This window comes from Aegilops tauschii, chromosome 5, assembly GCF_002575655.3.
Source record: "Aegilops tauschii subsp. strangulata cultivar AL8/78 chromosome 5, Aet v6.0, whole genome shotgun sequence".
Classification (NCBI taxonomy): Eukaryota; Viridiplantae; Streptophyta; class Magnoliopsida; order Poales; family Poaceae; genus Aegilops; species Aegilops tauschii.
In genome coordinates this window covers 184,290,433-184,362,521 of record NC_053039.3, presented here as the reverse complement: position 1 = coordinate 184,362,521, position 72,089 = coordinate 184,290,433, and the positions used below count along the sequence as shown (strand labels likewise).

At 46.7% G+C, this 72,089-nt stretch overlaps 2 protein-coding genes across 2 annotated transcripts; both read left to right on the top strand.

The window, feature by feature from the left end:
- Positions 1-15,541: 15,541 nt before the first annotated feature.
- Positions 15,542-18,140, top strand: LOC109750960 (small ribosomal subunit protein uS4y). The gene is made up of 3 exons (XM_020309875.3): positions 15,542-15,715; positions 16,684-17,065; positions 17,769-18,140. Exons 1-3 carry the CDS (start codon positions 15,688-15,690, stop codon positions 17,944-17,946), a joined length of 588 nt encoding a protein of 195 aa, XP_020165464.1. The 5' UTR covers positions 15,542-15,687; the 3' UTR covers positions 17,947-18,140.
- Positions 18,141-44,857: 26,717 nt separating this feature from the next.
- On the top strand, positions 44,858-49,238 carry LOC109750959 (putative pumilio homolog 7, chloroplastic). Its single transcript, XM_020309874.4, has 5 exons — positions 44,858-45,776; positions 45,881-46,043; positions 46,336-46,499; positions 48,355-48,613; positions 48,783-49,238. The coding sequence occupies exons 1-5, from the start codon at positions 45,004-45,006 to the stop codon at positions 48,888-48,890; spliced, it is 1,467 nt and encodes a 488-aa protein (XP_020165463.1). The 5' UTR covers positions 44,858-45,003; the 3' UTR covers positions 48,891-49,238.
- Positions 49,239-72,089: the final 22,851 nt, after the last annotated feature.

Genomic DNA, 72,089 nt, shown 5'->3' with positions numbered 1-72,089 from the left:
CAATCATGTCTATGCTCAACGCAAACACCAAATAACAATTATTTAGGTTTAATACCAATCCCGATGGTAGAGGGAGCGTACGATGTTTGATTACATCAACCTTGGAAACACTTCCAACACATATCTTCATCTCACCTTTAGCTAGTCTCCGTTTATTCTGTAGCCTTTTATTTCGAGTTACCAACACTTAGCAACCGAACCGGTATCTAATACCCTGGTGCTACTAGGAGTACTAGTAAAGTACACATTAATATAATGTATATCCAATATACTTCTGTCGACCTTGCCTGCCTTCTCATCTACCAAGTATCTAGGGTAGTTCTGCTTCAGTGACCGTTCCCCTCATTACAGAAGCACTTAGTCTCGGGTTTGGGTTCAACCTTGGGTTTCTTCACTAGAGCAGCAACTGATTTGCCGTTTCATGAAGTATCCCTTCTTTCCCTTGCCCTTCTTGAAACTAGTGGTTTTACTAACCATCAGCAATTGATGCTCCTACTTGATTTCTACTTTCGCGGGGTCAAACATCGCGAGTTGCTCAAGGATCATCATGTCTATCCCTGATATGTTATAGTTCATCACGAAGCTCTAATAGCTTGGTGGCAGTGACTATGGAGAACCATCACTATCTCATCTAGAAGATTAACTCCCACTCGATTCAAGCGATTGTAGTACTCAGACAATCTGAGCACATGCTCAATGATTGAGCTTTTCTCCCTTAGTTTGCAGGCTTAAGAAACTTGTCAGAGGTCTCATACCTCTTGACGTGGGCACTAGTCTGAAATCCCAATTTCAGTCTTTGGAACATCTCATCTTATCTGCGACGTTTCAAAAACATCTTTGGTGCCACAATTTTAAACCGTTAGCATTACGCACTGAACTATCACGTAGTCATCAAAACATGTATGTCAGATGTTTCGCAACATCTACAGACGACGCTCGAGGTTCAGCACACCGAGCGGTGCATTAAGGACATAAGCTTTCTGTGCAGCAATGAGGACAATCCTCAGTATACGGACCCAGTCCGCATAATTGCTACTATCAACTTTCAACTAAATTTTCTCTAGGAACATCTCTTAGTAGAACTAAAGCGTAAGCTACGACATAATTTGCAAAGACCTTTTGACTATGTTCATGATAATTAAGTTCATCTAATCAAATTATTTAATGAACTCCCACTCAGATAGACATCCCTCTAGTCATCTAAGTGATACATGATCCGAGTCAACTAGGCCGTGTCCGATCATCACGTGAGACGGACTAGTCATCATCGGTGAACATCTCCATGTTGATCGTATCTACTATACGACTCATGTTCGACCTTTCGGTCTCTTGTGTTCCGAGGCCATGTCTGTACATGCTAGGCTCGTCAAGTCAACCTAAGTGTTCCGCATGTGTAAATCTGGCTTACACCCGTTGTATGTGAACATTAGAATCTATCACACCCGATCATCACGTGGTGCTTCAAAACAACGAACCTTCGCAACGGTGCACAGTTAGGGGGAACACGTCTCTTGAAATTTTAGTGAGGGATCATCTTATTTATGCTACTGTCGTTCTAAGCAAATAAGATGTAAACATGACAAACATCACATGCAAATCATAAAGTGACATGATATGGCCAATATCATCTTGCGCCTTTGATCTCCATCTTCATGGCACGGCATGATCACCTTCGTCACCGGCATGACACCATGATCTCCATCATCATGATCTCCATCATCGTGTCTTCATGAAGTTGTCTCGCCAACTATTACTTCTACTACTATGGCTAATGGTTAGCAATAAAGTAAAGTAATTACATGGCGTTTTCATTGACACGCAGGTCATACAATAAATTAAGACAACTCCTATGGCTCCTGCCGGTTGTCATACTCATCGACATGCAAGTCGTGATTCCTATTACAAGAACATGATCAATCCTATACATCACATATATAATTCATCACATCCTTTTGGCCATATCACATCACATAGCATACCCTGCAAAAACAAGTTAGACGTCCTCTAATTGTTGTTGCATGTTTTACGTGGCTGCTATGGGTTTGTAGCAAGAACGTTTCTTACCTACGCAAAAGCCACAACGGTGATATGCCAATTGCTATTTACCCTTCATAAGGACGCTCTTCATCGAATCCGATCCGACTAAAGTGGGAGAGACAGACACCCGTTAGCCACCTTATGCATCAAGTGCATGTCAGTCAGTGGAACCTGTCTCACGTAAGAGTACGTGTAAGGTCGGTCCGGGCCGCTTCATCGCACAATGCCGCCAAATCAAGATAAGACTAGTAACAGTAAGAAAATTGAACAAATCATCGCCCACAACTACTTTGTGTTCTACTCGTGCATAGAATCTACGCATAGACCTAGCTCATGATGCCACTGTTGGGGAACGTAGCAATAATTCAAAATTTTCCTACGTGTCACCAAGATCAATCTAGGAGATGCTAGCAACGAGAGAGAGGGGGTGCATCTTCATACCCTTGAAGATCGCTAAGCGGAAGCATTACAAGAACGCGGTTGATGGAGTCGTACTCGCAGCGATTCAAATCGCGGAAGATCCGATCTAGCGCCCAACGGACGGCGCCTCCGCGTTCAACACACGTACAGCCCGGGGACGTCTCCTCCTTCTTGATCCAGAAAGGGGAGAGGAGAAGTTGAGGGAGAACTCCAGCAGCACGACGGCGTGGTGGCAATGGAGCTCGTGGTTCTCCGGCAGAGCTTCGCTAAGCACTACGGAGGAGGAGGAGTTGGAGGAGGAGAGGGATGCGCCAGGCCAGGGGTGCGGCTGCCCTCCCACCCCTCCACTATATGCAGGGGCAAGGGAGAGGGGGGCCGGCCCCTTAGATCCCATCCGGTGGGAGGGGCGGCGACCAGCGAGGGTGGCTTGCCCCCCAAGTCAAGGGGGGCGCCCCCTCCAGGGTTTCCCCCAACCCTAGGCGCATGGGCCCTAGGGGGAGGTTGGTGCCCAGCCCACTTAGGGGCTGGTTCCCTTCCACCTACAGCCCATGAGGCCCTCCGGGGCAGGTGGACCCTCCCGGTGGACCCCCGGAACCCCTTCGGTGGCCCCGGTACAATACCGGCATACCCCCGAATACTTCCGGTGACCGTATGATGACTTCCCATATATAAATCTTTACCTCCGGACCATTCCGGAACTCCTCGTGACGTCCGGGATCCTATCCGAGACTCCGAACAACCTTCGGTAACCACATACTATTTCTCATAACAACTCTAGCGTCACCGAACCTTAAGTGTGTAGACCCTGCGGGTTCGGGAACCATGCAGACATGACCGAGACATCTCTCCGGCCAATAACCAATAGCGGGATCTGGATACCCATATTGGCTCCCACATGTTCCACGATGATCTCATCGGATGAACCACGATGTCGGGGATTCAATCAATCCCGTATACAATTCCCTTTGTCAATTGGTATGTTACTTGCCCGAGATTCGATCGTCGGTATCCCAATACCTCGTTCAATCTCGTTACCGGCAAGTCATTTTACTCGTTCCGTAATGCATGATCCCATGACTAACTACTTAGTCACATTGAGCTCATTATGATGATGCATTACCGAGTGGGCCCAGAGATACCTCTCCGTCATACGGAGTGACAAATCCCAGTCTCGATTCGTGCCAACCCAACAGACACTTTCGGAGATACCTGTAATGCACCTTTATAGCCACCCAGTTACGTTGTGATGTTTGGTACACCCAAAGCATTCCTACAGTATCCGGGAGTTGCACAATCTCATGGTCTAGGAAACGATACTTGACATTAGAAAAGCTCTTAGCAAACGAACTACACGATCTTGTGTTATGCTTAGGATTGGGTCTTGTCCATCACATCATTCTCCTAATGATGTGATCCCGTTATCAATGACATCCAATGCCCATGGTCAGGAAACCATAACCATCTATTGATCAACGAACTAGTCAACTAGAGGCTTACTAGGGACATGTTGTGGTCTATGTATTCACACATGTATTACGGTTTCCAGTTAATACAATTATAGCATGAACAATAGACAATTATCATGAACAAGGAAATACAATAATAACCATTTTATTATTGCCTCTAGGGCATATTTCCAACAAAGGAGGAGTCCTACTCCCGGTGGGAGTAGGACTCCCCCCTTGGGCGCGCCTCCTCCCCTTGGCCGGCCCTCTCCTCCCCCTTTATATACGGAGGAGAGGGGCACCCCATAGACACAACAATTGATCTCTTGGATCTTTTAGCCGTGTGCGGTGCCCCTCTCCACCATAGTCCACCTCGATAATATAGTAGTGGTGCTTAGGCGAAGCCCTGCGATGGTAGAACATCAACATCGTCACCACGCCGTCGTGCTGACGGAACTCTCCCTCAAAGCTCGGCTGGATCGGAGTTCGAGGGATGTCATCGAGTTGAACGTGTGCAGAACTCGGAGGTGCCATGCGTTCGGTACTTGATCGGTCAGATCATGAAGACCTACGACTACATCAACCGCGTTGTGCTAACGCTTCTGCTTTTGGTCTACGAGGGTACGTGGACACACTCTCCCCTCTCGTTGCTATGAATCACCATGATCTTGCGTGTGCGTAGGAAATTTTTTAAAATTACTACGTTCCCCAACAGCCCTCAGCGTCGTACTTGCACCAGAGGCCGGCCGCGCCGTACTTGCACCGGACGCCCGCCGTGCCGTTCCCATGGGTGCCGCCGTTCGCCTTGTCTACGGCCCGCTGGATGCCAACGCGTTGGTCTGTAGGCTCGACCGCCTCCTTGGCCCAGGTGTCCACCTGGGCGCAGTAGAGGAACATGGCCGTCGCATCCTCGAGCTGGTGATCTCTAATGAAATAGCCAATTTGGAGCTTGAGATCGCGCTCCAGATGTATCGCGAGCGTGTCGACCGCTTGGACGAATGCCTGCACGAGTTCAGGCCGAGCCAAGAGCTACCGTAGGCAAGGGCTGCTGGTCATGGTCTCATGGACGCGTTTTATTTCGTTGAGTCGTTTCGACGTGGATAGCTATGTATTCACAACAATCATAGTATTGCTCTGTTTATCGCTTTGTTTCAATGTGTGTACTCTATTTTCCATTCTTATATGTTTTGTTTCAATGTGTGTGTATACGCTTTCCATTCTGTATATGTGGATGATAACAGCTAGATTCAAATTAGTGTACAAAAACAGATAGAAAATGGAATTCATAATATATATATATATATATATATTAATTATTCATTAGTTCATCATAGAATATATATATATATATAATATCATCACATATACGTGATGATACTTAACTACTAGGTACGATGCATAAAATTGAAAACAAACAATACTAAAACTAATAATCCCTCCTGGGGCCAGTATTCCGGCAGCCCCTCGCCAGCAGCTCCCTGGTGCACGACGTCTTCCCAGTGCGGAGGCAGTACTCCGCCTCCTCCGCCTCACAGCGCTTGACGTACCGATCTGCCTCTTGCGGGCGGACGCGCGTGGACGATCTTGCCATTTCGTTGGCGCTCACTGGAGCTCCTCGTTGGTGGCACGCTGGAGCTTATCGGCCCACCTCCACGCAGCGACGAGGCGCCCAACGCATATGACCTTCCTCGCGAAGTACCTGTCTTCGTACACCTCCTTGGCACGACGACGCGCCCGCCCCCAAAGCTCTGTCGCCTCCTTTTTCCACGCGGCATCACAGGCTTACATGCCGCCTGGTACCTGGCTTCCTCCTCCGCCATCTCCTTCTTGAACGCCACTTGCCTGGCTTTCTCAACCGACGGCAGCGACTTCCACAAACAAGGATTGTATTGGCCCCAAAACCAATCGAAAGTTGGGGGCTCCGGCGCAACCTCGTCAGGCGCCGCGTAGGGGTCCTCGTCGCTACTAATCGAGTGAGCGTCCTCAGGGGGCGGCGACTGCTCGTCGGCGCGTGGGCAGACCGGCGGCGCCATGGCAGAGATTTGAGAGAGAGAGAGAGGGATGGGGGGCCAGCGAGTGGAGGATGTAGATGAGAATGCAGGCGGGACGACGTGAGCAAGGTAGTATTTATTAGCGGCCGGAATCTAGATCGACGGGGACAGTACACACGCCGGTTGCCGGAATTTACGAATACTATAGTTTGAATTACACACGATTCCCGCAGCAAACTCCGTGTGTGAACATAATAGCTGACGGTTTCTAATATAGAACCGTGTCTGATTAATGATCCCCGCCACTCACCTACCAAACCTCGAGCCGCGAGATAGAGTGCCAATCGTGTGGGGGCCGGTTGTCTTGCCAGATCTTTACATTTTCTTTTTTGAACACCACATATTTACATTGTCTGACGATTTTTTTAACTCACACACAAGTACACAAAAATATGATTTTTTTTCAAACCGTTATGGTTAGGCGTTGCATGTAGATGTAGTTAAAATTTGAATATGGTCATTAAATGGCTAGAAAATCACTTAAATGTCTTTAAAAGGTCAAATGACCCCTGAAATTTTCTAAATTTTCACATGATAGTTGTATTAGTGCATGTTAAACGTAGAAAAAAATTGAAGGCCGTAAGAGGAAGCTATCTCCCGTTCGTCATCAAACATGCATTGTTTCCTCTCGGAACCACGAACCTTCTAGTGAGTTGCTCCAGTTTGTGATGGGTGTGTGTTAAAAATTTCGTCAAACAGGCCAATTTTTACCACATCATCTTGGTGGCATGACATTAAATCAAGCAAGGTTTCATGACATTAAATCAAGCAAGGTTTCATGTTTTTCTGATCATTTTTTAATTTTTTGTAATTAAAATGCCATGGCACTCCATGCATGTGCCCATGCCATGAGACCAATATGTTTGAAAATTCCTTCTAATTTACTGCACAAGGAATTAACTCGCACACAAGTACACAAATATGATTTTTCAAACTGTTATGGTTAGGCGTTGCATGTAGATGTAGTTCAAATTTGAATTACAGTCATTAAATGGCTAGAAAATCACTTAAATGTCTTTAAAAGGTCAAATGACCCCTAGAAATTTTCCAAAATTTCACATTACAGTTGTATTTTTTTAAACCTTCACATTATAGTTGTATTTCACATTACAGTTGTAGTAGTGCATGTTAAACGTAGAAAGAAATTGAAGGCCGTAAGAGGAAGCTATCTTCCGTTCGTCATCAATTATGCATTGTTCCCTCTCGGAAACACGAGCCTTCTAGTGAGTTGCTCCGGTTTCTGAGGGATTTGTGTCCAAACTTTCGTCAAACATGCTATTTTTTACCACATCATCTTGGTGGCATGGCATTACATCAACCAAGGTTTCATGTGTTTCTGATATTTTTTAAATTTTTTGGAATTAAAATGCCATGTCATTCCATGCATACGTATGCATGTGTCCATCTTGTGAGACAAATATGTTTGAAAATTCCTTCTAATTTATTGCACATGGAATTATCTCGCACACAACTACACAAATATGATTTTTTAACTATTTTGGTTAGCCGTTGCATGTAGATGTAGTTCAAATTTGAATTACGGTCATTAAATGGCTAGAAAATCACTTAAATATCTTTAAAAGGTCAAATGACCCCTAGAATTTTCTAAAATTTCACATTACAGTTGTAGTAGTGCATGTTAGACGTAAAACAATTGAAGACAGTAAAAGGAAGCTATCCTCCGTTTGTCATCAAACATGCATTGTTTCCTCTCGGAACCACGAGCCTTCTAGTGAGTTGCTCCGATTTGTGAGGGGTGTGTGTCCAAATTTTCGTCAAACATGCCAATTTTTTTACCACATCATCTTGGTGGCATGACATTAGATCAACCAAGGTTTCATGTGTTTCTGATATTTTTTAAATTTTTTGGAATTAAAATGCCATGTCACTCCATGCATACATATGCATGTGTCCATGTCGTGAGACAAATATGTTTCAAAATTCCTTCTAATGTACTGCACATGGAATTAACTCGCACACAAGTACACAAATATGATTTTTCAAACCGTTTTGGTTAGCCGTTGCATATAGATGTAATTCAAATTTGAATTACGGTCATTAAATATGGCTAGAAAATCACTTAAATATCTTTAAAAGGTCAAATGACCGCTAGAATTTTCCAAATTTTCACATTATAGTTGTAATAGTGCACGTTAGACGTGGAAAAAATTAAAGGCCGTAAGAGGAAGCTATCTCCCGTTCGTCATCAAACATGCATTGTTCATTCTCGGAACCACGAGCCTTTTAGTGAGTTACTTCGGTTTGTGAGGGGTTTCTGTCCAAACTTTCGTCAAACATGCCAAAAAATTTTACCACGTCATCTTGTGGCATGACATTACATCAACCAAGATTTCATGTATTTCTGATATTTTCTAAATTTTTTGGAATTAAAATGCCATGTCACTCCATGCATACATATGCATGCATGTGTCCATGTCGCGAAACAAATATGTTTGAAAATTTCCTTCTAATTTACTGCACATGGAATTAACTCGCACACAAGTACACAAATATGATTTTTCAAACCATTTTGGTTAACCGTTGCATATGGATGTAGTTCAAATTTGAATTACGGTCATTAAATATGGCTACAAAATCACATAAATGTCTTTAAAAGGTCAAATGACCCATAGAATTTTCCAAAATTTCACATTACAGTTGTAGTAGTGCATGTTAGACGTAGAAAAAAATTAAAGGCCGTAAAAGGAAGCTATCTCCCGTTCGTCATCAAACATGCATTGTTCCCTGTCGGAACCACGAGCCTTCTAGTGTGCTCCGGTTTGTGAGGGGTTTGTGTCCAAACCTTTGTCAAACATGCCAATTTTTTTACCACATCATCTTGGCGGCATGACATTACATCAACCAAGGTTTCATGTCTTTCTGATATTTTTTATTTTTTGGAATTAAAATGCCATGTCACTCCATGCATACATATGCATGTGTCTAGGTCGCGAGACAAATATGTTTGAAAATTCCTTCTAATTTACTGCACATGGAATTAACTCGCACACAAATACACAAATATGATTTTTTAAACCGTTTTGGTTAGCCGTTGCATGTAGATGTAGTTCAAATTTGAATTACGGTCATTAAATGGCTAGAAAATCACTTAAATGTCTTAAAAGGTGAAATGACCCCTGAAATTTTCCAAAATTTGACATGACTGTTGTACTAGTACTACAAAATTTCTCGTACATTTAAAACTCCATCCATTGTCACTTTACTCCAAATTCGTCTTTCACAGCTAATAAAAAATATCTACAACATCACACGCAGTTGTTTTCTAGGAACCGTTTGCGATGAAAATATCTGGGTCTATTTAAGTCTCCCTCCTTAAGCTTCGCCGGCTCATCTGCTCCAGTGCCGGCAACCCTCGAATCCATGAATCTCGAACCCCATTCCCGCACCCCCTTCTTGCAAAGATAACATTGTGGAAACGCTTCGTGAAGGCCCGTACGATGGCCGCGTCCCCCCCCCGAGCGCCGCCGCCTACGCCGAGAGTGCCGCTGCATCCGCATTGAGCGCCTGCTGCGACGGTGGCTGCAAATGCCGAGAGCACTCGAGCTGCCGTCCGTGCCGCTGATGTCGCCCTGGCTCGGGTCGAGGCATCCATGCCAAGATCGAGGATGCACACGCTAAGATATTCCAGGCCACCTCGGACTACAGCAGGCAACCCACGTCTGAAAAGGCGACGGTGGCCATGGAGCACCTGCTTCCTCATGAGGTCGCCGAGTGGGAGCTGGAGATGCAGGAGGCGGCAGAGATCGAGGAGCGCCAGGAGGAGGAGTTGCGCGTGGCCGAGGTCGAGGTAGAGAAGAGTCTGTCCGTCAAGGAATCGGCGGCGGAGTACCAACGCAAGCTCTGGCACAGCCACTACTACGAATACTACAACCTTGAGGGCGGCGCCGAGGATGAGGACAAGGACGAGGACGCGGCCGACTTCGGCAGGGGGACGCAGAGTCCACCAACGGCGGCATGTCGCCAGGACAAGTCATCGACGTCTCATCTCACACCGGCGATGCATAGGCTGGCGCGGCGGCGGATTTGTTAAAATTATGCGTACTTAGGCTTTGTTTTTAATGCTGGTCTTTTGTTAGAGAAATGTTTAGGTCAACTGGCTCTGTTTAATTACTAAAATTGCTCGATTCAGTAAGTGTGGTCTGTCTGCTGTACGCTATTTTGTGTGCCCAAATTAGCAAGCGATATTAAATTATGCAATGACGTACCCAGGGAAATTTCCACCAAAATTTGAATTATCAAACTCATCCCATGCGCGTAAAGCAGAAGAATCGTTTGCGATGCACACAATCGTTCAAAGTGAATGGTCCGGCGACACCGCGCGCAAAGTTTCCCTCCACATTTCTGAAATTTTGGCCTACCGCCAAAATATCTACCCCCGCCCCTTCCCCCCTTCCCCATCCCCTTTTCTCCCCGACCACAAGTCACATTTCCCTTGTTTCCTCCTTCCTTCCTTCCTTCCTTGCTAAGCTATAGCCGCTTCCTCGCTCTCACCGTCTCGCATCCTACTGCCGGGGTCGCCATGGTCTTCTTCAAAGACCTCTCCAGCAGTTCCTCCTCCGGCGACGACTCCTTCACCACCCGGGTATGCCTCTCTTCTCTCTCTCGGGCTATGACTTCGAATGAAGGATTTTTACCCAGCGGTCGATTTGAGCCATTTCTTCCTCTTGTAGCTCCCTAGGACCATCAGTGGCAACAAATGGAGCGAGGTGGCTGAAGATCTATCTGCTCGTTGTCACCATCAATCTCCATGCGTGAAGTTAGTTGCGTTTGAATCTATGGACAGTGGGAGGAAGTTTCTGGCATGTGTAGAGAAAGTTAGACCCTCTTTCGTTGTTACAAATCATTTGTTAGATGTGATTCAGACACTGTCACGGTCCCAACCCATTCATACCACACCTTCAACCAAACGCATCCTAAGACAGTATCACAGTTTGTACCTAGTATCTTAAATTGTTGCCATCTCATCAGCGGTGCCATTAGAAAATTATTTGGCACCGCTTCAGCTGTTTGTGCAGCCAACTTTGGTTCACACATCCGAGCAGCCAAGCAGTAAAATACTAAATCTTTATGGCACGAAGGAACTGGGCATCAGAGCAACTACGTGCTTCGGAGTCCGGGTCCCTGAATTTTTTCCGCTGCATCGGCTCGCCACTGCAGGGCACCGGTGCGAGATGTAGCAACAGTTGTCTTTACCCCAGTTTTGACATACATAGTGGACGGCCTTAGTGTTATTAGTTATATGTTACCAAATTTGTGCATGTACACACCTGTTAGTATCAATTTGCTGTCATCCAAACACTATCGCTATGTTGTTGCAGTTATATTTACCATCCTCATAAAATGTTGAATTTGTTATTTATTGTACATGAGTAAGAACTTGTAGCATTGTTGTAGTTAATTATAGCTTCTGATGTTCCAGAATTTGGTTGTTGTCTCAGTAGCAATTAATTCATTTGCACATTGATCTTTTTGAGAAGATATGTCATAATTAACATGTTTCTTCAGTTTTTCAAAATAAGCATTGGTGATTTTCTATGTTGCTATAAACCCATTCCCTACAATTGTTACCGATCTAGTTTTAAATATTATAGGATGAACAGAAGTGTTCTTACTTGGAGTGGGTTGATCAAGAGTGGCCACTGTCTTTGAAGATGTGCCTAGCGAAGCTCTGGAGCATGTATGAGGAAGAGAACAGACGTAGGCTTAGAGAAACTGTTGTCAACGCTGAAGAATATTTAAAGATCCGGGATAAAAAGTTGAAGGTGGAGAATGAGCTTAGATTTTTTAAATCAGACTTTGCTAAGATGGTGTTGGCGAAGGAGGAGGCACTTTCCCAATTGGCCCGTGCAAAACAGGTTCTTTCTGAACTGAAAGCAGAGGTGGATAAGACGAGCCTGGATGATCTCGATTAGGGAAATGAATATATTGTTCTTACGAAGTTGAACTAGCCATGTGTTGTACTGTGTTGTTTCCATGTAGCTATCGTACTGTGATGTTATAATATATTTATGTGCCTCATATGAAATTGGCAAACAGCTGTTCGATATGAAATGTGAGTTTGCGTAATACTGGAATTATTAATTGTAAACTAATAAACCTGCTAAATGTGTCATGGACCTTTGCAAACGGTTCTAGCAGTAAAATCGCTTGCGATGGATAGCCCAATGCCACACAATTTTCTTCATCAAATCGTGTGTGATGTAGTTGATAAAAGCAAAGAGTTAACCAAGGCAGAGCGTGTGTGATAGTTACACCTTTCACACACGAGCCTACACATAAAACTGTGTGGGATGTACATACAAACGGAAACGTTTTCCCTGAATTGACTGTGTGGGATGTACATAAGAACGGAAACGTATTCCTTGGATTGACTCTGTGTGATATACATACCTACGGAAATGTTTTTCTGGGATTCACCGTGTGGGATGTACATACCTACGGAAATGTTTTTCTAGGATTCACCGAGTGGGATGTACATACCTACGGAAATGTTTTTCTGGGATTCACCGTGTTGGATGTACATACCTACGGAAATGTTTTTCTGAGATTCACCGTGTGGGATGTACATACCTACGAAAATGATTGGGTTTCGATGCCTCGCCCGATCGCACACGACCCCAGCCTGTGTCCCAGGAGGGCCTATCCCCGACGATTTTTGGGTCGTGTGGGAAGGACCCCCCTATCGCACACACTCACTTGGCGATGGTTCCAAATGCCGTCGCGGAAAGGGGTTAAAAATCGTTTGTATAACACCGACGCGTACGAGTGACCTCTCCGATACTCGGAGTGACAAATCCTAATCTCGATCTATGCCAACCCAAAAACACCTTCGGAGATACCTGTAGAGCATCTTTATAATCACCCAGTTACGTTGTGATGTTTGATAGCACACAAGGTATTCCTCCGGTATCCGGGAGTTGCATAATCTCATAGTCGAAGGAATATGTATATGACATGAAGAAAGCAATAGCAGTAAAACTGAACGATCAATACACTAAACTAACGGATGGGTCATGTCCGTCACATCATTCTCCTAATGACGTGACCCCGTTCATCAAATGACAACACATGTCTATGGTTAGGAAACTTAACCATCTTTGATTAACGAGCTAGTCCAGTAGAGGCTTACTAGGGACACACTGTTTTGTCTATTTAACCACACATGTATCAAGTTTCTGGTTAATACAATTCTAGCATGAATAATAGACATTTATCATGACATAAGAAAATATAAAATAACAACTTTATTATTGCCTCTAGGGCATATTTCCTCCAGGCTGCTAGGTGGACATAAGGCACCAGGGCGCGCCAGACCCCCCTGGCGCACCCTGGTGGGTAGTGGGCCCCTCGGGCCACCTCCGGTGCCCATCTACTGGTATATAAGGTGTTTTGACCTACAAAAATTAAGGGCAGGACATTCAGGACGGAGCGCCGCCGTCTCGAGGCGGAACTTGGGCAGGAGCACTTTTGCCCTTCGGCGGAGCGATTCTGCCGGAGGAACTTCCCTCCCAGAGGGGGAAATCGAAGCCATCGTCATCACCAACAACCCTCTCATCTTTGGGAGGAAAATCTTCATCAACATCTTCAACAATACCATCTCATCTCAAAACCCTAGTTCATCTCTTGTGTTCAATCTTTGTACTGGAACCTCTGATTGGTACCCGTGGGTGACTAGCAGTGTTGATTACATCTTGTAGTTGATGCTATATGGTTTATTTGGTGGAAGATTATATGTTCAGATTCATTATGCTATTTAATATCCCTCTGATCTCGAGCATAAATATTATTTGTGAGTAGTTGTCCTTGTTCTTGAGGCCACGGGAGAAGTCATGTTGCAAGTAATCATGTGAATTTGATATTCGTTCGATATTTTGATGATATGTATGTTGTGATTACCTTAGCGGTGTTATGTGAACGTCGACTACATGACACTTCACCATCTTTGGACCTAAGGGAATGCATTGTGGAGTAGTTATAAAATGATGGGTTGCTAAAGTGACAGAAGCTTAAACCCTAGTTTACGCGCTATTCCATAAGGGGCTAATTTGGATCCATATGTTTAATGTTATGGTTAGATTGTTATCTTAAATCTTCTTTCGTAGTTGCGGAGGCTTGCGAGGGGGTTAATCATAAGTAGGAGGCTTGTTCAAGTAAGAACAACACCCAAGCACCGGTCCACCCACATATCAAATTATCAAAGTAGCGAACGCGAATCAAACCAACATAATGAAAATGACTATGAAATTCCCGTGTGACATCAAGAACGCTTTACTGATTATCTGAGATCATTCCGTCCTGTCCTTTGCCATCAAAAGGATTGGGCTACCTTGCTGCACTTATTGTTACTTTTTTTACTTGTTACTTGTTACAAATTATCTTGCTATCAAACTACCTGTTATCGACAATTTCAGTGCTTGCAGAAATTACCTTGCTGAAAACCACTTGTCATTTCCTTCCGCTCCTCATTGGGTTTGACACTCTTACTTACCAAAAGGACTACGGCTGACCCCTATACTTGTGAGTCATCAGTCTCACCACCGGCCTCCTCACGCCGACCTCATCTTATCGCGCGGACCTCCTCTGCTAGAGGTCTCACTGTCGGCCTCCTCACGCCGAGCTCAACGCCCGATGGAGCTCCTCCATCGTAGGTCTAACCGTTGGCCTCCTCGCGCCGACTTCATCTCCCAATGGACCTCCCCATCTGGAGGTCTCACCATGCGAACTCCATCGCATGGTCGTGAATCCACAAAGCTCGCCATAACCGGCTCAAGGGCTATGCCTCACCGTTTACAACCAGGTAGTATCTATCTAATTATCCATAAATATTACCATCACAAAACATTGTCCACGTCTGCCATTACTACCTTCTGTAGATAAATCGACCATGCCCATGCCGCATCGTTGGTTTGCCGCTCTAGCCTCATTGTGCAATATCATCGCGTGACCTCACCGCGAAGGCCTCACAGCGCGATTTCATCGCGCGGGCCTCGTCGCTCCGGCCTCGTCACCCGACGGGCTCAGACAACACTGCACGAGCTTCAACACGTGAACAACAATCTGTGAAACCTCGCCGCAACCGGCTCGAGGGCTCCGCCTCACCTCTTACATACACATGCAATATTTATTTATTTATTTATTTTCTCATCCATGTCAAAATTTCATGAGAATTATTTCTGCTAGTATACTCTATGTATGTAGATTACAATCAGGACATGGCAGTCTATGAGACGTGAGGGTACCTACCACCGGATGGTAGGATTTACTACGAGTATTTACAAGATGTTTGAACTGCCAAAACGTGTTATATTTAAAAGCAGAGGATGCGATTTTTATATATACATAAATGAGATCATTAGAATCATATATAATTTTTAATAATAATTATCAGATACCTCAAAGTGGGTTCATCAAAATTCTATTTGAGTCTGTATTTATATTTTTTGAGGGGATACTGAACTATTTTTATAACGCAAAAATAACTACGCTGCCTGACTGGGCCTGGCCTATTCAGGGGCGTGCCCACACACACACACATTGGACACTAACGGGCCCAACGAACGACCCATACTCGATACCCCCAGCCCGCTAGGGTTTTGCTGGCAGGTATAAAATACCCCTTCTTCTCCTCTCCCATTCCTCCCTCCTATCAACTCGACCACAGAGCGGCGGCGGCGGCGGCGGCAGCGGGAGAGAGAGAGGAGAGAGCTCCAGCCATGGTGCACGTCAACTTCTACCGCAACTGTAAGACCGCTCCACGATCCTCCTGTCTCCCATACCCTCTTGTGCTCTCTGCTCAATTGTATTCAGTCATTTGTGTCTTCGTGCTCGCCGTGATCTGATGGGGTGGTGCTCGCATAGGCTTAGTTGCAGCAAGTTGCTATCGGTTAGCCTTCTGCTTCCTGCTACGGCAGCGGCTTGCCGCAACGCAGAGCTCTGAGATCTCTTAGCTGTGGCGTCTTACTTCGGGCATGGCTGCTGAGAGGTCAGCGATTTGTAGCCGTGATGTCTTGCGTGCCGAGTTGCTGTAAGGGGAGGGGGAAGGTTGATTAGCGAGTGCATGATTTGCGTCGGCGTGATGCCGTTGTTGGATGAGAGGTTTGTTTGCATAAGATTTTGGCATGCCTTTTGTTCTGAATACCTGGATTTGAGTCGTGCCTGGCATGAGGACCGCGCCCTAGGTCTAATTAAAGGTGTGTCTTACTTGAGCACTGGACATTTGTTTACTGTTAGCTCTCTCATTACGCTCAGTTGGTAGTCTCGTCAGATTTAAACAAGTTCCTTGCTTCAGGGATATTGGTATGCAGTCCATAGCCATCAGGTTTACCGATAACTTTAGTATCAGGCCAGCCGAAGTGAAGTCTAAACCTATATCTGTTTCACGGTGGAAATTATTCACTTCCTACTGTTACTGGTCCTTCATGTGGGAGCTTTGAATTTGGTATATACCATGCCAATAGAATAGTCACAGAAATGATGGTGGTGCTTCATAATGGAGCCACCTGATTATGTTGTATGCCATAGCCTAGATGTTGCATATTCTTTTTTGCCAATGTGTTATTATAATTGCCTGCTTTTAATGCACTTGGACATAGTGGCATATGTTGTCCCACTTTGTACCTGGCACTTGCTCTATGCTACAAATTGCCCATGTTTGTTCTGTTTTTACTGCCTTGTTTCCATATTTACAAGTTAAATGTTTTCTCTTGCAGATGGTAAGACATTCAAGAAACCAAGGCGTCCTTATGAGAAGGAGCGTCTTGATGCAGAACTAAAGCTGGTTGGTGAGTATGGACTGAGGTGCAAGCGTGAGCTCTGGAGGGTTCAGTATGCATTGAGCAGGATCCGTAATGCGGCAAGACACTTGCTCACACTGGATGAGAAGAATCCCCGCCGTATCTTTGAGGGCGCGGCTCTTCTCCGTCGCATGAACCGCTATGGTCTCCTTGCTGAGGGCCAGGACAAGCTTGATTACGTCCTTGCCCTGACTGCTGAGAACTTCCTTGCAAGGCGCCTTCAGACTCTTGTCTTCAAGGCTGGCATGGCAAAATCCATCCACCATGCCCGTGTCTTGATCAGGCAACGCCACATCAGGTATACTTCTGGTATATTTTTCTTGCAATGCATGTTTTGGCATATGGTTCCATAAATTTGCATGTTGATCTAGAAATCTAAATGGTTTGCACTAGTTGTTTAATATCGGTTGCCTGATGCTGGTCTGTTACTGGTTATTACATGCATCTATGAATTACATGTTGGCCTGATACTGGTTACATGCATGTCTGAATTACATGTTGCCCTGATACTGGTTACATGCATGTCCGATTTACATGTTGCCCTGATACTGGTTACATGCATGTCTGAATTACATGTTGCCCTGATACTGGTTACATGCATGTCTGAATTTTATCATCTTTCAGGATGTACTCTGTTTATTGTGGCATGTTCTTTTTGAAATCTACTGTACTTTCATTCACCGCACTGCCTATCTTGTATCATTGCACCTGTTTATGGTCTGATTGCCACGTCAATATTGGATCTGTGGCAACATAATGTTATTGGTAGGTTGTATATCTTGCTAATACCCCACCAAGCAAAGATGTTGAACCTGTTTTCTGTAACTGAGATTATGTCAATATTGTTAGTATTTGCTTCTTGTGTTATACTGTTTGTGGTCTGGTTTATATGCGGCATTCACTTTGAGATTTCATTGTGAAGTGATATCTTTGATGAATGTTCCTGCTTGTTCACTTTGTGAATGAAGTGTTAAAATAATTTTCTTGAAACCATATTGCAGGGTTGGCAGGCAGATCGTCAATGTCCCGTCGTTCATGGTGAGGGTTGAATCCGAGAAGCACATCGACTTCTCACTGACAAGTCCATTCGGCGGAGGCCCTGCAGGCCGGGTGAAGAGAAAGAACCAGAAGAAGGCAAGTGGTGGTGGCGATGCAGGTGGTGACGAGGAAGAGGAATGAGGAACTAGTAGCTATCACCTTATATTTATCAAATGTTGGTGTTATGAGTACTTTAGCTGAGAGGCCGGAGACTTTCATGGGTTATCCTCTTGTCATTTTGTCACTTTATCACTGTTGTTAGCATGTATGCACTTCTTTATGTTTGGAGCTATTTGGTCGTGATGAAAGTTATCTAAAAATGTTTTTGACTATGACATGGAATTCTCCTTCAATTGCTTCTGTTGGGGTGGTTGTCTGATAGTTCGCAAAGGAATCAACTTTTCTTTTTGAGTAAACGAATTAACTTTGATGATGATCTATTTGCTGGTTAGTTTCCACGAGTTGTCTCCTCCAACGGGTATCAATATTCTCTCCTCTTCGACGTCTCTTTAGCTATACATAGTTCATACAAAACATCCAAACGTGACCACGTGCCCTAGATCCATACATGTAAGTTACCATACTGGACAGCCATTTACCCACATCGAATTTATTTAGGGCTTCTTTTATTCGTAGGATTGCAAAAACGAAATGCAGGATTGTTATAACATTGCCCATTGAATTTTTTACAGGATTTGAGTTTGCTTGATTGTAGTAAAAAAACAAAAACAGAGGATTTCTTCAGAAAGGTTGGAGTGGATGCTAGAAATTCCTAAGAAGGCCCCGTTCGGTATACGGGTGAAGAAATCAGAGGAACATGAAAATGTACAGGAATAGAGATTGTTGTGCAGTGTAATCCTGCAGTTCGCAAAAAACAGAGGAATAAGAGAAGGAGATGTGTTCGGTTCAAAGAAAATCATTGGAGATGAGTCGTACACTCGTACTACTAATGCAGTAGTATTAGAGTATTTATTGTGCCACCGAGCTATCTAATCACTGCATGCTGGTTTGTCTACTCTCACACACATGTGAAAAATGTTTTTCTATTCGTCTTGTCCTGTGTTACCTCGGTCCTCCGCCCAAAAAAAAGGCAAGACTAGATTTTTGCATTCCTGTGAAATACTCCCTCCGTCCGGTGAAGAGTATACGTTTTGGTTTAAAATTTGTCCACAAAAGAGTGTACTTCTATCTTTGCAATGCACTTTAAAGTATTTTCTCTCATCACACAGTAATCAAGATCAATAGCATTCTATACACAGTCTTCTTAATTTCTACATGCACTTAGCTCATTGGGGTTGGGTAATTAAAGAAAGAGAGATGGTGGCTTGCATCTTTCCAATACATTTTTTACTCCACTCCATAATTTGTCCTAAATTTTTTAGACGTACACTTTTCACCGGACGGAGGGAGTAGACACTATTGATGCATCTTTCCACAGGTACATTGTAGATGATTCCTTTAATCCGAACGCCAGCGAAGGAAATAAAACTATGGAATGAGCATTCCTCTGAAAAGGTAAGCAATCATGTGAAGCGAACACACCCGAAGTGTAGTAGAAATCAATTCATAGGAAATTCCTATAGGATTCAATCCTATGAATCAAACGACCAATGCAGAAAAATTCCTACGGATTCTAAACCTTTAAAAATCCTATGAAAATGCTTTGAATCAAAGAGGGCCTTAGAAGTTCTTCACATATCTACTCACGCAATGGGTTCAGAAAGTTTCATGACGGCTCTTGCGATCTTGGGATTGTTGACAAGAGGAGCATAGTATCTTCATCAAATCTTACAAATTGGAGACTACATCCCAAAGGTCATCAGATATATCATCATCATCTCCACCAAACATCACAAGAGCTTCGGTCACAATTTGGAACCCATCTTTGAGAGTGGTAACTAGTGGATCATCAAGAACTTTCACTACCTTAGCCTTCTTTTTCGGTGGTCCTTCGGGGTGAGAAGACTCACCAACATTTGGTGACGTGTTCACCTCACCATTCTCCTCATCACCGACGTCAATAGAAAGGAGATCATTTCTAGACTTTGCATTCATCACCGTAGCCGCGGTTGTCCCCAAAATGGTCGCCATGGCATGATAGTGCTCAGTTGGGCTATTCAAGAAGGGGGCATCCGATTTGTGGGCCTACAAAAAATGTGCAAGTCATTAGCATAATGTAGGCAAAATATGGCATGATATCGTTCATATCATTAAGCTTACCATACAATGACCAGCATAATTTTCTTCGTTGAGCCTAATTGTGCAAGTATCTTCATCCATAGAGCTCCACTTAAATTCTTCAAATCGGCCACCCTACCTCAAATCCTCCTCCACTTCTTGAGATGGTTTCTAACTTCATCAGAGGTGACAACTAGCTTGAATTGCTCGTTGAAAATCGCAACACATTGTTTATGATGCGTCTCCTTGAATCCTAGCAACAATGTCAGCCAAAAACCTAGCATAGTGTTGGTCATGTAAGTGGTCCATACAATGACCCCACTTTTCTTGGAGTTCCCACTTGGAATGGTAACTTCAACACTGTCAATTTCTGTCTAGCCATCAAAAGATAGCAAAAGAATGGTTTAAAGCATCTCAAATGCATGGTTTCAACATATAAATGGTATGATTTGTCGAGCCATCAAAAGGTTGCAATAAAATGGATGAAAGCATGACAAATACATGGTTCAATATAGTAAATGATAAAAATCTGTCCAGCCATCTAAAGGTTGCAACAAAAAAAGGATGAAAGCATCACAAATACATGGTTCATGATAAATGATACAATCTGTCCAGCCATGAAATAAATGCAAAGGTAGCTGCATAAACACTACAAATGCGTAGAGTGTGTCACGCTCATAAATTTCCACACATGAGTTGCCTATCTTCCCACATTTGGGCGGTAATTTGTAACCTATGGTCTACCGTGGCCCTACTGTCACTTGCTTATTGCCTTGATGTTCGAATTGGTTAGGTGGTCCATGTCACTTCTGGTATAATAAAATGAGCAAACCCTAGTGATGCAAATTTTATTTTAGACCATGGCAAATTTCATTTTTTTACCATGGCACATTTATCTTTTGCACCATGGCTTTTTTACGTGTTGGACCATGGTCAACAATTTTAGCAACATGGTCACTTCTTTTTGGAGCATGACAAAATCGTTTTACAAACCATGGCAAATTCCCTTTTTTTACACATTTCGTTGAACAAATGATGGTAATTTGCGATAATTTTGTACCATTGAAGATTTATATTTTTGAACATCCCATGGGAAAATACGTTTTCATAAGACTATTTTAATAATAATTATTTTTCAATATTTTTGTTTGCCATCATCTAATGAAACAATGTATTCTAAAAAATGGAAAATCTAATGAAACAACGGCAATCTAGGTTCAAACACAACTGTTATATTTTCTTTGTTTTTTGTGTCCAAGATATGGCCGATTTAGTTCTCACGCACAACAAATGTAAATTTTCATGTATAATATGCATTTGCAACGTAGTTTTTTAATTTTTAATGTTATTGGGGTTTTGAACTGTTTTTTGTTAGACAATCAATGTCGCTTTTTGGGAGGAGGCTAGCCAAAACGCTGATGGCCGTGCTTGATTCTAGTCGAGTTCTCGTAAACATTCGCTCGGCTTGGGCATGCCGCTTTCCTAAATGGGCAGGCCCAGCACGCGGGAGGCCACTGCGTTTTTTTTTGTTTTCCTTTTCTTTTCTTTCTGCAAATACTTCCAAATATTCTAAATCTGTATATTATAAGAAAAACTTACATAAAACATAAAAAAATGTTAACCAAGCATTTGAAAATATGTTAAATGCGTGTAGAAAAATATTTCCCATGTATATGAACAACATAAACAAAAAAAATTATAAAAATATGTATGGATTTTCTTGATCATATATGTTGAAAAAGTATTTGAAAAATGTTAGTCAAGCATTTGATTTTTTTAGATATGTATAGATTTTTTTTTGCCATGTTATGAAAAATATATACAAAAAAACACAATGTGCATGAAATAATATTGATCATGTATTTAAAAAAAATGCTCCTAGTGTATACCGAAAATGCAGAACATATATTAAATAAAAGTAGATACAAAATATATATTTAAATAAAGTTAAATCTGTATTCAAAATTTTTTAAACATGTATATAAAAATGTTCTTGATGTATAAAATGAATCTTTATTGTGTGGGATTTTTTTATTGACATAAAAAATGTTCGCCCGATATTGATTTTGTAACCATGTATTTAAAATACAAGTTTTGTATTAAAAATGTTAAACATGTATTTAATAATATAAGCCAAAAATATACAATGTGTATGGAAAAAGATAGACATAAAAAATATAAGCTTTAAAAATTATTTATGATGTATTTGAAAATGTTAAATCTGAATATAAAATATGTTTCTGATGTATACAATAATGTTGAATGATCATGAAAAAAAGTTGACATGTGTTAAAAAAAAAGAACCGACAAAAACGATAAAGGAACAAAGAAAAATACAGAAACCCAATAAAAGCCAAAAAAGAAAAGCAAAAAAAGGAAAACTAAAATAACCAATGCAAAAGAATGTAAACAGTGTAAAGTGAGAAAGAAACAAAGAAAACTGATGAAGACCTAGAAATGAACAAAGAATAACAAAGAGAAAAGAAAATAAAATCAATAAAACTGTGAAAGAAACAAAGAAAAACAGGAAAATAAAGAAAAACGGTGAAGGAACAAAAGAACCCCAAAAAAGGTAAAAGTAAGTGAAAAATAAGCGAAAGAAGTGAGCGACGTACGCAGCCAACCTCCAACCTCCGAGTGAACGAGCGCGGACAAAAAAACGCCAAGCATAGGCCGGCCTAGTAGTGTACTTCCAGAGCTCTCTCGCATTAAGTGAGATATACTACCTTCCTTCCCGTTTATATAGCTTATCTTAATTTTTTTTTCATTTTATAAGTCTCAGTTTAATTGTTGTCCATCACATGTTCAGATTTTAAGGTGTGTTAAATCGATGCATGCGAGAATTAAAAAAATCATCAATGCATGTAAAAGTTGTTAGATCATTTATTGGTGATGCATTCATGCATTGCCACTAATGGAAATAAATTCTAAGAGACTGGGTCTCATTTAGCAGCTGGTAAGACCCACTCCGATGAATGCCACGTTGCCTCCCCAATCTGAAAGCACAAATCCCACTTCAGTTTCTATATTCCGAACTACCGATTCCTACTGTACCCTGTACGTATCCTAAGCAGTTGTCTTGCGTACGTACGCAACTCCCATGTTAGGGTAGGCTTGTCCTCCTTTTGTTCGTCTCGACCATGGCGGGCCCAAACGACCTCGTCGCCGGCGGCCAGTCGGACTGCTCGACCACGGCGGCCGCACACCATGTTGCTGGCCGGGCGGACACCTCTTCGACGGCGGACGTGGGCCATGACGTCAACGCGGGCGGCAGGACCAACTCCTCGTCTCGACGGTGGTGGGACGCCAAGACGCTTCGGATTGCTCCATTCTGTTGCATTCGCTAACGCCGGCGTCGGTGAACTCCATGAATATATGTGTATAGTCTAGTTTGGTCGATCGATTCCATTAGTCCCATGCTAATGCTAGCCCTTGATTAGAGTAGTCTAATGCTTGGCCAAACTGTTATAGCATTAAATTTATAGAATTAAACTTGAAAGTACTTCAGATAATAATGTTGAAGATTATGCACTGAACACATGAATTTCATACACACGAATAACTTGGCTACATCCCAGCGAACTCACGTATGCACAGGTGGATCCGCCGGAACCGACAGTTCGGCCGCCATCTACGAGTGGCCTGGTAACATCTATCCCTGTGACTAAACCTGTGGTGAGTTGCAAGAAATCGTTATCGCTCGGTACTCCGGTTCCTTCGCAGAAGTCGAAAGTGAAACCATGGAGTGGTCCGTTGCCGAAGGAGGGGCCGCCGGCTATCACCTTGTCTGACTTTTTTCGTCCCGAGTGCTGGACGAGAGTGACTAGGAGAAAGAAGAAGGGTGGTCGGATGGTGTCGCAGCAATTGCCGGTGGTGACCGGTATGCGTGATATTCGGGCGGCTAGATCGGCGCGTTTGAATTCGCTTTTGGGCATAGTTGGGCCGCAAGCAAGCGATGGCGATGTGGGTTTGGCTAGTACTGGGCTAGAGGCCCAGGGGGCTAGCCAGGCCTACGTTGAGGTGGGTGTGGGCGACGTGCATGTGGTGGCCTCGGGTCGGTCGCCCCCGCATGCACGTTCTCCCTCCTCCTCTCACCCCCTTCATGCTAGGGTTCGCCGCCGCGGGAGGCTTGGTTTTCCGTCCGCGTCCTTGCCCCGTCTTGCTCCGGGGATCGCCGGCGTTGGCCGCCGCCTGCCACCTGGACTTTGTCCGGCTGCGATGCCGCCAAAACCACCTCCGCCGCGGGTCGTTCCGGTGGTGAGGAACCCGACCGGGCCGCGGGGGTCTCCGCTGCTCAGGCTGCGGCTGCTGCCGCGCCGGCTCCCGCGCCGCCCGGCGCCTCCACCTCGGGGGGCTCCGCCGCCGCCTCGGGTGGCGCCTCCGTCTCGGGTGGTTCCGCCGCCGCCTCGGGCGGCGCCTCCTCCGCCTCCGGCTAGGGCGGCCCTTCCCCAGCCGCTAAGGGTTGCGCCTCCACAACTCCAGCCTAGGGCAGCCACGCCGCCGCCACCTAGGGCCGAGCCGCCGCCGCCCCAACGGCCATGGCCGAGGCAGATGGCGGGTGGTAGCAGTGCCTCGGGCCAAGGCTCGATCGGCCGCGGGACGGGTGCATCTGCGGGCGATGATCGTAACCCTCCGCGTGGCCAGTGGGGCGATGGTGGATATGATGCTTATGGTTCTGGTCTGCATCGGGGCTCTTCGTCTACCGGAGGTGGCCGTGGCTATACTTGGGTGGACAAAGGCAATGCCAACCAGGGTTTTCAAGGGCCGCCCGGCAACTTTGTGGAGGGTGCGGCTGGCCCTAATAACCGCTCTTTCTGGGGTCGTTTCCGCGGAGGTCGGGGCGGGAACCGGCGTCACTTTCCGCCAAAGCACCCGAAGACTTCTGCCGAGCCGGAGGTGGCTGACGGTGGATCGGCTTTACCGCAGGTGGCGGTGGAGACGGTTCAGGCACTGGCTGCAGTCACGTTGCCGGAGCCCATGCAGACTAGAGACTCTGTTTCTGAGCAAGGTACAGAGAAGTCCGAGGTTGACAAGGTGTCCAAGTGGGCGGCTAAAAAGAAGAAGCTAACCTGTTTCCATTGTGGTGAACCGGGACACTTTATGGTTGAATGCACTGCGGAGTTATGTGACTTGTGCCGGAAACCTAAACATTCAGCTGCCGAGTGTCCTCTTATGTTGGGGCCTAAATCTTCCGTTCAGATATACGGGGTTTGCTGCTCGGAGTTGATGTTTTTCGAGTCTCCTAGTGTGGAACCCTTGACACCCGCGGTGGAGACCTCCTTCCCCGGTGTGGTGAAGGTGGTTCATGGACCGTTGACCGAGGCGCAGATCATTCAGCAGTTTAGGGAGCTCGCTCCGGGTAATTTTCAGTGGTCGTTGCTCAAGCTCACAGATATAACTTATAAAGTAGATTTCCCGTCTAAGGAGGATCAGTTGAGAATCCTCAAGTTCGGTATGAGCAGGGTCACGGGCACTAGTTTTGTGTTGCAGTTTGATGAGTGGAAAAAGAAGGAGCCGCAGGGCACGCCGTTAACTCAGATTTGGGTTCATTTCTCTGGGGCGCCATCTGAGCCACTGACAGCTTTTTGGTGACGTGGAGCCTGGGTTCGTTGATTGGCAAGACTGAGCAGGTGGATATGCAGTTCACACGTGCTCACGGGGTGGCGCGTCTACTTGTCAGTGTTGCTAACATTGAGTTCCTGCCAGACGTGGTGCCTTGGAGATATGAAGGCGTTCTGTATCAGTTGGATGTTGAGTATGAGGATCCTAACCTTTTCAGTGAGTTTGAGGATGATAACCCCATGGACACCTCTGAGGGAGGAGGTGCTCCGGGGAACCAGGTGTTGGAAATATGCCCTAGAGGCAATAATAAATTGGTTATTATTATATTTCCTTATTCATGATAATCGTTTATTATCCATGCTAGAATTGTATTGATAGGAAACTCAGATACATGTGTGGATACATAGACAACACCATGTCCCTAGTAAGCCTCTAGTTGACTAGCTCGTTGATCAATAGATGGTTACGGTTTCCTGACCATGGACATTGGATGTCGTTGATAACGGGATCACATCATTAGGAGAATGATGTGATGGACAAGACCCAATCCTAAGCCTAGCACAAGATCATGTAGTTCGTTTGCTAAGAGATTTTCTAATGTCAAGTATCATTTCCTTAGACTATGAGATTGTGCAACTCCCGGATACCGTAGGAATGCTTTGGGTGTACCAAACGTCACAACTTAACTGGGTGGCTATAAAGGTGCACTACAGGTATCTCCGAAAGTGTCTGTTGGGTTGGCACGAATCGAGACTGGGATTTGTCACTCCGTGTAAACGGAGAGGTATCTCTGGGCCCACTCGGTAGGACATCATCATAATGTGCACAATGTGACCAAGGAGTTGATCACGGGATGATGTGTTACGGAACGAGTAAAGAGACTTGCCGGTAACGAGATTGAACAAGGTATCGGGATACCGACGATCGAATCTCGGGCAAGTAACATACCGATAGACAAAGGGAATTGTATACGGGATTGATTGAATCCTCGATATCGTGGTTCATCTGATGAGATCATCGAGGAGCATGTGGGAGCCAACATGGGTATCCAGATCCCGCTGTTGGTTATTGACCGGAGAGTCGTCTCGGTCATGTCTGCGTGTCTCCCGAACCCGTAGGGTCTACACACTTAAGGTTCGGTGACGCTAGGGTTATAGAGATATTAGTATGCGGTAACCCGAAAGTTGTTCGGAGTCCCGGATGAGATCCCGGACGTCACGAGGAGTTCCGGAATGGTCCGGAGGTAAAGATTTATACATCGGAAGTCTTATTTTGGTCGCCGGAAAAGTTTCGCACTTTATCGGTATTGTATCGGGAGTGCCGAAAGGGGTCCGGGGGTCCACCAAGGGGGTCCACCAGCCCCGGGGGGCCACATGGGTTGTAGGGGGTGCACCTTGGCCTATATGGGCCAAGGGCACCAGCCCCCAAGAGGCCCATGCGCCAAGAGATAAGGAAAAGGGAGAGTCCTAAAGGGGGAAGGCACCTCCGAGGTGCCTTGGGGGGGAAGGACTCCCCCCCTGGCCGCACCCTTCCTTGGAGGAAGGGCCAAGGCTGCGCCCCCCTCTCCCTTGGCCCTATATATAGTGGGGGGAAGGGAGGGCAGCAAAACCGAAGCCCCTGGCGCCTCCCTCTCCCTCCCGTGACATCTCTCCCTCCCGTTAGTGCTTGGCGAAGCCCTACCGGGATCCCCGCTACTTCCACCACCACGCCGTCGTGCTGCTGGATCTCCATCAACCTCTCCTCCCCCCTTGCTGGATCAAGAAGGAGGAGACGTCGCTGCTCCGTACGTGTGTTGAACGCGGAGGTGCCGTCCGTTCGGCGCTAGGATCATCGGTGATTTGGATCACGACGAGTACGACTCCATCAACCCCGTTCTCTTGAACGCTTCCGCTCGCGATCTACAAGGGTATGTAGATGCACTCCTTCCCTCTCGTTGCTAGTAAACTCCATAGATTGATCTTGGTGATGCATAGAAAATTTTGAATTTCTGCTACGTTCCCCGACAGTGGTATCAGAGCCAGGTTTATGCGTAGTTTCTATGCACGAGTAGAACACAAAGTAGTTGTGGGCGTAGATGTTGCCAATTCTTCTTGCCGCTACTAGTCTTATCTTGTTTCGGCGGCATTGTGGGATGAAGCGGCCCGGACCGACCTTACACGTACGCTTACGTGAGACAGGTTCCACCGACTGACATGCACTAGTTGCATAAGGTGGCTAGCGGGTGTATGTCTCTCCCACTTTAGTCGGAACGGATTCGATGAAAAGGGTCCTTATGAAGGGTAAATAGAAATTGGCATATCACGTTGTGGTTTTACGTAGGTAAGAAACGTTCTTGCTAGAAACCTATACAAGCCACGTAAAAAACTTGCAACAACAATTAGAGGACGTCTAACTTATTTTTGCAGCATGTGCTATGTGATGTGATATGGCCAGAAGATGTGATGAATGATATATGTGATGTATGAGATTGATCATATTCTTGTAATAGGAATCACGACTTGCATGTCGATGAGTATGACAACCGGCAGGAGCCATAGGAGTTGTCTTTATTTTTTGTATGACCTGCGTGTCATTGAATAACGCCATGTAAATTACTTTACTTTATTGCTAAGCGCGTTAGCCATAGAAGTAGAAGTAATCGTTGGCGTGAAAACTTCATGAAGACACAATGATGGAGATCATGATGATGGAGATCATGGTGTCATGCCGGTGACAAAGATGATCATGGTGCCCCGAAGATGGAGATCAAAGGAGCAAAATGATATTGGCCATATCATGTCACTATTTGATTGCATGTGATGTTTATCATGTTATGCATCTTATTTGCTTAGAACGACGGTAGCTTAAATAAGATGATCCCTCACTAAAATTTCAAGAGACGTGTTCCCCCTAACTGTGCACCGTTGCGAAGGTTCGTTGTTTCGAAGCACCACGTGATGATCGGGTGTGATAGATTCTAACGTTCGAATACAACGGGTGTTGACGAGCCTAGCATGTACAGACATGGCCTCGGAACACATGCGAAACACTTAGGTTGACTTGACGAGCCTAGCATGTACAGACATTGCCTCGGAACACAAGAGACCGAAAGGTCGAACATGAGTCGTATAGTAGATACGATCAACATGGAGATGTTCACCGATGATGACTAGTCCGTCTCACGTGATGATCGGACACGGCCTAGTTTGACTCGGATCATGTATCACTTAGATGACTAGAGGGATGTCTATCTGAGTGGGAGTTCAATAATCAGATGAACTTCATTATCATGAACATAGTCAAAAGGTCTTTGCAAATTATGTCATACGCTTTAGTTCTACTGGTTAAGATACGTTCCTAGAGAAATTTTAGTTGAAAGTTGGTAGTAGCAATTATGCGGACTGGGTCCGTAAACTGAGGACTGTCCTCATTGCTGCACAGAAGGCTTATGTCCTTAATGCACTGCTCGGTGTGCTGAACCTCAGCGTCGTCTATAGATGTTGCGAAACATCTGACATACACGTTTTGATGACTATGTGATAGTTCAGTGAGTAATGCTAATGGTTTAGAATTGTGGCACCAAAGACGTTTGTGAAACGTCGCAGAACATATGAGATGTTCCGAAGACTGAAATTGGGATTTCAGACTAGTGCCCACGTCAAGAGGTATGAGACCTCTGACAAGTTTCTTAAGCCTGCAAACTAAGGGAGAAAAGCTCAATCGTTGAGCATGTGCTCAGATTGTCTGAGTACAACAATCGCTTGAATCGAGTGGGAGTCAGACTTCTAGATGAGATAGTGATGGTTCTCCATAGTCACTGCCACCAAGCTATTAGAGCTTCGTGATGAGCTATAACATATCAGGGATAGATATGATGATCCTTGAGCAACTCGCGATGTTTGACACCGCGAAAGTAGAAATCAAGAAGGAGCATCAATTGTTGATGGTTAGTAAAACCACTAGTTTAAGAAGGGCAAGGGCAAAAGGGATACTTCATGAAACAGCAAGTCATTTGCTGCTCTAGTGAAGAATCCCAAGGTTGAACCCAAACCCGAGACTAAGTGCTTCTGTAATGAGGGGAACGGTCACTGAAGCAGTACTACCCTAGATACTTGGTAGATGAGAAGGCAGGCAAGGTCGACAGAAGTATATTGGATATACATTATATGAATGTGTACTTTACTAGTACTCCTAGCAGCACCAGGGCATTGGATACCGGTTCGGTTGCTAAGTGTTAGTAACTCGAAATAAAAGCTTCGGAATAAATGGAGACTGGCTAAAGGTGAGATGACGATATGTGTTGGAAGTGTTTCCGAGGTTGATGTGATCAAGCATCGCATGCTCCCTCTACCATCGAGATTTGGTGTTTGCATTGAGCATGATTGGATTATGTTTATCGCAATACGGTTATTCATTTAAGGAGAATAATAGTTACTCTGTTTATTTGAATAATACCTTCAATGGTCTTGCACCTAAAATGAATCTCGATCGTAGTGATACACATGTTCGTGCCAAAAGATATAAAATAGTAATGATAGTTCCACATACTTGTGGCACTGCCATTTGAGTCATATTGGTATAGAACGCATGAAGAAGCTCCATGTAGATGGATCTTTGGACTCACTCGTTTTTGAAAAGATTGAGACATGCGAACCATGTCTATTGGTATATGTGCATGAAGAAACTCCATGCAGATGGATCGTTTGGACTCACTTGATTTTGAATCACTTGAGACATGCAAATCATACCACATGGGCAAGATGACTGAAAGTCCTCGTTTTCAGTAAGATGGAACAAGAGAGCAACTTTTTGGAAGTAATACATTTTGATGTGTGCAGTCCAATGAGTGCTGAGGCATGCAGTGGATATCATTAAGTTCTTACTTCACAGATGATTTGAGTAGATGCTGAGTGTATTTACTTGATGAAACACAAGTCTGGATTATTGAAAGGTTCAAGTAATTTCAGAGTGAAGTTGAAGATCGTCGTGACAAGAGGATAAAATGTCTGTGATATGATCATAGAGATGAGTATCCGAGTTACGAGTTTGGCACACAACTAAGACATTGTGGAAAGTGTTTCACAATTAATACCACCTGGAACACCATAGTGTGATGGTGTGTCCGGACATCATAGCTGCACCCTATTGGATATGGTGCATACCATGATGTTTCTTATCGAATTACCACTATCGTTTATGGGTTAGGCATTAGAGACAACCACATTCACTTTAAATAGGGCACCACGCAATTCCGTTGAGACGACACCGTTTAGAGAAACCTAAGTTGTCGTTTCTTAAAAATTTGGGGCTGCGATGCTTATGTGAAAAAGTTTCAGGCTGATAAGCTCGAACCCAAAGAGGATAAATACATCTTCATAAGAATACCCAAAACAGTTGGGTATACCTCCTATTTCAGATCTGGAAGCAAAAGTAATTGCTTCTAGAAACGAGTCCTTTCTCGAGGAAAAGTTTCTCTCGAAAGAATTGAGTGGGAGGATAGTGGAGACTTGATAAGGTTATTGAACCGTCACTTCAACTAGTGTGTAGCAGGGCACAGGAAGTTGTTCCTGTGGCACCTACACCAATTGAAGTGGAAGCTTATGATAGTGATCATGAAACTTCGGATCAAGTCACTACCAAACCTCGTAGGACGACGAGGATGCGTAATACTTCAGAGTAGTACGTGATCCTTTCTTGGAAGTCATGTTGTTGGACAACGATGAACCTATGAGCTATGGAGAAGCGATGGTGGGCCCATATTCCGACAAATGGTTAGAAGCCATGAAATCCGAGATAAATGGAACTTTGAGAAGAAGACAGACGTGGACGGTAATGTTACCGTCTATGAAGCTCGACTTGTGGCAAAGAGTATTTTCACAAGTTCAAGGAGTTGACTACGATGAGATTTTCTCATCCGTAGCGATGCTTAAGTCCGTCGGAATCATGTTAGCATTAGCTGCATTTATGAAATCTGGCAGATGGATGTCAAAACAAGTTTCCTTACCAGTTTTCGTAAGGAAAGGTTGTATGTGATACAATCAGAAAGGTTTTGTCGATCCTAAGGATGCTAAAAGGTATGCTAGCTCCAGCGATCCTTCCATGGACTAGAGCAAGCATCTCGGAGTCAGAATATACGCTTTGATGGAGTGATCAAAGTTTTTGGGTTTATACAAAGTTTGTTAGAAACATGTATTTACAATAAAGTGAGTGGGAGCGCTACAACATTTCTGATAAGTATATGTGAATGACATATTGTTGATCCGAAATGATGTAATATTTCTGGAAAGCATAAAGGGTTGTTTGAAAGGAGATTTTCAAAGGAAGACCTGGATAAAGCTGCTTACATATTGGGCATCAAGATCTATAAAGATAGATCAAGACGCCTGATGATACTTTCAAAGAACGCACACCTTGACATGATTTTGAAAGAGTTCAAAATAGATCAGCAAAGAAGGAGTTCTTGGCTGTGTTACAAGGAGTGAGTATTGAGTAAGACTCAAGACCTGAACACAGCAGAAGAGAGAGAAAGGACGAAGGTCGTCCCCTATGCTTCAGACGTAGGCTCTACAGTATGCTATGCTGTGTACCGCACATGAAGTGTGCCTTGCCATGAGTTGGTCAAGGGGTACAATAGTGATCCGGGAATGGATCACATGACAGCGGTCGAACTTATCCTTAGTATCTAGTGAACTAAGGATTTTCTCAATTATGGAGGTGAAAAGGAGTTCGTCGTAAAGAGTTACGTCGATGCGAACTTTGACACTAATCCGGATGACTCTGAGTAGTAAACCGAATTCATATAGTAGAGCAATTATTTGAAATGGCTCCAAATAGCGCGTGGTAGCATCCACAAGATGACATAGATATTCGTAAAGCACACGGTTCTAAAAGGTTCAGACCCGTTGACTAATAACCTCTCTCACAAGCATAACATGATCAAACCACAACACATTGAGTGTTAATCACATAGTGATGTGAACTAGATTGTTGACTCTAGTAAACTCTTTAGATGTTGGTCACATGGTGATGTGACCAGTGAGTGTTAATCACATGGTGATGTGAACTAGATTATTGACTCTAGTGCAAGTGGGAGACTGTTGGAAATATGCCCTAGAGGGAATAATAAATTGGTTATTATTATATTTCCTTATTCATGATAATCGTTTATTATCCATGCTAGAATTGTATTGATAGGAAACTCAGATACATGTGTGGATACATAGACAACACCATGTCCCTAGTAAGCCTCTAGTTGACTAGCTCGTTGATCAATAGATGGTTACGGTTTCCTGACCATGGACATTGGATGTCGTTGATAACGGGATCACATCATTAGGAGAATGATGTGATGGACAAGACCCAATCCTAAGCCTAGCACAAGATCGTGTAGTTCGTTTGCTAAGAGCTTTTCTAATGTCAAGTATCATTTCCTTAGACCATGAGATTGTGCAACTCCCGGATACCGTAGGAATGCTTTGGGTGTACCAAACGTCACAACTTAACTGGGTGGCTATAAAGGTGCACTACAGGTATCTCCGAAAGTGTCTGTTGGGTTGGCACGAATCGAGACTGGGATTTGTCACTCCGTGTAAACGGAGAGGTATCTCTGGGCCCACTCGGTAGGACATCATCATAATGTGCACAATGTGACCAAGGAGTTGATCACGGGATGATGTGTTACGGAACGAGTAAAGAGACTTGCCGGTAACGAGATTGAACAAGGTATCGGGATACCGACGATCGAATCTCGGGCAAGTAACATACCGATAGACAAAGGGAATTGTATACGGGATTGATTGAATCCTCGATATCGTGGTTCATCCGATGAGATCATCGAGGAGCATGTGGGAGCCAACATGGGTATCCAGATCCCGCTGTTGGTTATTGACCGGAGAGTCGTCTCGGTCATGTCTGCGTGTCTCCCGAACCCGTAGGGTCTACACACTTAAGGTTCGGTGACGCTAGGGTTATAGAGATATTAGTATGCGGTAACCCGAAAGTTGTTCGGAGTCCCGGATGAGATCTCGGACGTCACGAGGAGTTCCGGAATGGTCCGGAGGTAAAGATTTATATATGGGAAGTCGTATTTTGGTCGCCGGAAAAGTTTCGCACTTTATCGGTATTGTATCGGGAGTGCCGAAAGGGGTCCGGGGGTCCACCAAGGGGGTCCACCAGCCCCAGGGGGCCACATGGGCTGTAGGGGGTGCGCCTTGGCCTATATGGGCCAAGGGCACCAGCCCCAAGAGGCCCATGCGCCAAGAGATAAGGAAAAGGGAGAGTCCTAAAGGGGGAAGGCACCTCCGAGGTGCCTTGGGGGGGAAGGACTCCCCCCTGGCCGCACCCTTCCTTGGAGGAAGGGCCAAGGCTGCGCCCCCCTCTCCCTTGGCCCTATATATAGTGGGGGGAAGGGAGGGCAGCAAAACCTAAGCCCCTGGCGCCTCCCTCTCCCTCCCGTGACACCTCTCCCTCTCGTTAGTGCTTGGCGAAGCCCTACCGGGATCCCCGCTACTTCCACCACCACGCCGTCGTGCTGCTGGATCTCCATCAACCTCTCCTCTCCCCCTTGCTGGATCAAGAAGGAGGAGACGTCGCTGCTCCGTACGTGTGTTGAACGCGGAGGTGCCGTCCGTTCGGCGCTAGGATCATCGGTGATTTGGATCATGACGAGTACGACTCCATCAACCTCGTTCTCTTGAACGCTTCCGCTCGCGATCTACAAGGGTATGTAGATGCACTCCTTCCCTCTCGTTGCTAGTAAACTCCATAGATTGATCTTGGTGATGCGTAGAAAATTTTGAATTTCTGCTACGTTCCCCGACACCAGGATGATACTGCTAAGAGTGATGATGATAAGGCCAAGGGGCCTTCTGGTCCGTCTGATTCTGGTGACACTACTCCTGTTGGGTCAACTGGTGCGGTCCCGACGAGCACCTTGCAGCTTGGTTCCTTGGGGGCGTTCTCGGCTCCGCCTAGGCTTTGGGGTGACCGAGTTGATACCGTGAGCCCTGTGGCGAGTCCGTGCGTGACGAAGCCTGTTGAGGTGGGAGGTGCCGAGGGGCAGGAGGCCCCTCCCTCTTCTCTTACCTTTCCTCCGGCTACGGTGGAGGTGGCTGCGACGGTGGTTTCGGTTGGAGGTGTCGGGCAGGAGGCCCGGCGCTCTGAGTTGCCGTCACCGTCGGCGCCGACGCTCGGCGTTCCCTCCCTTGAGGCCGGCTGCTTGTGGAGGGGTGGGCGTGCAGGAGGCCGCCGTATCCCCTCTGGCTAGGACGCGTTCGGCCTTGGAGGGCGGGTCAGGTGGAGTGGCCGTATCACCACACTCCCCGGATCGCCCTAGGCTGGTCTCGCCGGTCTCGGCTGCCGGTGGGACTTCCGTGGACAGGCCGCGGGAGTTGGCGTCGTCCTGTGGTGCTGCGCCGGTCGTCCCAGCCGAGGTCACCGCTGTTGGGGGATGGGCAGGAGGCCTTTCCCCTAGCAGAGCTTCACGCGAGGAGGTCGTCGCCTTTGGTGGGATCCCGGATCCTGTCTCTGAGGGGAGGCAGATCAGCGGGAGGCTGCAGGAGCAGCCGGACGTTGATGACATGCAACTGAGGTGTGCTATGAGGGCGGCCAAGCTGCGTGACGTCGAGATCTCCACTGGTATGTCTGTTATTAATTCGAATTCAATTTTGCATTTCACCAATGATGAGATTGTTCCCAATGCAAACCAACTAGGAGTATCACCTGGTAATAATGATATAGAGATATCTAGGTCTGTTAATGACATTCTTGATTTGGAAGCTGAACGAGCGTTAGAAATGATTCGTCACATAGCTGCCGTTAAGCCTATGAATGAGTCAGAGATTGATGCGCTTGGGGTTAGGGTTCTTGATGGTTTGTGTGCCGATCTTGACCCTGCGGTACCGGAGACGGAGGAGGAGGAGGGGTATGCCTACCCTGAGATCTCTAACCATGTAGATGAGTCTTTGGTGATTGCGGCAGAGCCCGAGTGTGGTGTCCGATCTGATGATCACATTAAGCCTAAACGAACTTGGAAACGGAAGGTTTATCCGGTTTCGGCTGTGCGTAGAAGTGCTAGGATCCGTACCTCTAAAAAATTTCATGATGAAATATGAGAGGCATTTTCTGGAATAGCAGAGGTCTTAAAGACTTGGCTAAAAGAAGGTTTCTAGCGGATGCTTCTCTTGAACATCATTTGGACTTTATTGCTCTGTCTGAAACTGGAAGAGGCAACTTCACTCCACATTTTCTTAGTACTTTATCTGGGGGGGGGGGGGTAGATTTCGACTGGCATTGCCTCCCCCCTCGAGGAAGATCCGGTGGGATTTTACTTGGGGTTAAGTGTGAAACTTTGGAAGTTCGGAGTGTAGTTTTGGGAGAGTTTGCGGTAAAGTTTTGGGTCAGAACTAAGCCCGATGGATTTGATTGGGCTTTGTTCGCGGTTTACGGAGCCGCGCAACCAGAACTCAAGCCAGATTTCTTGGCCGATCTGGTCCATGTCTGCGGTAATGAGCAGCTCCCTGTTTTAGTGGGGGGTGATTTCAACATTATTCGAAGAAGGGAGGAAAAGAATAATGAGAATTTTGACGGCAGATGGTCGTTTATGTTCAATACTATCATTGAAAGCTTGGATCTCGGAGAGATAGAGCTCTCGGGTAGGAAATTCACTTGGGCTAACTCGTTATCGGCACCGACTTTTGAGAAGCTTGACCGAGTTTTAGCTAGTTTCGAATGGGATTAGAAGTTTCCCTGGTAACAATGCAGGCGTTGACTCGAGGGATCTCGGATCACACGCCGCTACTAGTTGACTCGGGAGCTCAAACTCATGTGGGTAACAAGAATATTTTCTCATTTGAACTTGCTTGGTTTGAAAGAGAAGGTTTCCTCGAGTTGTTAGCTAGAGAGTGGGCTAAAGACTCAGGAGGAAGGTCACCCATTGAGAGATGGCAATGCAAGATTCGTCATCTTCGAAGGTTCCTTCGTGGATGGGCTAAGCATACGCATGGGATATATAAGGCGGAGAAGGAGCGACTCCTTCTACTTATCCAGACCCTTGAAGTAAAAGCTGAAACTTCTATCTTAGGTACTAGTGAGCTGGAAACTAAGATGGAGGCTGAGTTGCGGCTGAAAGAGCTTCTCCGTGAGGAGGAATTGAAGTGGGCATTGCGCGCTAAGGTTCGCAAAATCGTCCAAGGCGAGGATAATACTCAATTCTTTCACATGATTGCTAATGGGAAGCATCGTAAGAAGAGAATTTTCCAATTAGAACAAGACGAAGGAACGATAGTTGGTCAAGAGAACCTGAAAGTTTACATTACCAACTATTATAAGCAGTTGTTTGGACCTCCGGAAGAGAATTTTGTGTCTTTGGATGAGTCAAGGGTTGAGGATGTTCCTCAACTTGAGACTGTCGAGAATGAGATTTTGACTGCTCCCTTTACGGAGAAAGAGGTGTTTGAGGCCATCGCACAAATGGAAAATAATAAGGCTCCAGGACCGGATGGATTTCCGGCGGAGTTTTATAAAAAGTGTTGGCACTTCATTAAGGGAGACCTGATGCCAATGTTTCATCAGTTTTTAATGGTCATCTTCATTTGTTTAAGCTGAATTTTGGAACGATAACTCTTCTTCCTAAGAAGACAGAGGCCGTTCGCATTGAGCAGTTCAGGCCTATATGTCTGCTTAATGTCAGTTTCAAAATATTCACCAAGGTTGGGATGAACAGACTTACGCAGATTGCGCATTCAGTTGTGCAACCGTCCCAGACTGCTTTCATGCCAGATAGAAATATCCTTGAAGGGGGTTGTCGTCTTGCATGAAATGCTCCATGAGATTCACTCAAAAAAACTAGATGGCATGTTTTTAAAGTGGATTTTGGAAAAGCATACGATAAAGTTAAATGGCCTTTCCTTCAACAGGCTCTGCGTATGAAAGGATTTGACACGGCCTGGAGAAACCAGATTGAATCCTTTACGCAAAAAGGGAGTGTTGGGATTAAAGTGAATGACGATATATGTCACTATTTCCAGACTCACAAAGGGTTAAGGCAAGGAGATCCCATGTCACCGATCCTATTCAACATAGTGGTTGATATGCTGACTATTTTAATAGGACGGGCTAAGGATGCGGGGCAGGTAGGTGGCCTGGTTCCGCATTTAGTTGATGGCGGTATCTCCATCCTTCAGTATGCTGATGATACTATCATCTTCATGGAGCACGACTTGGCGAAAGCGAGAAACATGAAGCTTCTGCTATGCTTATTTGAACAATTGTCCGGGCTCAAAATTAACTTCCACAAGAGCGAATTGTTCTGTTTTGGAAGAGCTAATGATGACCAGGAGGCGTATAAACAATTGTTTCGGATGTGAGTTGGGCACGTTACCATTCACGTATTTAGGTATACCCATCCATCATCGTAAGCTGACTAGCAAAGAGTGGAAATGCATCGAGGATCGTTTCGAGAAGAAACTGAGCTGTTGGAAAGGGAAGCTCATGTCATATGGAGGGCGATTAATTTTGATTAATTCGGTCCTCACTAGGATGCCTATGTTTCTTCTATCCTTTTTCGAAGTCCTGGTGGGTGTCAGGAAGAGGCTAGACTTCTATCGATCTCGATTCTTTTGGCAGAGTGATGAGCTTAAACGAAAGTATAGGCTTGCTAAATGGGATATAATCTGTAGGCCGAAGGACCAAGGGGGTCTAGGTATTGAAAATCTGGAAGTCAAAAACAGATGTCTCCTTAGCAAGTGGCTGTTTAAACTTTCGTCCGAGACGGAGGCTACTTGGGCTCAGATTTTGCGAAATAAGTATCTTCAGTCTAAAACCTTGGCCCAGGTGACAGTGAGGCCGACTGACTCACCATTTTGGAAAGGATTAATGAGAGTCAAGCCACTCTTTTTCAACAGGACAAGGTTCTTAGTCGGAAATGGAGCTAATACGAGGTTCTAGGAGGATACGTGGCTTGGGGGGGACTCCCCTTGCACTTCAATATCCTTCTTTGTACAACGTTGTTCAACGTAGAGAAGCTTACGTTGCAACCGTTCTACAATCCACTCCCCTCAATATTAGTTTTCGGAGGACGCTAGTTGGAAATCGTTGGGAGGCCTGGCTTCATCTTGTAAGACGTTTGATGGATGTCCAGTTGTCTCAGCAGCCAGATCAGTTGTATTGGAAACTAACTAAGAACGGCGTGTTCTCGGTCAAATCTATGTATCTGGACGTCATAAACTCTAGCGTCATTCCTTCCTTGAAGCACGTTTGGAAAGTAAAGGTACCTTTGCGAATCAAAGTGTTTATGTGATTCATGCATAAACAAGTTATTTTGACTAAGGATAATCTGGCAAAACGCAATTGGGTGGGTTCTGCTAGATGTAGTTTTTGTGACCATAACGAAACTATCAAACACCTCTTTCTTGATTGTTCGATCGCTAAGATTCTATGGTGGTTGATTCATATTGCTTTTAATATTAATCCGCCTACGTCCATCAACATGTTATTTGGAACGTGGCTTGATGGGGTTGACTCCGATACAGCGAGGCACATTCGCGTTGGCGTCTGTGCTTTATTATGGGCAGTCTGGAACTGCAGAAATGATTTGGTTTTTAACAGATCAACGAACATTCTTTTTTGCAGGTTATTTTCAGGGCCACAGCGTTGATCCGTATGTGGTCGCTACTCACTCCGACGGAGGCCAGGGAGCGTTTGGTTATTGCGTCTACCCGATGGGAGATGGTAGCTCGGGATATTTTCAACCGGTTTGGATGGCGGTCATGTAATAGAATAGGCATGTAGTGCTCCTATTTTTTTTTGCCAGCCAGTTGTGACTTTTCTGTTTAGCTCTTATGAGCGTTTTGTTTTTTTCATACTTCGAGACTTAGAGACTTGTTGCTGGTTTTTATTAATAATATGAGCCGTATGCATCTTTCTGATGCAGAGGCTGGGGTAAAACCCCTTTTCAAAAAAAAAACCGTATGCACCCAAGCAAGTAAGCAGTACTCATGCACCTGTATGTGCCTACTGCAGCGATCCGTGGGCACTCATTAAGTACAATCAAAACTTCAAAAGCACTCAAATCAAGCCAAGGAGGCCCAGGTGCCCTCAGCTATCCGGTGCCCGCAGCAGTTGCAGCAGGGATGCACCTGTACGTGCCTACTGCAGCGATCCGCGGGCACTCATTAAGTACAATCAAAACTTCAAAAGCACTCAAATCAAGCCAAGGAGGCCCAGGTGCCCTCAGCTATCCGGTGCCCGCAGCAGTTGCAGCAGGGACACGAACAGGTTCATCACGTTGACGTAGAGCAGCAAGGAGCAGTTCGAAGCGTCTTGGGGCGCGGTCGTCGTCGACGAGCAATTAGAGCAACTTCAATGGGGTGACCCATTTCGTCCGCCCACGTCTGTTTGGGTTGGCGCGGACAAAAGTGGCGGCCCAACGCGCCGACCCAAACGGACGCGCGTCCGTTTTTCGTCCGCGGGTGACCCATTACAGGCCCAATTTTGAGCCGAATTTGCGTCGGCGCGGACACGAGGCGGACGCGCGCGCGCCTACTCCTCTCCCCGGGCCCGTCGATCGGTGGCAGCCACCAACATTCCCCCCTTTTTCCAAAAACACTCCCGCTCGCGCGCGCCCTCGCCCCCCAACCAGCCATCGAGGACGCCATCGACCTCGACCTCGACGCCGCTGTCGGCCTCGCCTTCCTCGCCTCGTCCGGCGCCGTCGCTCCCTCCGGGAAAGGCAAGCCTCGTGCCCCGCGCAAGACCGTCGCGGCGACCAAGCCGAAGAAGGCGCTGACGCCCGAACAGCGGGCAAGGGAGTCGGCCAAGAGGAAGGGCCGGAGGCACGCCGCGGACGCGAGGGATGAGGCCGCCGCGCAGGCCGCCGCCGTCGCCGCCGCGCAGCAGGAGTTCACCAACGCCCGCGTCGCCGCGGCAACGAGGGAGGCGCTCTACATGCTAGGGGTAAACCCTAGCCAGCACAGTGTCCTCCAAGCCGCCGTCGCCGCGGCCAGCACCGGCTTGTCGGCGTTTCCTCGGATGGTGCTGCCCGACTCACCCCGCGTGTCGGCTTGCAACCCGGTCCCCGGCTTCCACGTCTACCCGCAGGCCTCCCGCCTCTCCGGGGAGTGCTCACCCGACGTGAGCGTGGTCGCGCCTTCCACGCCCGCGCCCATCGACCTCAACGCCACCCCGGTGGTCGGTGGCTCGTCCTCCGTCGGCACGAGGAAACGCGCACGACAGACGCCGGCCGGCGGGCTCCCGGACGCCCGTAACCTGTTCGAGGAAATGCCGTCCGCCGTCGACGAGGACTACATGCAAAACCTCATCTTCGAGGGTGGTGCGCCGGGCGCTGGCTACGATCCCGGCGAGACACAAAGCCAGGACGGCCGCGGGGCGTTCACGCCGGCCGCTGGCTATGATCCCGATCAGGCGGCCTTCATGCGTGATCAGGTCGGCATCGACCTGGACGGCTCCCCCCTCGACCACGAGTTCCCGGAGGACTATGGGCTAGAGGAAGAGGACGAGTGCGACATCGAAGTGGAGCCTTTGTTCGAGGACGAGCTCGCCAACCAAACCGCCGGTCCTAAACCGAAGCGCAAGAGCAAGCGCACGAAGGCGTACACAACTGCCGAGGACAAGCTTCTTTGCGAGTGTTGGCGAGACATTGGACAAGACCCAAAGACGGGCGCCGAGCAAAAGCATTCGACCTTTTGGACTCGTGTGCACCGCGAGTTTCATGAGCGCAAGAAGTTTCCACCTTACCAATTTGTGAGCACGCGCGGGTGGGTCTCCATTTCCAAGCGGTGGAGGGTGATCCAACAAGAGTGCAACAAGTTTTGCGCCACCCTTGAGAGCGTCAAGGCCCGCCCCGTGAGAGGCATCGGCGTGCAAGACATGGTATGATAGCAAGCAAGCCGCCCTCGTTTGTGCCATCAAGATCATTCTTTTACGTCTTCATTTACTATCACTTGCCCATATGCTTGCATGGAAACATTTTGTAGGCATTTCAAGCTTTGGAGGCATTCAAGGTTCAACACAATGGCAAGTGCTTCAACCTCTCCCATTGCTATCGTGTCATCAAGGACGAAGAGAAGTTCAAGGCACAATATGCCGCGCTCAAGGCACGTGGGGGGAAGGGCGCCGTGGAGGATGTTGGGGAGGGCGAGCCGGCACGGCCGCGGCCACGGGGGAAGACCAACTCCAAGAAGGAGGACAAGCGAGATGCGACCACCAACGCCTTGATCGCAAGCGTGGACGGCATGATGAATAAGGACTCAAGGGAGAAGGAGCGCCGGCGTTTCAAGGCGGAGCAAATGGATGCTTTCATGGAGATCCAAAGGAGGAGGCTTGATCTTGACGCCGAGAAGCAAGCCAAGATGTTCGAGCTCGAGGCGGTGAAGCAAGCCAAGATGCTAGAGATCGAGGCCGCCAACGCCAAGACAAAGGCGAAAGAAGTGGCTCTTGCAAGCATGATGACCGGGGTGGAGATCATGAAGGTGGATCTCAACGCCTTGTCGCCAAGGAAGAGGCCGTGGTTCGAGAAGATGCAGGCCGACATGCTCAAATTCGACGACGAGTGATCTATGGTGTCGAGGGCCATCTTTTTGTATGCCGGCAGGTGTGCCGGCATGACCACGGGAGCCGCGATGACGTGGTCCAACTCAAGTCCCACCATTTTTTGTGTGCTGGCATGTGTGCCGGCCGGCTGGCGAGTGCACCAGCATGAACTGTGGTGTTTTCTGAAGCCGACATTGTATGCCGGCGCTGGCATGGTGCCGGCATGAGACATGGCCGCTGGCATGATCGGCCGCAGGCCTTTTTTATTTAAAAGTTGAATGCGGACATGAAATGAGTCGGCGCGTTGGGCACATTGCCGACCCAAATGCAAAACTGGGCGGACGTCAGGCGGACGGCCGATCCAAACGGATAAAAAGCGGACAAATGCGCTGTCCGTTTGGGTCGCCCATTGGAGTTGCTCTTAGTCCTGCCAACCGCAACAACGTCCGCAACTGCTGTCAAAGAGGAGTCCGCCCGGCCGACATGGTCGAGCAGTCCGACTGGCCGCCGCCGACGAGGTCGTTTGGCGCCGCCATGGTAGAGAACAAAAGGAGGACAAGTTGCGTACGTATGTAATACAACAGCTTTAGGATACGAGGCAGCAGGAATCGGTAGTTGGGAATGGAAACTGACGGGAGGTGGGGTTCGTGCTTTGAGATTGTGGAGGCAACGTGGCAGCCATCGGAGTGGGTAAATACAATTCTTTGAGAAAAACGAATGCATTAATTGTTTTTTTTTTTGCAAATTACAGTAAAAAATTATTCCATCATTCATCATCTACAATACTTTGGTTGATGAGATTTTAAATTGAGGCCTTATAAACGGGAAGCGAGGGAGTATAGCTCTCAGGCGCTCGTCTCCTGGGTGGATCGAACGAATCGTTTCGATCGCACACCCTCCCGTTAAAGAACGTCAGTCGTATACTGCGGTCCGAAATTTAAGTCGATGGCTTGAGGCCTTGAGCGCTTTGGTAGGAAACTAATTTAGCAATAAGACGAACAATTCGCATGGTAGCAAGTGCCAGCTCGTGGAACTCATTGACGTGGGAAAAGCGAAAATATCTGCTTGATCTTTTCTCTCAAGCTCATGAGTCTGCAAAAATCTGGCTTGTCGGACACATACTACAATTGGAGGAGGCGCGAGAAAGTGCGCATGCGGCAGCACAGCTTCCCCGTCCGAGTGTGCCAAAAAAGTGCAGGATCCTTGGTCCATCCATGCCCAGCCAACCATATCGCTCACATCCTACATGTAGTGGATAGATAACCCAACCAACGCCTGCCCATCCCTCCCCTCCATTTGCAAATTTGGATCTTCTTCCATTCCAGCAAATATCCTGTGCGCGCGCATGGGGAGATATTTTTTTAGCGCTGCCCAGGGCCACTGAGAAGCGGGGCCCAAAGTGCACCGGATGTCTGCCTCTAGAGACCCAACAAAAGCGTATTTGGAGGGAGGGAAGAGGTCACTGGACGAGAGTGGGCCAAGTCGTGTGTGCAACCCGAAATAGATATTTGGGCTGAGATATTATCTATTTTCGTCTTTCCCGTTTTGTTTTCTTTTCGGAGTTGTACTAGAGGGCAAACACTTTTTTTCTCCTCTTTCTTGCAAACAAGCCACGTATATCATTGCAATGCCCCAGAAATCTGAGAGCAGTAAGTGAGTAAATATGAAAATTTTGCTTATCATTTGCATAAAATAAAAAGGGATCTATAATGTCCTTTTCCTATGCCGAAATCCTCTCCAAATTAAGTAAGATGTGTACCGGCCGACTTTATTATATTTTCACATGATTTAATCGGCGTGTCCTCGTAACGAGTTCCTTGTATGAATTAAACGTGACATGAGGAAAGGACATACGGCACACCCCCTAAACCATTAGCACATCTGTATCTACGTCTATGTCTATATCAATATAAAATGAGTATCACGGATATACAATTGATCTCACCCGTTCAACCGCATCTATCCAACAGTTCACGCCATTCTAGTGTTTAGCGTTAAACATGTTTACCACTAGACACGTTTAGCATCCTCCAGTAATTAATATCAATGTCAGTATTAACTAAGTAATTATATCATGCCTAATACTAACACACATTTTATATATTGTATAATATTAATGTGCAATACAAGAATTATTTTTTCTAAAATTAATGTGTACAGTCACTCTTTTGGCCATGTGGAGGTTTGTTTTCAGCGGATCTATCTTTGGTAGGTTTGCTCGGATCTCGTCGTAGTTCGTCTATGTTTGTGTGTCTTCGAGTTGGATCCTTCTGATCTACATTATTTTCATCTGCTGCGGTTGCTGTTCTGTTGCGCTGGTCCTACGGGGCCTTAGCACGACGACTTTTCGACTGTCTACTACAACAAATTGTGCCGACTCTGGCGATGGAAGGGCGATGACGGCGGCGCGCCTTCGGCTCGCTTCAGTGCTTGTAGTCGTCGCTAGGTGATCTACGGATCTTGATGTAATTTTTATTATTTTTTATATTCGTTGTACTGCCATGATTGAAGATGAATAGATCAGAAATTTTCTCTTAAAAAAATATGCTAAGTGGTACAGAGCTTTCGGGCATGGTCGAAAAACATAATGTTTTTCAGGGTCTAAATGAATATCTGATATTAAAATAGAAAATCGGGAAGTGCTTACCCCAAAACAAGAAATCAGACCAGGTAATAACCTTTCAAAAATAAAAGATTAAAAAAAAAAAGCACTCCTCTCACCGGCATCAGTCCTCACTACTTTCGCGCTATCCTTCTTGTATAAAACCACCCCCTCTGCTCTCTCCTCCTCCCACTCCTGCATGCCTCAACGAACCATCTCCAAGAAAACACCTCACCCCAATCCAACCCCAAACCAATCCTCTCCACAAACCAATCTAACACAATTCCCCCACTTATTTTCTCATCGAGATTCGATCAGAGCAGTTGGCGATGAAGCTTGACAGGGAGATGGAGATGCTCCTCAACGAGATCCCTCTCCTCCTCCACGGCGACGTCCTCGGCTGCGGCGAGCCAGCCGCCGCGGAGACCGACACCGATGCCGTCGATTTCTCTTACCTCATCCAAGAACTCGGCGAGATGGGGTTCGTCGAGGACGACGACGATGACGACGACAACGCTTTCCTTCACCCCAGGAAGGCCAGCTCATCCCCGACGAGCAACCTCCATTTCATGGACGCCGAGAATTTCGTGGCGTCGCGTCCCTTCTCCATGGACAAAGACCGCGAGAGGGCTCTGTTCGATCCGTTCCCCTTCTCCAGCACCTGCTTCGACGCCGCCGTGGGCGACGACTGGGACCTCCTGTGTCCGCCGGCGAGGTCCCGGCTGTGCAAGACGGCGAGGCCGAAGAAGGGTACCTGCAGCCATGGCAACGGCTGCCAGGCGACGAGCCCCAAGAAGTGCGCGGCGGCGAAGCCGTCCAAGTACGAGAGCCTTGTCGGGCTGCGCGGGTACATGTACCACGTGGCCAGGGACCAGCACGGCTGCCGGTTTCTCCAGCAGCGGCTCGACGACGGCAAGCGCGAGGTCGATTTCATCTTCACCGGCGTCGCCCGTCACGCCGTCGACCTGATGGTGAACCCATTCGGGAACTACCTCATGCAGAAGCTGCTAGCCGTCTGCAGCGAGGAGCAGAGGATGGGCATCGTGCTCACCCTCACAAAGGACCCCTTCGTGCTCGTCAGGATCTCTCTCAATGTACATGGGTAAGCACCATGTTTTTAACTTTGTTCCTGCTAATTGTTTTTTGTTGCTCTTTTCGAATGTAATGTTTTTTATTGCTAAATGTTGTGTCGTTTCTCGTTTTCAGGACAAGGGCCGTACAGAAACTGATTGAAAGCTTGAGGGCAAGGGAGGAGATCCAGCTGGTCGTCGCAGCTCTGCGCCCCGGGTTCCTGGAGCTCATAAAGGATCCTAATGGTAACCATGTCGTGCAGAAGTGCTTGCAATCGTTCGGGGCCGATGATAACAAGGTATACATGTGTGTGTGTGCATGCATCTTAACAAGTTCTGAATATATTGTAGACGAGTTAGTATTTTTATTTAGGTGTAAGTTAGTCTATTTGGGTCCAGAGAAGTTGTTCCAATCTAGTTACTCTGATCGCTTCAGAAAAGTTTGTAGTAGACCACTTCCACTTTTCTGAATTTTGCAGCTTGTATTGTTAATTGTTAATTATTGACCTGAATTTTCCGCAAAGTTTTTAGTGAACTGAATTTAGATTTTTACTAAACAGACATAATTAACTCACAATCTACAACTTTCAGCCCATCTTCGATGCTGCTGCTGTTTATTGCCTTGATATCGGGATGCAATGCCATGGCTGCTGCGTCCTGCAGCGGTGTATTGCGCGTTCGACGGGTGAGCACAAGGAGAAGCTGGTTGCCGCAATCGCTCGCAATGGGTTCGAACTTGCACAAGATGCCTATGGGTAAAAATCCTGCCTTGTGCTTCACCTGTAATTTTTCATGTAACCACGAGGCCGGTAAAACAAGCATGGTTAATCAATTACTCCCTCTGTCTCATAATATAAGAGCGTTTTATTATGAGACAGAGGGAGTATTGTTCTGTCTAGCATATCATTAGTAGGCCAGCCGGCAGCATGCCTTTGTAAAAGTGGAAACCGTTGATTGTAGAGACCTCTGTATTTCTGTAGACATTCCTACAAATCTTTAGTGCCATGATATCTAGCTGAACATTTTTTTGAACATAACTTGTTAAACATTTATACACATTAAAAAAAAAGAATGCATTCAACAAGTTTTACTCTGTATGTCATAATTTATTCTTCTATATGTTTATTTTTTTTAGAAAAGGAGGATGACCCCCGGCCTCTGCATCTGGAAGATGCATACGGCCACTTTATTGATTATTCTCGAGGACCTTACAAAGTGTTACAACAATATGCCTGAATCCACCATCTAGGCAACATATGCCGCTACTCCTATCCATACGATGAAGGGGTGCTAGCCGGGCCACTACCCAGACCACTCACCTAAACCTAACATCAAAAGCCGGAATCCCCAGCCTAGCCACATACCGGGTCTGGGGCATAAACCGGTCTGACGCACTCACAGGTGTCGTCTCCGCCATCTTCCACTGGTCCATCTCCAAGCAGATTGAAGTGCCAACCTTGGCAGGCTCCTCCGCCATCAACGCCACCATGACGCCAAATGCGACTAGCACCTACGCTAGAACATCGCCAAGCAGATGGAGCGCTACCACAAGATGAAAATCAGCGGTAAAATGGCCGCCGCCAAACACCTCACACGCACCACAAAGCGCCCACCGTGCTTCCGGGAACCCCAGGCGACGCCTTCAAGAAGGAGCGCGACGAAGGTACGACGCCGTCGCCCGCAAGGGGAACTAGAGCTTTCGCCCAAATGAAGAGCACAGCGAGAAACGGGATAGGATCTCGACAAGGCCTCCAAGAGGGGAACCGACGCCCACAAAGGCGCCGCCATTGTCGTGGCCTCCGCCGACGGCCAAGGGTTTCCCCCGATCCCGCCCCCGTCCCATCCATCCGGCCACAGACCTGGCCAGGGGAGCGCACGCAGCCAGAGAAGGCGTTGGACTTCATCGAAGCAGGCACGCCGGGTGACGGGGCACCCCGACCCACCGAAGTAGACGTCCACCGAGACCTCGCCGCCCGCACAGCCGAAGTCGCGGACCACCAGCTCCCACGGCCGTCGCCCGTCGAGAGGCCACGCCGTCCACACCGCCCGAGGCCGCCGCCCCGGCATCCACCCACCGCGCACATCCCGTCAAAACACGAAGAACGACCCACACCGCTGCCACCAGGGAGACCACACCGCGAGCACCCAAACCGGGCGACGAGGCAGGGCCGCGCCGGCCAGATCCGGCGGATCCGGCGATCCCTGGCCCACCAGCCGCCAGAGAGGAGCCGACCCCGATCCAGGGAGAGCCGGCCTGATCTGGCAGTCGGACCTTCCCAGGAGACCCCCACACCGGATCTGGAGAGGGGCTAGCGACAGCTCCGGCGACCGACGGCCGCCACAGAGGGCCCGCGTCGGCGGCCACCAGGAGCTGGGGAGGCGGGCGGCGGCGTCTGATGCGGGGTGGGGGCACCTCCAACGTCGAGGCGGGTGCGCGGGGAAACCCCGCCGCCGCCTACCGCCGCGCGAGCGGCTGCCGGCGGCAGCGGCTAGGGTTTCGCCCCCGAGTCGCCCGGAGCGGACGAGAGGGGGGGGGGGGGGGGGGCTCTTTATGTTTATGTTGGTGTATTTTAACTTGTAAACTCATGAGCTTATCTGCTAATGTTGCAGAAACTATGTTGTTCAGTATGTGATAGAACTAAAGGTCGCTACTGCAAATGCAAGTCTGGCACAGCAGTTTGAAGGCAAGTACATCCACCTCTCCATGCAGAAGTTCAGCAGCAACGTTGTCGAGAAATGCCTGAAAGTTTTCAAGGAAGCCGACAAAGCCAACATCATCCTGGAGCTCCTTTCTGCGCCGCAGTTCGAGCGGTTGCTTCTGCACCCTTACGCAAACTATGTGGTCTACGCAGCACTTCAGAATTCCAAGGTAAATAACATCTCAACCAAAACAGAGTCAACCAGAGACCACAGTGTTTCTTTTTTTTGAAAGGAGAGACCGCAGTGTGTTGACATTATGTCTATGCTTGGGTTCTACTGAGCCATTTTGTTGACAGCAACTGATTCCACAGCTTTTGTGACTGCGACGAATTTTTCAGGGGTCTCTCCACTCAGCACTGACCAACGCCATCCGGCCTCATGTGGAACTACTCAGAACCAGCCCATACTGCAAGAGGATCTACTCTCGAGCTTTGCTGAAGAAGTGATGGCCTGATGAGACCATCTCACCATGTAACAATAAAGATTGTTTGTCTTGTGCTATTTTTTCGGATTCAAAAGGGATAAAGGTGATCTCGCCATGTAGATTTTGTATAGATCAAAATTATTTGGTCATGTACTTCTATGTGCACCTTTATTGGGTGCACTCTTCCGTTGCCATAATCCATCTGGAATGGTAAGTTCCGGTTGAACAAATCATCGTATAGATGTTGATGCACGTACATAAGACTGGTGATGCTTCTTGTAACTTAATGTTTGCATTTTTACTTGCCCTGCAATTGCTCAACCGAATGCCAGAACATGAAGGCAAATAACTGATTTGCAGTCTAAGGAAACTTATGTGTGACTTTGTCATGATACATTTCAACATATTTTACTAAGTATCTGGACAGAGGAAATCACAATTAAAATGCCATTATATTTAACACAACATGAACGGAGCATGAACTTTCAAACGCCTTTTCCATCTTCTCTAATTAAAAAAAGAAAAAGAAAAAGAAAAAACAAAGTTAGCTATGACCCACCACAACGATTCAATATGTTTCACCGTCCAATCACATAATTGGACGTTCTAGATCTTCCAATTGTCCCACAAGCGTCGGTACGTCATTTTCACCCGTCACGGCATGCCCAACTTGAAAGGGCTGCTGCTCCCGCGTGTTGGCGTCAATTGCGCCCTGAAACAGCCCAATTTGTATCTTACATCATCCCAGGCCCGGCTCGCACTTCTCCCTTCCATCCCCTAAAAAAAAGACTTCTCCCTTCGATATAGAGACCCCTTAAAAAATGTCTCGATATGGAGAAGAAGAAAAAGTCATCCTCATTCACCTTGGTTCGTGTTTCCCACGGCGGCAATATAAGATGGAACAGTCTGCCCTTTGTCCTTCTGCTTTTATCTTAATTTAAGATTTCTCTAGCACACATGGTTCTTGCCTTCTATTTCCGTTCCTTGGGGCTTCGGATGATTTAGTCACACATTTGCATTTGTATTGGTGTCCACGCACATACTAGGTTGTTCCTCTCCTGATGTCTCTTGTTCCTTTTGTGCTTGTTTCAAAAACTTGATGGTGGTTGACCAACCGAGACAAACAGTTCACTGATCTGTGGTTAATTTCGATGGGCGAAGAACATGTCTGACCCAAGAACCGCACATGACATCTGCATATATTATATCGAGAGAAGTCTACATTACAACTCTGAACTTGCCACTTGGTTTAAGAATCAACCCTAAACTATAAAAAACCGGGCCACCAGAATATACCACCTCGTGGAAACCCACGCCCCCCGCATTGCTCCACGGGAGCGGCTCGGGCGGAAACCCCAGCCGCCACCCACCGCCGCCCCCTCCACCCCCCTCTCCCCTGCCGCAGCCGGCACACGTCGCTGGGTGATACGTCTCCAACGCATCTATAATTTTTGATTGTTCCATGCTATTATATTACCTGTTTTGGATGTTTTATATGCATTAATGTGCTATTTTATATTATTTTTGGGATTAACGTATTAACCTAGAGCTCACTGCCAGTTTCTGTTTTTTTCCTTGTTTTTTAGCTTCGCAGAAAAGGAATACTAAACGGAGTACAAACGGAATAAAACTTCACGATGATTTTTTTGGACCAGAAGACACCTAGGGGACTTGGAGTTCAAGTCAGAAGAGCCACGAGGCGGCGGAAAGTATGGAGGATGCGCCCTAGGGGGGCGCCCCCTACCTTGTGGGCCCCTCGGTGATCCCCTGACCTAGCTCTTCCTCCTATATATTCACATGTATTCCAAAACCCTTAGAAGCATCCACGAAAACACTTTTCCACCGCCGCAACCTTCTGTTCCTGTGAGATCCCATCTTGAGGCCTTTTTCCGGCATCCTGCCAGAGGGGGATTCGATCACAGAGGGCATCTACATCAACTCTATTGCCCTTCCGATGAAGCGTGAGTAGTTTACCACAGACCTACGGGTCCATAGCTAGTAGCTAGATGGATTCTTCTCTCTCTTTGATTCTCAATACCATGTTCTCCTCGATGTTCTTGGAGATCTATCTGATGTAATCTTGTTTTGCGGTGTGTTTGTCGAGATTCGATGAATTGTGAATTTATGATCAGCTTATCTATGAATATTATTTGAATCTTCTCTGAATTCTTATATGCATGATTTGATATCTTTGTATTTCTCTTCAAATTATCGGTTTGGTTTGGCCAACTAGATTGGTTTTTCTTGCAATGGGAGATGTGCTTAGCTTTGGGTTCAATCTTGCGTGATTTCACCCGGTGACAAAGTAGGGGTAGCGAGACACGTATTGAATTGTTGCCATCGAGGATAAAAAGATGGGGTTTACATCATATTGCTTGAGTTTATTCCCCTACATCATGTCATCTTACTTAAGGCGTTACTCCGTTCTGTATGAACTTAATACTCTAGATGCATGCTGGATAGCGGTCGATGTGTGGAGTAATAGTAGTAGATGCAGGCAGGAGTCGGCCTACTTGACACGGACGTGATGCCCATATTTTATAGTCATTGCCTTGGATATCGTCACAACTTTGCACTTTTCTATCAATTGCTCGACAGTAATTTGTTCACCCACCTAATTATCCGCCTTTAAGAGAGAAGCCTCTAGTGAAACCTATGGCCCCGGGTCTATTTTCCATCATATTAGTTTCCGATTTACTATTTTGCAATATTTTATTTTCAGACTATAAAGCAAAAACCCAAAAAATATTTAGTTATCTTTTATTTAGTTTTATCTATCTCTATCAGCTCTCACCTTTGCAAGTGATCATGAAGGGATTGACAACCCCTTTATCGCGTTGGGTGCAAGCGTTTGATTGTTTGTGCAGGTATTGGTGATTTGCTCGTTCTTCTCCTACTAGATTGATACCTTGGTTCTTAACTGAAGGAAATACTTATCTCTACTGTGCCGCATCACCCTTTCCTCTTCAAGGGAAAAACCAACGCAAGTCAAGAAGTAGCACTGGGCAAAGCCCCGATAGGGGGTGGCGGCGGGGGGGGGGGGGGGTCTCGTTCCTCACGTGGTTGTTGGCTCTCTCATGCGAGATCTGCAGCGTTTTGGGCGCTCCAGTGGTGGTGTGTGTGTGGCGGCCCCTGACTGCTCCCGACGGTGCTATGGTTCGTGCGGCTGATGGCGCGTTGCGGCCGTCCTCTGTCCTTGGCTGCGGGATGGTCCGGCGTTGGGGGCCTCTGCGTGGTGCGGGAGGTGGTTCCCAGGCGGCGGCGCTCCACTGGCCTCGCCCCAGATCTGTCGTTGCCTGGGCATGCTGCGGCGTGCATGGCCGGATCCGGCCGGGTCTGGCTCAGATCCATTGCGGGGCGCCCCCGTTCCTCTTCTCTACTGAAGTTTGGGCTTCCCCTGTCACTTGCCTGCGTAGGCGTTGGGTGGTGCTTGTGTTGGGGAACGTTGCATGGAAAACAAAAAAAATTCTACGCACACGCAAGATCTATCCATGGAGATGCATAGCTACGAGAGAGGAAAGTGTGTCTATGTACCCTCGTAGACCGTTAAGCGGAAGGTTTATCAACGCGATTGATGTAGTCATACACCTTCACGATCCGCCCGATCAAGTACCGAACGTACGGCACCTCCGCGTTCAGCACACGTTCAGCTCGATAACGTCCTCGCCTTCTTGATCCAGCAAGCGGGCGAAGTAGTAGATGAGTTCCAGCAACACGACGATGTGGTGGCGGTGGTGATGCAACTAACTCCGTAGGGCTTCGCCGAGCACTACGAAAATATGACCGAGGATGAACTAGAGGGAGAGGGGCGCCGCACATGGCTTGGGGATCGTGTTGTGTGTTGCCCCTCCTCTCATATATATAGGTGGAGGGGGAGGGGAGGAAGCCCTAGGCGCGCCCCCAAGTGGCCGGCGGCTGCCCTAGGGCGCCTGCCCTGGCCGCACCCCCTTCCATATTTGTGCATGTGGGGAAGGAAAGGGGGGTTGGCTGCCTTATGGCGCCTCCCCCTTCCTTCCCTCCCTTCCTTGGTATGTGGGCAGGGGTGGAGGGGTGCGCTAGCCCCCTTGTGGGCTGGTGTGCTTCCCCCCTTTGGCCCATAAGGCCCACCAGATACCGATGGCCTCCTGGAACCTCTTCCGGCACTCCATAAATACCTGGTACTTTCTGAAACCTTTCTGTTGGCCGAATATCATCGTCCTATATATCAATCTTTACCTCCGGACCATTCCGGAGCATATTTATGATCACCCAGTTACGTTGTGACGTTTGATTACACATAAGGTATTCCTCCAGTATCCGGGAGTTGCATGATCTCATGGTCTAAGGCTATGTATTTGACATTATGAAAGCAGTAGCAATAAACTGAACGATCGTATGCTAAGCTAACGGATGTGTCTTGTACATCACATCATTCTCCTAATGATGTGATCCCATTATCAAATGACAACTCATGTTTATGGTTAGGAAACCTTAACCATCTTTGATCAACGAGCTAGTCTAGTAGAGGCTCACTAGGGACACGGTATTTGTTTATGTATCCATACATGTATTTAAGTTTCCGGTCAATACAATTCCAGCATGAATAATAAACCTTTATCATGATAAGGAAATATAATAATAACCATTTTATTATTGCCTCTAGGGCATATTTCCATCAGTCTCCCACTTGCACTAGAGTCAATAATCTAGTTCACATCGCCATGTGATTAACACCCAAAGAGTTCACTAGAGTCAATAATCTAGTTCACATCGCCATGTGATTAACACCCAAAGAGTTCACTAAGGTGTGATCATGTTTTGCTTGTGAGAGAGGTTTATAGTCAACGGGTCTGCCATATTCAGATCCATAAATATTTTGCAAATTTCTATGTCTACAATGCTCTGCATGGAGCTACTCTAGCTAATTGCTCCCACGTTCAATACGTATCCAGATTGAGACTCAGAGTCATTCGGATCGGTGTCAAAGCTTGCATTGACGTAACCCTTTATGACGAACTCTTTATCACCTCCATAACCGAGAAACATTTCCTTAGTCCTCTTTAGGTACCTAAGGATAATTTTGACCGCTGTCTAGTGATCCACTCCTAGATCACTATTGTACCCCCTTGCCAAACTCATGGCAAGGCACACAACAGGTCTGGTACATAGCATGGCATACTTTATAGAACCTATGGCTGAGGCATAGGGAATGACTTCCATTCTCTCTCTATATTATGCCGTGGTCAGGCTTTGAGTCTTACTCAACTTCACACCTTGCAACACAAGCAAGAACTCTTTCTTTGACCGATCCATTTTGAACTTCTTCAAAACTTTGCCAAGGTCTGTGCTTGTGAAAGTCCTATTAAGCGTCTCGATCTATCCCTATAGATCTTGATGCCCAATATGTAAGTAGCTTCACCAAGGTCTTTCATTGAAAAAATTCTTATTCAAGTATCCTTTTATGCTATCCAGAAATTCTATATCATTTCCAATCAACAATATGTCATCCACATATAATAGCAGAAATGCTACAGAGCTCCCACTCACTTTCTTGTAAATACAGGCTTCACCATAAGTCCGTAAAAAACCATATGCTTTGATCACATCATCAAAGCGTATATTCCAACTCCGAGATACTTGCACCAGTCCATAGATGGATCGCTAGAGCTTGCACACTTTATTAGAACCTTTAGGATCGACAAAACCTTCTGGTTGCATCATATACAACTCTTCATTAAGAAACACGTTAAGGAATGCAGTTTTGACATCCATTTGCCAGATTTCATAATCATAATATGCGACAATTGCTAACATGATTCAGACAGACTTAAGCATCGCTACGGGTGAGAAAGCCTCATCATAGTCAACCCCTTGAACTTGTTGAAAACCTTTCGCGACAAGTCGAGCTTTGTAGACAGTGATATTACCATTAGCGTCCGTCTTCCTCTTGAAGATACATTTATTCTCAATGGCCTGCCGATCAATGAGAAAGTCCACCAAAGTCCACACTTTGTTTTCATACATGGATCCTATCTCAGATTTCATGGCCTCAAGCTATTTATCGGAATCTGGGCTCATCATAGCTTCTTCATAGTTCGTAGGTTCATCGTTGTCTTAACAACATGACTTCCAGGACAGGATTACAGTACCACTCTGGTGTGGAACGTGTTCTGGTCGACCTACGAAGTTCAGTAGTAACTTGATCCGAAGTTTCATGATCATCATCACTAGCTTCCTCTCTAGTTGGTGTAGGCATCATGAGAATGGTTTTCTCTGATGTGCTACTTTCCAATTCGAGAGTAGGTACAATTATCTCATAAAGTTCTACTTTCCTCCCACTCACTTCTTTTGAGAGAAACTCATTCTCTAGAAAGGACCCATTCTTGGCAACAAAGATCTTGCCTTCGGATATGTGGTAGAAGGTGTACCCAATAGTTTCCTTAGGGTATCCTATGAAGACGCACTTCTTCAATTTGGGTTTGAGCTTATCAGGCTAAAGCCTTTTGACATAAGCGTCGCACCCCCAAATTTTAAGAAATGACAACTTAGGTTTCTTGCCAAACCGTAGTTCATATGGTGTCGTCTTAACGGATTTAGACGGTGCCCTATTTAACGCGAATGTGGTTGTCTCTAATGCATAACTTCAAAATGATAAGGGCAAATCGGTAAGAGACATCATAGAATGCACCATATCTAATAAAGTACGGTTACGATGTTCTGACACACCATTACGCTGTGGTGTTCCAGGAGGCGTGAGTTGTGGAACAATTCCACATTATTTTAAATGAAGGCCAAACTCGTAACTCAAATATTCGCCTCCGCGATCAGATCGTAGAAACTTTATTTTCTTGTTACGATGATTCTCCGCTTCACTCTAAAATTCTTTGAACTTTTCAAATGTTTCATACTTGTGTTTCATCAAGTAGATATACCCATACCTACTCAAATCATCCATGAAGGTCAGAAAATAACGATACCTGCCGCATGCTTCAACACTCATCGGACCGCATACATCGGTATGTATTATTTCCAATAAGTTATTAGCTCGCTCCGTTGTTCTGGAGAATAGAGTTTTAGTCATCTTACCCATGATGCATGGTTCACAAGTATCAAATGATTCATAATCAAGTGATTCCAAAAGTCCATCCGCATGGAGTTTCTTCATGCACTTCACACCAATATGACCTAAACGGCAGTGCCACAAGTATGTTGCACTATCATTATCAACTTTGCATCTTTTGGCATCAATATTATGAGTATGTGTATCACTACGATCGAGATTCAACAAGAATAGACCATTCATCAAAGGTGAATGACCATAAAAGATATTACTCATATAAATAGAACAACCATTATTTTTTGATTAAATGAACAACCGTCTCGCATTAAACAAGATCCAGATATAATGTTCATGCTCAACATTTGAGGTCTAAAACTAATCCCGAAGGTAGGTGCAGAGGTAGCGTGCCAACGGCGATCACATCGACCTTGGAACCATTCCCGATGCGCATCGTCACCTCGTCCTTAGCCAATACTCGTTTATTCCGTAGCTCCTGTTTCGAGTTACTAATCTTAGCAACTAAACCGATATCAACTATCCAGGGTGTCGTGGACTTGACACGGCAGATGTCCTAGCGGAAGGACTTAGTCGGGGAGCCATTGCAACTAGGTTAGCTTAAAGGGGTTAAATGGGACAAAGGCACAGAGAGTTTATATTGGTTCGGCCCCTTGCGGTGAAGGTAAAGGCCTACTCCAGTTTGGGATTGTATTGCTTGGGTCTCGATTACCAGGGAGCGAATACGCTTGACCTAGTTCTCGAACTCTTGTTTCTTGCCCCTAACTCGCCGCCGGGTCGTTCCTTTATATACACAGATTGATGCCCGACGCCTTACAGAGTCCCGACCGGCTCATACACAACGTGTCCGGCTCGGTGACTAACTAAACTTGCCTTACAATACAAGTCATCCATGTAGGGGAACGCGACAGAAAACAAAAATTTTCGGTATAGCGAGCACGCCCAGGACCACTATGGAGACTGCATACAAGGTTTGATCTGATCCGTACCGACTCGAAGCGCAGCGGAAGAAGAGTCGGTGTAGATCGTCGGTGCAGATCCCCGCAGCTAGGATTTACAACCTCCCAACCGCGAGGATGTACTCCTTCTCCGGACAGCCCTTCGGGAGGTGGTCGGGCAGTCCCCCGGACAATGTCGCGGACAGCCCTTCGGGAGGACCCTCGAAACTCGGACGGAGACTCGGACAGCCCTTCGGGCAAAAGATCGAAAATACAATCTCTCTACAGGGTTTCACACATACGGTGTCAGCTATCCGGCAGGGCTTCACCGTCCAGAACTAGTTCCTGCCGGAACCCAGACAGCCTTACGGCTCTACGAAACTCTTTTCGTGGGAGGGAGATAAGAAGCCAGATAATGCATGGCATGTGTATGAGAGCAAAGGATGAGGTTTGGGCTGCCCACTCCTCCTCTATTTATAGGAAAGCCAAGGGGTAGGGATGGCTCACAAAAACCCAAAATGCCCATGCAAATGTCACACATGAAGGGCATAATGGGGAGTGAAGTGGAGCTCCATGGAGCCCCACACATGTGGCCGGCCAACCCTCTTGGGGGACCCCCATGAGGAGCATGCTTGGCCCCCAAGCCCTTATAGAAGCCTTTTGGAGATATCCCAAAAGGTGACTCACCATAAAATATCCCAAAAAGCACTTTCACTATTCACGACGACATTTTTCAGCGTCTGTTCGAACTGAAAATATTTATGTGGGCTTAGAACATTTCCAGTACCCACCAAAATTATTTTCAACGCGTTCCGAAACAATTCCGGTTTAGTGATTTTCATCTGCGAAAAGCATCTGAAGTGGCTCCGGTAGCTCCGGAACATTTCCGGTTTTTATCTCAGAAAATTCCAAAAAGCTTCCAGAATGATTCTGGCATCCTCCAAGAATTATCAGGCATGTGCCGAAACCAATTTGACTTAATGGTGTATCCCGAAACAACTTTTCGGTATCATCGAAACTTATCCGATGACCTCTCTCTGCGGTACGATTCCGCTGTCCGAAACTTTTCGGTGTCCGAAACTTTTTCGGTGATTTTCTCTCAGACTCCCTGTCTAGTATTCAGCAGATAGATGACCCTTAAGCGTGTGACCCTATAGGTTCGGTGAAGTATAGACATGACCTGGAACCCCTTCCGATCAATGATCAACATCGGAGCCGTGGACACCCATATTGACCCCTATACCCACACGAATGAATATTCGAGTGAACCTGCAGTTGCAGTGAGCTATTCCTGTTGCTTCGCGATATGTCACACACCCGAGGTGAGATTTATTGCATGCCCATGGACGAACAATTTGTCCACCATGCAAGTTACCTCGTTACCGGTTTTGTTCTCTTTTCTCGTTTCCGTGTTCCGGCATCCCAGTGATCAAATCACAATGTGTCTGGCCAGACGATGATGGATACCGTTACACCGAGAGGGCCCGAGTATATCTCTCCATCGTCGGAGGAGCAAATCCCAATCTTGAGCTATCTTGTTACTTCCTATACTTTTCCGTGAACCCGAAAGCTGCCGTAATAGCCACCCAGTTACGGATGACGTTTAACAAACCCCAAAGTTCACGAAGCAAGCACGAAGGAACTTGATACTCTCATGGTCTAAGGAATTATGCAAACATTAACTATCTCAATGATATTAACCATAAACTTGTAACGAAGGTATCTCATAGCATAACATCAATCCGGGTTGATTCAACACAAGCGTTCTACCAAACTTGTGCCCTCAAAATTGCCGGCATAGTCATGCCCATGATCAGGAAACAGGATCATCATGCAATACTTGAGCTAGTCTTAGAGGCAAGACTAGGAATATATTTTACCGTTTATTATACCACACGTGCATATGAGTTCCCTCCGAGCCTCGTGGATATTGTAGACTCGAGAATCATTGCAGTTATAGCATGGATCATAAACATTCATTACAAACTTGGAGATACTAAATAACTGTTATTACTGCCTCTAGGGCATATCTCCTACAGACTCCCACTTGCACTAGAGTCATAATCCAGTTACATGGCTTCCCTAACACCAATGGCTATCCGGTGCTGCTCATGTTTTGCTCGTGGTAGAGGCTTTGTCATCGGGTCTGACATGTTCAGATCCGTGTGAACTTTGCGTACTTTCACTAAACCCTCTTCGACATGATGTCGAATGAGTTTATATTTGCGTTGAATATGTCTTGTCTTATGGTGCGAACTTGGCTCCCTTGCCTGAGCCACGGCGCCACTATTATCACAATAGATCTCCACCGGGTCCTGGGCACTAGGAACCACACCAAGGTCTTCAAGAAATTGTTTGATCCATACCGCCTCCTTGGAGGCTTCTGAAGCAGCAACATATTCCGCCTCCGTCGTAGAATCCGCCACAGTCTTTTGTTTGGAACTTTTCCAATCTACTGCGCCGCCGTTCAATATGAAAACGTAGCCTGATTGAGATTTGAAGTCATCTGGGTCAGTCATGAAGCCTGCATCAGTGTAACCACTTACAATGAGCTCTTCATCACCTCCGTACACAAGGAGTAAATCCTTGGTCCTTTGGAGGTACTTAAGAATACCCTTGACTGCGGCCCAATGTTCCAACCCTGGATCACTTTGGTACCGGCTGCTAACACTTAGCGCATAGGAAACATCTGGTCTTGTACATAGCATGGCATACATAATAGAACCAACTGCCGAGGCATATGGAACATCATTCATTTGTACTCGCTCATCCAGAGTCCGAGGACTCTGATTCTTGCAAAGCACTGTGCCAGGTGACATGGGGAGTAGGCCTTTCTTGGAGTTCTCCATGTTGAACCTTTTCAACACCTTGTCAATGTACGTGCTTTGGCTAAGCGCTATCAGGCGTTTTGATCTATCTCTATAGATCCTGATGCCTAATACATATGCCGCTTCGCCTAAGTCTTTCATTGAAAAACTTTTCTTCAATGAGTCTTTTATTTCGCTAAGAAAATTCACGTCATTTCCAATCAACAATATGTCATCCACATACAAGATTAGAAATGCTTTTGCGCTCCCACTAAACTTCTTGTAAACACAAGATTCTTCGTCATTCCTGATGAAACCAAACTCTTTGACCACTTCATCAAAACGAATGTTCCAGCTCCTTGATGCTTGCTTCAGACCATAAATGGCTTTCTGAAGTTTGCATACCTTTCCAGCATCCTCATGAATGACAAAACCTTCTGGCTGTATCATGTATACATCCTCTTTGAGGTTTCCATTTAGGAAAGCCGTTTTGACATCCATCTGCCATATTTCATAATCGAAATAAGCAGCAATTGCTAGCAATATCCGAACAGACCTAAGCATAGCTACTGGCGAGAAAGTCTCGTCGTAGTCCACTCCTGGAACTTGTGTGAACCCTTTCGTGACAAGTCTAGCTTTGTGGATAGTAATGTTACCATCCGCGTCCGTCTTTCTTTTGAAAATCCATTTACAACCAATGGGCTTTACGCCTTCTGGAAGTTCTTCCAAGTTCCAAACTTGGTTTTCGTACATGGATTCCATTTCGGATCTCATGGCTTTGTGCCATTCTTTTGAGCTGGGCCCCGCCATCGCTTCCTTGTAGTGCGCAGGTTCATCGTCTTCAAGAATGAAGATTTCGTTATGAAACCACTCAGGTGGCTGGATAGCCCTACCTGATCTGCGCGGTTCAGTTACAACATTGTCTGAAGTCTCCGCATCACATGCGACAACTTCCGGCTCGGTTGTAGGGATAATTAGCGGAATTTCTTCCGGTTCCTTAGCCATATCAACGGTTGCCGAATATTCACTAATCTCATTAAGTTGTACTGTCCTCCCACTCACTTCTTTAGTGAGAAACTCTTTCTCAAGAAAGACTCCATGTTTTGCAACAAACACTTTGTTCTCGGAGGCGTGGTAGAAACAATACCCAACTGTCTCCTTGGGATAACCTACAAAGTAACATTTGTCTGATCTGGGATCAAGTTTGCTTGGCTGTAAACGCTTTACATAAGCTTCACAACCCCAAATTTTGAAAAACGACAGGTCGGGTTTCTTCCCGTGCCGCATCTCATGTGGCGTCGTCTCAACAGATTTAGATGGTGCTTTGTTTAGTGTGTGAGCAGCAGTAAGTAGTGCGTGACCCCAAAAAGATATTGGAAGATTTGTAAGAGACATCATTGACCTTACCATGTCCAACAAGGTTCGGTTACGTCGTTCCGATACTCCATTTCTCTGTGGAGTTCCGGGAGGCGTAAGCTGTGAAACGATTCCACGATCACTCAGATGTTGGCCAAACTCATGACTAAGATATTCGCCTCCGCGATCAGACCGCAGAAACTTAATATTTTTGTTACGATGATTTTCTACCTCATTCTGAAATTCTTTGAACTTTTCAAAGGTTTCCGATTTATGCTTCATTAAGTAGATATAGCCATACCTACTCAAATCATCAGTAAAAGTCACGAAGTAAAAATATCCACCCCGTGCGCCTGTGTTCATTGGACCACATACATCACTATGTATTATTTCCAATAATTCACCCGCCCGTTCAGGATGACCCGTGAACGGTGTCTTGGTCATTTTCCCCATCAGGCAAGCTTCACATGTGTCAAATGATTCAAAATCAAGGGATGGTAAAACTCCATCTTTATGGAGTCTTTGCATGCGTTTCTTACCGATGTGGCCAAGGTGACAGTGCCACATGAAAGTGGTGGTGGTATCAGCCTTCTTAAGGCGTTTAGCATTCACGTTAAAGACATCATTTCCACATTCAAGATTTAGTATGAAAAGGCCCCCAACAATGGGTGCAAATCCATAAAACATATCCTTACAATAAAGTGAACAACCATTGTTCTCAGACTTGTACGAATACCCATCGTGTACCAAACATGATCCGGAGATAATGTTTCTACACAACAGTGGAACAAAATAACAGTTACTTAGTTCTAAGATAAATCCTGAAGGGAGACGTAGAGGCATAATGCCGACGGCTTGAGCGGCGATCCCAGCGCCGTTCCCGACGCGCATCACGACTTCATTCTTTGCTAGCTTGCGCACCTTCTGAAGTCCCTGTATCGAGTTGCAAATGTGAGCAACCGATCCGATATCAAATACCCAAGACTTAGAGTTTTTGCTAGCAAGCAAAACGTCAATGACATTAACTTGTATAACAATTATACCTTTTCCGGTTTTCCCGGTCTTCTTATCTTCCAGATACTTCTTGCAGTTTCTCTTCCAGTGTCCTGTGCCCTTGCAGTAGAAGCACTCAGTTTCATTCTTGGCTCCGCCCTTAGAGTTGCTTTGGGAGCCGGTCTTACCGGTGCCCTTGCCCTTCTTTGGCTTGCCTTTCTTCTTTTTGAAACTGGCGGTTTTATTCACAAGCAACACTTGCTTGCGATTTTTCCGCAGTCCTCCTTCTGTAGTTTTCAGCATGGCGAGCACTTCTTCCGGCGTCTTCTCCATCCCTGTCATGTTGTAGTTCATGACAAAATCGTCGTAAGACGGGGGGAGTGAAGAAAGCAACATGTCCATCATATGGCCAGGTGGAAGTGGAAATTCTAGGGCTTTAAGCCTTTCAGAATAGCCAATCATTTTGACCACGTGTTCGCCAACTGAACTACCCTCAGCCATCTTGCAATCCATCAAAGCCTTCATGATATCATATCGTTCAGACTTTGCGGTTTCCTTGTACAGAGCATCCAATTCCCGGATCATATCACGGGCTTTATGGAATTCAAAACATTTTTGAAGCCCTGGACTCATGCAAGCTAGCATGAGGCACTGCACTAAGTTGTGATCATCATCCTTAGTGGCCCAGACATTTTGTTCATCTACCCGTGCATCTGCCGCCGGTTTAGCTGGAAGAGCAGTTTCAAGCATGTACAATTTCTTAGCGCTCCTGAGGACAATCCTCAGGTTACGGACCCAGTCCGCATAGTTGTTTCCAGTCGTAGCTAACTTCTCTTTCTCTAACATCGGGCCTAAGTTGAACGCGGTGTTGCGAGCCATTTGATCTACAACGAAAACACAAGTTTCACTTAGACTTTGTTTATAATGAAATTTGCACTAGTGAATAAACATTTTATTCTAAAATGCACTCCCACTCAAATCAATATCTCTCAAAATTGATTATGAGTGATTCAAGATCCGTGTCTTGATTGTTCGCCATTGGTGTAACACCACTGATGACGAAAATCTTAACCGGTAGGCCAACTTGCCAATCACATCACTATGTGACTCTTGTTCATCTTTCGATGTGTGTGTTCCGAGCTCATGACAGTCATGCCTGAACGTCAAGACAACCAAGTGATCTCGCTGCGAGGTCTCAACTCACCCGCCTCACACTTCTCTAATCGTTCGTACCCGTGTGACACGGCGCACCCCGAAAAGATAGGTGCCGTGACGGTGCTACACTTGGGAGAACACTATCTACTTGATATCTTTAAGTGAGAGATCACCCTAATAAAAGCGACTACCGCGCAATCAAGAAGGGTGCATCATAGGGGATAAACATCTCAGGCAATTCATAATTAGCATGATATGGTATAGCCCTTTCTGACGGAGAAGTCTTTCAATTCTTCGTCTTCAGCATTTGCTTCGGTGGTCACCTTCCCGAAGATTGCCACCACCTTGTCGATGCACCAGATAATATTGCTATCTCTATAGCTAATAAAATAAGTGCATTACTTAAGGTTGACACGCAGGTCATTAAAGTGCAATCATATGGCTCCAGCCATCATGCAGAATCATGACACGCAGGTCATGTTAGTTACATCATATAGTCATCTCATACATAATAAAATTGAATATGAGCATTGCTATACCACATCACATGCACATCCTGCAAAACCAAGTTAGACGCCTCTAATCGGTTTATGCAAAATTTTATTTTTCGTGGCTTCTAAGGTTTTGACTTAAACCGCAGCTACCAACATTTTATCATCAAGTATGATTATTCAAGTTGCTAGATTAACATCTCGGGGTGTATGAAACACGAGATAATTAAATCTCGAGCCCCATACTAAACTTCGTCATACGCATGACCCCCGTGCAGATCATATCTGCAATGCCCTTTCATCTGCGAATTTCATCTTTCTTTTGACTATGGCAGAACCCAAAGAACTGATAGCACTTCCATGATCAATCAGGATCATGGATTGCCAGAACTTTGTCAAATTCCACCATGTTGTCTCGAGATTGAGCAAACGCAAATTCTAGGGAAGCAACAAGAACGTCGGGTAACAGATTTCATCTGTCACCCGCATAAATAATTTTCAGCAATAGATCTCATCTACTCCAAAATTATATTATGCAATACCCATACATCTCCATGTATTCTAGATCGTAACCTGCATCTACGCATAGCATGGCTCTTGATGCCACTGTAGGGGAACGCGACAGAAAACGAAAATTTTCGGTATAGCGAGCACGCCCAGGACCACTATGGAGACTGCATACAAGGTTTGATCTGATCCGTACCGACTCGAAGCGCAGCGGAAGAAGAGTCGGTGTAGATCGTCGGTGCAGATCCCCGCAGCTAGGATTTACAACCTCCCAACCGCGAGGATGTACTCCTTCTCCGGACAGCCCTTCGGGAGGTGGTCGGACAGTCCCCCGGACAATGTCGCGGACAGCCCTTCGGGAGGACCCTCGAAACTCGGACGAAGACTCGGACAGCCCTTCGGGCAAAAGATCGAAAATACAATCTCTCTACAGGGTTGCACACATACGGTGTCAGCTATCCGGCAGGGCTTCGCCGTCCAGAACTAGTTCCTGCCGGAACCCAGACAGCCTTACGGCTCTACGAAACTCTTTTCGTGGGAGGGAGAGAAGAAGCCAGATAATGCATGGCATGTGTATGAGAGCAAGGGATGAGCTTTGGGCTGCCCACTCCTCCTCTATTTATAGGAAAGCCAAGGGGTAGGGATGGCTCACAAAAACCCAAAATGCCCATGCAAATGTCACACATGAAGGGCATAATGGGGAGTGAAGTGGAGCTCCATGGAGCCCCACACATGTGGCCGGCCAACCCTCTTGGGGGACCCCCATGAGGAGCATGCTTGGCCCCCAAGCCCTTCTAGAAGCCTTTTGGAGATATCCCAAAAGGTGACTCACCATAAAATATCCCAAAAAGCACTTTCACTATTCACGACGACATTTTTCAGCGTCTGTTCGAACTGAAAATATTTATGTGGGCTTAGAACATTTCTAGTACCCACCAAAATTATTTTCAACGCGTTCCGAAACAATTCCGGTTTAGTGATTTTCATCTGCGAAAAGCATCTGAAGTGGCTCCGGTAGCTCCGGAACATTTCCGGTTTTTATCTCAGAAAATTCCAAAAAGCTTCCAGAATGATTCTGGCATCCTCCAAGAATTATCAGGCATGTGCCGAAACCAATTTGACTTAATGGTGTATCCCGAAACAACTTTTCGGTATCATCGAAACTTATCCGATGACCTCTCTCTGCGGTATGATTCCGCTGTCCGAAACTTTTCGGTGTCCGAAACGTTTTCGGTGATTTTCTCTCAGACTCCCTGTCTAGTATTCAGCAGATAGATGACCCTTAAGCGTGTGACCCTATAGGTTCGGTGAAGTATAGACATGACCTGGAACCCCTTCCGATCAATGATCAACATCGGAGCCGTGGACACCCATATTGACCCCTATACCCACACCAATGAATATTCGAGTGAACCTGCAGTTGCAGTGAGCTATTCCTGTTGCTTCGCGATATGTCACAAACACCCGAGGTGAGATTTATTGCATGCCCATGGACGAACAATTTGTCCACCATGCAAGTTACCTCGTTACCGGTTTTGTTCTCTTTTCTCGTTTCCGTGTTCCGGCATCCCAGTGATCAAATCACAATGTGTCTGGCCAGACGATGATGGATACCGTTACACCGAGAGGGCCCGAGTATATCTCTCCATCGTCGGAGGAGCAAATCCCAATCTTGAGCTATCTTGTTACTTCCTATACTTTTCCGTGAACCCGAAAGCTGCCGTAATAGCCACCCAGTTACGGATGACGTTTAACAAACCCCAAAGTTCACGAAGCAAGCACGAAGGAACTTGATACTCTCATGGTCTAAGGAATTATGCAAACATTAACTATCTCAATGATATTAACCATAAACTTGTAACGAAGGTATCTCATAGCATAACATCAATCCGGGTTGATTCAACACAAGCGTTCTACCAAACTTGTGCCCTCAAAATTGCCGGCATAGTCATGCCCATGATCAGGAAATAGGATCATCATGCAATACTTGAGCTAGTCTTAGAGGCAAGACTAGGAATATATTTTATCGTTTATTATACCACACGTGCATATGAGTTCCCTCCGAGCCTCGTGGATATTGTAGACTCGAGAATCATTGCAGTTATAGCATGGATCATAAACATTCATTACAAACTTGGAGATACTAAATAACTGTTATTACTGCCTCTAGGGCATATCTCCTACAATCCATATGGCGGTTCATCCTCTTGGGCCTTAAGTCGCCTCTGGGTCTTGGGCCGTCAATGGGCTTTTTATGATCTGCCATCTTCATTGATAAGTCGCCAGTTGTCGTGGAATTGTCACGGCAAATGTCCTTGGGCTAGGACTTAGTCGTGGAGCCATCGCAACTAGGAAGCTTGAAGGGGTTATGCGGGACAAGGAACACGAGGGTTTATACTGGTTCGGCCCCTTACGGTGAAGGTAAAAGCCTACGTCCAGTTCGAAGTGTTATTGATTAGGGTTACGATCGCCGGGGAGCTAAACCGCTATCCCGGCTCTCGGAGAGATTGTTGTCACCCCCAAACCGCTGCCGGGTCGTCCCTTTATATAGGGAGGCTGACGCCCAGCAGCCTTTGGAGTCCCGGCCGGCTCATAAGAGTGTCCGGCTCGGGCTCTAAAACAATACTTGCCTTACACTACAAGTCTACTATAACAATGATTGTAACTACGGGCTTTAAGCCATATCCGGGTCTCAGCCCATCTCTGGCCCATTATCCTGAAACTTAGCTCTGGGCTTCTGGTAATGATCCTTGGAGTAACCCGGCCCTCCTGGCGGGTGACCCCCAGGTCTATATCCTCAACATTAGGCCCCAGATTGACTTGAGCCGGCTCGTGTCAATCTTCAGCTCCGCAGTCAGAAAAAATCTCCGGCTTATCATTCATGTGAAGGTCATAACCCGGAGTGACGTCATCCTCTGGACTCCGGGTAATCCGCCGTGACGTCATCCTCCATTAAGTCCGTTTTTTACTCCGCCAGATCCGCAACGGATCTTTGCTTTTACTGTCCTTCCGAGAATCGAGGCGCCGTGAGGGGGAGATAACCACGCCATGGCCTCCTCAAATCCCGCGCCCACTTATGACTCGGCCTTATAAATAGGCCGGCCCGGCACTCTCTTCTTCACACTCTCCTTCTTCTTCCTCGCACTGCCGTTCCTCTGCCCGAGCTTTTGCCGCCGCCGCCGCCGTCGCACCCCTGGTCTTCCTCAACCCGGCCGCTGCATCAACCTGACTCGGACCAGATAACGTCGGCGACTTCCGCTCTTCTCCAGCTCCGGTGAGTCCCCTCTGCCTTACTAACATAGATCTAGGACAGAGTTCATCTGTGTTCTTCATGTTCATCACTGTTACCGCAAGTTTCGGTAACCCCTGTAGCCACTGCCCCCGTTGATCCTTAGGCTTGTGTAGAACCACCGTGGTAGATATCTGAGGTTCATTTCTTCTGCAAGAACACCTCTTTTTACTGCATAAGGACTGGGTTCCATCTCAAGAACCTCCCCTGCTTCTGTTTTTTAGGTCTAGAAAACTTTCTCTGCTCCGACTACTTTGATCCAAAAAAGTTACTGTAATATGTGAAATCTGTTTACCACACTTAGTAAAAACTGCAGTCCTTGAATCTTGGCGGCTTATATTTCCGACTTAGAGAAAACACGCGCCGTAGAACTTTCCGGTTTAAAGAGAATCATGCTCTGTAGTATCTTCCGACTTAACCGCAGTAAGCCGTAGACGACCAACTTATCCTGAAAGCCCCGACGGCTTAGATAACCCACCGTATCAATACATACCATTAGTCCCCTTCATAAGCCGTCATTGTAACTTGAATGATATACTCCGGCTTATAATTAAACCGGACACTTTTCTCTTCCTCGTAGACCACCAACCGTCACCATGCCTCCCAAGGCTCCCATCACTTGCAACTGGATGAAATCCAGCGTCACCGAAGAGACCCTGGCCAACTTCGTTAAGTCCGGATATCTGCCTAAGAAGGAAGTGATGTCCTACCGTGCCCCTGACCCGTCCGAAGAAAGGCCACAGCCGAGAGACGGGGAGGTAGTGATCTTTGCCGACCATATGAGCCGGGGCGTCGCACCGCCCGGCTCAAAATTCTTCCGGGACGTGCTCAACTCCTTTGATCTTCGGCCTCAGGATATAGGACCCAATTCCATATCCAACATCTGCAACTTCCAAGTTTTTTGTGAAGTATATCTTGGAGAAGAGCCGAGTCTGCTGCTCTTCAGAGAGCTGTTCTATTTGAACCGCCAAACCGAGTGCGCAAACGGTCCAAGTCTAGAGTTAGGCGGCATCTCCATCCAACGGCGCAGGGATTGTCTGTTCCCTTACGCAGAACCGCCAAGTCACCCCAAGGACTGGAACATGACTTGGTTCTACTGCCAAAACACGTCCCCGGCTGATGAGAGCCAGCTGCCCGGCTTTCACCCAACGCGCCTGGAGCCAACTCATCCATTATCCGACAAGCTGACTGCCGCAGAACGCCAGCCTCTGCTTCCAACGATCAACAAGATCAAAGCCCTGCTAGGCAATGGTCTGAACGGAATTGACCTGGTCCGGGTCTGGATCTCATGGCGGGTGATCCCATTGAGCCGCCACCCCGGCTTAATGTGTGAGTACACCGGGCGAAAGGATGACCCGCAGAGGCACAGTCGCAATGATCTTCCAGAAGACGTTGCTGAAGAAGAGATCAAGGCTCTTTTAAACGAGAGCCTGGCAGACTGTGGAAGAATCGGGCTAGCCCCGTTCTGCAAGACCAATCCAGCCCCAGCGGTAAGCCGCTGACTTTAACCTTTCCATTTTGTTTTACCTATCATCTTACTAAGAGCTCATTACTGTATTTCTCAGGCTGATGATAAATTCTGGCGGGTCAAGTATGACCACGAGGCGGCCAAGAAGGCCAGGAAGGCGAAGAAAGCCGCCAAGAGAGCCGCCCCTCGCAAAAAGGGAAACAGACCCACTGCTTCGGAGCTGCTGCAATTAAGCGATAGCTCCGAGTCAGAGGTAACCCTTAAATCTTTTAAATTCTTGCAGTATATGTTGTCTGATGCTGTCCGCCTTATCAACACTTGCTTATTGACAGGATGACACCGGCGCCAGTAACCCGGTGGTCGAAGAGGTAACATCACTTTCCTCCGGCTCGGAGCCTTTACCACAGCTGAAAGTCCGAAGGGTAACCCGGAAAGTAAGCTTTTCCCATCGATTAGCTCACCGAGACCCTCAATTTCTTTTGAAGCAGCAGGTTCACGAGAGCCGGCGTCACACCCGGGCCCGCAAGGACACCGACCTCTCCACTGGGTTACCCGACGCAACGAGGAAACGCCGCACTGAGGTTTTTTCTCACCTGTACCCTTTTCATCCGTTGGCGGGTGTCATCCGTCAGCCACTCAACTCTTCTGACTCCAATTACCAGGAGACCTCCCCCTCCTCGGGTGACTCCATGCAGTCAAGTCTGCCGGCCTTCAAGACTGCCCCCGGGTAATAACAATCTCCTTACATTATCTGTCTGTACTTACCCTTTGTATGCCTAACACTTCTGCCTTTTCAGTGCCCAGGCAAAGCTCACCAAAAGAGTAAAGAAGACCAGGTCAGCCGGAGTGCCCGACTTGCCTGAGCCGGAGACGACGGCTCAAGAGCCGCCAGTCGCCTCCACCCCTGAAGCCACCATTCCCATGGATACGGCGCCTGAAGCCCCTGCCCCGACCACCAAGACAACGACCGAAGCGTTAGCTAACCCGGAGGCCTCCGGCTCAGCCCCACCAGCTAACGACCCGGACGTGGTAATTACCCGGACGGAGTTTGTTGAGCCGGGAAGGCCGACCGCGCTGGCCAAATGCACCGCGAGGGGGGAGTTGCTGCAACCCCACCGGGTGAATCTGGATCTCTCCAGCTACACCGACTTAAGTATTGGAGAACTCGTCTCAGGCTACATCAGCCAGGTTCACAAGAGCCGGGACGCCGAGATCGCCATGGTCAACCAGATCCAACAAAAATCTGAGGTAACCTTCTGCTGTTCTCTTACTTTCCGCATAGTGATCCTTGCCATTCTAGCCCCCAAGTCTAGGACTTATACTTGAATATGTTGTAGACTTTAGATTCCGGCTTACTGAACTGAGCCGGCCGTACATAGATAGATACGTTCAATATGCATTAGCCCCCAAGTGCCAAGTGTCTTTGCTTGGAAAGCGCTTGGGACTTTATAGAATGACTGTTAATAACCCGGAAATACATGCAGGCTGTTGGCAAGAAATTAGAGTCGGACCTGGCGGATCTCAAGAGCCGGCTGAAGGCACAAGAGATGGAGACCCGGAAGGCAAATGCCAAGTTTGTCTCCAGCATCGCCGCTCAGGAGAAATTGAAGACTGAATTCGACGCTGGGCGGAAGGCCTGGGCTGAGGAGAAAGCTGCACTGGTGAGCCGGGCAGAACAGGCGGAGAAGGCCCTCGCTGAGAAGACCGCTGAGCTCTCCGGTCTAAAGCGCCAAGTGTCCCAAATGGTAGCTGCCATCTTCGGTAAGTTGCCTCACCGGTTTTCATTCAAGTTGGAATGTTTACATCTCTTAACTCATCCTTATCACCGGGTCATCTGATGTTGTTTAAACAGGTTCCAGAAGCGCCAACTTGAACCAGAGCGTGGTCATCAAGTTAAAGGCCGTGTACACCCTGGTGGAACAGCTCTACACCGGGTCACAGCGGGCCTTAGCTGTGGTGGCCCTGTCAAATGAAGTGCCGACTCATCTGGCCGAAGTCCTGCGCCGGCTTGCAGTTCTGCCGCAGCGGATCCAGGAGCTACGACGAGCATCCGCGAGATCCGGAGCAATCGCCGCACTGAGCCGGGCCAAAGCCTTCTTGCCGGAGCTAGACCCGGCAGATATCGCCCTGGGTTACCCCAGCCTGAAAGAAGACGGCTCAGCGTTCGACCAGAAGGACTTCGCGGCTTGTGTGAAGGCTGTGCGCCCGGTGGCCACCATCATCGGGAACGACACCGATTTAACCAAGTATCAACCGGGATACAACGCGGAGAATCAGAGGATTCCAACCCCTCGCTATGAAGCTATCAATCTGATTCCCCCGGCTCGCCAGCACACCTTCGCCCCGGAGATTAACCCGGCCGGGTTAATTGACGAAGAAGCTCAGTTCGAAGCTCTCAGCGGCATCAACTGGAAGTCGTCGACCTTCGAAGCCTTGGGATCAGCCGAAGCAGAAGATGAGCCGGGGACTTCAACTCAGCAGGCATCATAAACCGGCTAGCGGCTCACCAAACAACGCCCCATCCTTGAAACTGTGAAAAACTTTTGTAATAGAGTAGGTGCAACAATTTATCTCTGCCGTGCCATCGTGCACGTAATGAATGCTGAAATCCTTTGAAGTCATTCTTGTGATGCTCCTCCGGGTCGTAATTATCCCTTTGTCCTTCTCAACCTTAAAAAGTGCCTTCAAATATCTGCACAAAAAGGCAAATCACAAGTCGCAAGGCGGCTTACCGCCCTGAGAATCAGGTGTTTGAGACGGATAACCCGGGATACGAACCAAAAAAGATTGGTCCTTAACTATACTCGAACATAGCTGTGATGACACACTTAACAGCCTGTAAGCATGCTTTCCGGGTTAAATAACCCGGGTAGCACGGTTGGTACCTTAAGTCGAATTTATTTGTTTTGATGACATCCATGATGCTCAACTAACAAGATAAACCAAAATTAAGCCGGCAAGTGAAACCCGGCAGTACATACTTTGACATGATCAAAGCAAGTTTGTGGTAAAATATAAAAACTTAAGGGCTTCCGGTTCGAATACGACCAGAAACTCGGTCCAAAGGGGTTAAGCTAAGATTCGGATACGATCATATAGCCCCCAGTGGGTTTGGCGATGCCAATCAAGAGGGTATCGACAGCTATGTTCTCTTTGGTTCGAA

Bases quoted from the DNA above. Each gene is read 5' to 3' on its own strand.
- LOC109750960 (XM_020309875.3), top strand. From the start codon at position 15,688: ATGGTGCACGTCAACTTCTACCGCAACT. The intron at 15,716-16,683 runs GTAAGACCGCTC...TTTCTCTTGCAG, and splicing joins CGTCAACTTCTACCGCAACT to ATGGTAAGACATTCAAGAAA. The intron at 17,066-17,768 runs GTATACTTCTGG...ACCATATTGCAG, and splicing joins ATCAGGCAACGCCACATCAG to GGTTGGCAGGCAGATCGTCA.
- LOC109750959 (XM_020309874.4), top strand. From the start codon at position 45,004: ATGAAGCTTGACAGGGAGATGGAGATGCTCCTCAACGAGATCCCTCTC. The intron at 45,777-45,880 runs GTAAGCACCATG...TCTCGTTTTCAG, and splicing joins ATCTCTCTCAATGTACATGG to GACAAGGGCCGTACAGAAAC. The intron at 48,614-48,782 runs GTAAATAACATC...CGAATTTTTCAG, and splicing joins CAGCACTTCAGAATTCCAAG to GGGTCTCTCCACTCAGCACT.